Source organism: Nicotiana sylvestris, chromosome 3 (genome assembly GCF_000393655.2).
Source record: "Nicotiana sylvestris chromosome 3, ASM39365v2, whole genome shotgun sequence".
NCBI classification, from domain to species: domain Eukaryota; kingdom Viridiplantae; phylum Streptophyta; class Magnoliopsida; order Solanales; family Solanaceae; genus Nicotiana; species Nicotiana sylvestris.
The window spans coordinates 16,203,704-16,275,792 of NC_091059.1; the positions used below are offsets into that span (position 1 = coordinate 16,203,704).

General features: G+C 40.1%; 2 protein-coding genes across 2 annotated transcripts; both read left to right on the forward strand.

The window, feature by feature from the left end:
• Positions 1-4,290: 4,290 nt before the first annotated feature.
• Positions 4,291-4,771, forward strand: LOC138887081 (uncharacterized). The gene is made up of 2 exons (XM_070168794.1): positions 4,291-4,571; positions 4,639-4,771. The coding sequence occupies exons 1-2, from the start codon at positions 4,291-4,293 to the stop codon at positions 4,769-4,771; spliced, it is 414 nt and encodes a 137-aa protein (XP_070024895.1).
• Positions 4,772-32,861: 28,090 nt separating this feature from the next.
• Positions 32,862-33,746, forward strand: LOC138887082 (uncharacterized). The gene is made up of 2 exons (XM_070168795.1): positions 32,862-32,987; positions 33,069-33,746. The coding sequence occupies exons 1-2, from the start codon at positions 32,862-32,864 to the stop codon at positions 33,744-33,746; spliced, it is 804 nt and encodes a 267-aa protein (XP_070024896.1).
• The last annotated feature ends 38,343 nt before the right edge of the window (positions 33,747-72,089 follow it).

Genomic DNA, 72,089 nt, shown 5'->3' on the forward strand with positions numbered 1-72,089 from the left:
GGCATTTTTTCGGCCACATCTATAATTTGGAGGCTACTTCGGCATTTAGGAATAATACCCTTCTTTGATGTTCTAGATCTTGCTTAAAGCTGATTGTAAGGTTGTTCCTCCTTTAACTCATGAATTGCTCTAACTTTCAGTACATGGCGCCTAGGAAGAAGGTAAGAATTGGCTAAGGAGCCAATGCCACCGCATGAGTAGAAGTTGATTCTATACTTGATGATGCGGGTGAGATCCAGAGGGGTGAGGATATTCCCGCAGTTACTAAAATGCCTGACTCTACTACTCCTGCTCAGACTGCACCAGTTCCTACACCTACTGAAGGTGCAACGATTCCTCCAGCTGATATTCTAATTCCACCTCTAGCCCCAGCTTCCCATCCTGATGTTTCTGAGGGGGATCTTAGGGGATCCATATAGATGTTGGCTTAGATAGTGGCTTCTCAGGCCTAGAGATCAAATGTTGTGCCTACTTCTTCCAATCAGCTAGGGGATTCCTCTAGTTCCAAGGTGAACAAGTTTCTTCAGCTAAATCCTCCAGTGTTCACAGGTACTAATCCCGAGGAGGACACCAAGGACTTCATTGACGAAATGCACAAGGCTTCCGAGTGATGCGTGCTACAGAAACGAAGGGAGTGGAGTTGGCTTCCTACTGCCTGAAAGAGGTGTCATATTCTTGGTTTGAACTATGGGAGGAGTCCCGTGAGGAGGGTAGCCCTCCGGCGAGGTGGAGTGAGTTTACTGATGCTTTTATTCATCATTTATTGCCTGCTGAGACTAAGGGAGCCCATGTCACTGAGTTTGAAAGCCTGAGGCAAGGTAGCCTGAGTGTGTGGGAGTACCACATGAGATGTGTACGCCTGTCCAAGTATGTTGTTTACATGTTGCCCATTATGGAGGCTAGAGTACACCAGTTTGTATAGGGCCTTAGCCCCTTGGTTATTAATGAGGCCACTACAGCTGCCTTGAATTCTGATATGAACTATAGGAAGGTGGTGGCATTTGCTCAAACCATAGAGAATTGTAAATTGAAGAATAAAATGGAATGAGAGGGTAGCAACAAGGCTCGGTCCGCGGGCAACTTTGGGGATTCTTTTAGTGATGGTGGTGGTAGGTCAACATTTAGGGGAGGCTCATCTGGGCCATCCCAGTCCTTTTCAGTGTTTAATCAGTGCACAACCTTCAGGGCCCAGTCAGAAGCAGTGAAGTCGTTTTAGGCCCAGTCAGGGCAATAGGGGATCCTACCAGCAGGTCATCCTGGAGGGAGATTCTAACAGCAACGGAAGCCCCCATGTCCTAGCTGTGGGAAGATGCACTTGGGAATCTACTACATGGACCTACCCTTATGCTACGGGTGTGGATTGAGGGGTCATATTCAGAGGTATTGCCATTCGTCTCGCTAGGGTTTGGGCAGGGGCACAACACAATCATCTAGTTCTACAGCTACTACATCTGCAACACCTCCGCTTGCTCGAGGCATTCCAGCAGCTGCAGGGCGTGGTACAGCCAGGGGTAGTGCACAGGGTTCTGGAGGATCGAGCCGTTTCTATGCTATGAGGGGGGTCGCCAGAGTTCAAAGGCTTCTCCATATGTTGTCACAGGTATATTGACTGTCCAATCTCATTATGTATATGCTCTTATTGATTCCAGTTCCACTTTGTCATATTTCACTCCTTATGTTGCTATAGAATTTGGGATAGAATCGGAACAACTTCATGAGCCGTTCTCTACATCTACTCTGATTGGTGAGTCTATTGTGGTCGCGCGGGTTTATAGGGATTGTGTTGTCACGTTGCATGGTCGGTACACCATGGCCAATCTTAACGAATTAGGGATGGTTGATTTTTATGTAATAATGGGGATGGACTGGCTTTATTCATGTTTTGCCAAGCTTGATTGCCGAACCATAACCGTTAGGTTTGAATTTCCAAATAAGCCAGTTATTGAATAAAAGAGGGATGATGTGGTGCCGAAGTGTAGGTTTATTTATTACCTTAAGGCCACAAAGATGATCAACAAGGGGTGTATTTACCATTTGGTCCGGTTTACGGATACTGATGCTGAGGCACCTACACTTGAGTCCACATGCCAGTTGTGAATGGATTTCCGGAGGTTTTTCCTGATGAGCTCCTTGGAATTCTGCCAGACATGGAGGTTGATATGATGCCAGGCACGCAACCTATATCTATTCCACTCTACAGAATGGCACCGACAAAATTGAAGGAACTAAAGGAACAATTGAAGTATTTGTTAGAGAAGGTTTCATCCGGCCGAGTGTGTCATCTTGGGGTGCACCGGTCCCCTTTGTAAGGAAGAAAGATGGGTCACTGAGAATGCATATTAACTATCGGTAGCTCAACAAGGTCACGATCAAGAATAAGTACCCACTACCAAGGATAAATGACTTGTTTGATCAATTGTAGGGTGCTAAGTATTTCTCCAAAATTGATTTAAGATTCGTGTATCACCAATTGAAGATAAGGGAGCAAGATATTCCAAAAACAGCCTTCAGAACCTGGTATGGGCACTTTGAATTGCTGGTAATGTCTTTTGGGTTAACAAATGCCCTGATAGCTTTCATGGATCTTATGAATCGAGTCTTCAAGCCTTTCCTCGACTCCTTTATGACAGTGCTCATTGACGATATTCTTGGATATTCACGGAGTCGAGAGGACCATGCCGATCATCTCAGGGCAGTTTTGCAGACTCTATATCAGCACAAGTTATACGCGAAGTTTTCGAAGTGTGAAATTTGGCTTGAATCTGTCACATTCTTGGATAATGTTGTCTCCAAAGAAGGAATTAAGGTTGATCCTTAGAATATTGTAGCTTTGAATAATTGGCCTAGACTTACAACTCCAACAGAGATTTATAGTTTCTTGGGTTTAGCTAGCTATTATAAGAAATTTTGTGGAGGGGTTCTCTACTCTTGCCTCTACATTGATTAAATTAACGCAGAAGGCTGTTAAGTTCCAATGGTTAGATGCTTGTGAAAAGAGCTTCCATAAGTTGAAATCAAGACTGAGTACAACACCGGTATCGACCCTACTAGAGGGTACAAATGGGTTTGTGGTGTGTTGTGATACTTCAAGAATTAGACTTGGGTGTGTATTGATGCAACATGGGAGGTGATAACTTATGCTTCTAGGAAACTCAAGTATCATGAGAAGAATAACCAACACATGACTTGGAGCTTGAGGTGGTGGTTTTTGTATTGAAGATTTGGCGTCATTATTTGTACGGGGTCCATGTGGATATATTCACGGACCATAAAAGCCTTCAATATATTTTCAACCAGAAGGAATTGAATCTAAGGAAGAGAAGATGGCTTGAGTTACTCAAAGATTACGACACTGATATCCTATATCATACGGGGAAGGCTAACATTGTGGCAGATGCTCTTAACCGGGAATCTATGGGCAGTTTGGCTCTCTTGAAGGCATATCAAAGTATGTTGGCCAATGAGGTTCATTGGTTGGCTCGCTTGAGAGTTCATCTTGCGGACTCTAGTGAAGGAGGGGTAATTGTGCAAAATAGGGCTGAATCATTGCTTATTGTGGAGGTCAAAGAGAAGCAGTACAACGACCTATTGTTGGCCCAGTTGAAAGAGGGGATTCATAAACATAAGACTATGACTTTTTCACTTGGAAAGAATCATGACCAAGGCTCACACTTCTAGGTATTCCGTGCACCCGGGTTCCAAAAAGATGTATCATGATCTTAAGGAAGTCTATTGGTGGAATGATATGAAGAGGAATGTAGTAGACTTTGTGGCGAGATATCCAAATTGTCAGCAAGTGAATGTTAAACAACAAAGGCCCGGTGGGTTGGCACAGAACATAGAAATTCCAATGTGGAAGTGGGAAATGATTAATATGGACTTTGTGGTAGGACTACCTCGCACTCCTCGCAAGTTTGACTTGATTTCGGTAATTGTAGTGACTCACGAAATTAGCACACTTCTTACTTGTTAAGGCTACCGACATAGCTGAACAATATGCTCAATTGTATATAAAAGAAATAGTCAGGTTGCATGGCACTCCAATTTCTATCATTTCTGATCGGGGGCACAATTCATATCTAATTTTTGGAAGAAATTTCAGCAAGGTTTGGGTACTCAAGTAAATCTTAGTATAGCCTTTCACCCGGAGACCAACAGGCAGGCAGAGCAGACTATTCAGACGCTTGAGGATATGTTGCGCGCTTGCGTTCTTGACTTCAAGGGTAGCTGGGTTGATCATTTGTCGCACATAGAATTTGCCTACAACAAGAGTTATCATGCTAGTATTAAATGGCACCTTTCAAGGCTTTATATGGTAGGAGATGCATATCTCCCATTGAGTGGTTTGAGATTGGGGAAGATGAATTGATAGGGCCAGACCTCGTGCATCAGGCTATGGAGAAGGTTAAGATCATTAAGGAACAGACGAAAACTGCTCAGAGTCACCAAAAGTCATATTCGGATGTTCGCCGTAGGGATTTAGAGTTCAAAGAGGATGATTGGGTATTCTTGAAGGTTTCCCCCGTGAAGGGTATGATGCGATTTGGTAAGAAAAGGAAATTGAGTTCGAGGTATCTCGGACCATACATAATCATTCAGAGAGTGGTTTGGTAAGAGTTATCATGAAATCCCGTGAAGGGTATTTCATGTGTCTATGTTGAAGAAAGTGGTTGGAGGCCCGACACTCATTGTTCCGGTTGAGACTATTGAGGTTAATGAAGAACTAACTTATGAAGAAATTCCAGTTGCTATTCTTGATAGGCAAGTATGAAAGCTTAGAAATAAAGAAACTGCCTCCGTGAAAGTGCTATGGTGAAACCAGCAGGTTGAAGAGGCCACTTGGGAGGCCGAGGAAGAGATGAAGAAGAATTACCCCATTTGCTTGAATAGCTATGTAATCGTTTCTATGAAATTGTTCCCTATGAGTTATGTAACACTCGTACAGTCTATGCTAAGGGTGTTCCTTTCTGACAAGATATTGCTCGTGAGGTCATGGTTGGTATTGTTTTTATGTTATGTTGCATTGATGGTTTATGTATATGTTGTTAGAATTGGTTTCTGGAATTCTCTGAAAGGTGGATAGGCCTAGTTGCAGGGAAACTCTGCAGCAATTTTTTAAATTTAAGGAGTTAGTCAAAATTTTGACCTGTTAGTGTATGAAGTAATAGATGAGTCACATTGGATGCTGCGACGGATTTTGACCCTCATTTGAGGGGGAATGATCTTAAGCGGGGGAAGATGTAAGGTCCCCTAAAATTTCACCTAAACTCGGGGTTTCATGGTGCTGAGGTAAGCTAATGCGTTTTAGCGGTACGAAATTTTTAGGTTTCACAGTATATTGGGGAGCTGATGGAAATTTTGGCAGAAGAAGGCGATTTTGCGGTCAAGTTCGCGACTATAGAATAGTTCTGCTGGCCGCATAACCATCGCAGGGTTGAACAGAAAATTATTGAATTTTGAAGGTCGTTTATGTAGTCCATTATGCGGTCGCATATCCATTTCGCAGACCGCGCTTTCGTCGCAGAATTGGCATGAAAAAATTGGGAAGGTGATTCTACGGTCCATTTTGCAGTCGCAAAATTGGTCTGCGGACCACAGATCTATCGCAGATTGGTCCAGCCAAGTCTAGTTTTTGGCATCAATTGTGCGGCCCATTTTGTGGGCCGCATATCTATTATGCGGTCCATTATGCGAGCGCAGATATGAGATTGGAGGGTCCATTTTTCTAGTTTTATAACCCGGCCCTATTTTGATATATAGATTTAAAGGGCCATTTTTGAAGGAAAAATCTGGTATTTTTTTAGAGAGAAAGTGACCTAGAGTGAGAGGAGTCATCCCTAAACTAATTGTTCATAAATTCTTTCTCAAGGCTTGGAGAATTCACAAGGAAAACTCACTAGGTCTTCATCCTAGAGGTACGATTCTAATCCCTAGCCCTCAATTTCCGGATTTAACTGAATATAGGTAATGAGAAAAGCAATTCTTGGGTGTGGGAGTTGTTCCTTAGTATGCATGCACTATAAAGGTTTGTACGAAGATTTTTGAGTTCAAATAGGTAGACTTTGGGTAGTGGGATGAAGGAATCCACCATGGGAGGACCTTGAAATCAAAATACCCACCTAATATTTGATAAAATGCTCAAATGAGTTATAACCATGAACTTCTTCCTAATTATGGTTCAATTTTGTTATGTTTCTAAATAGATCGAAGTTGCTAAGATTTTTGGAACATTGTACTAATTTAAGGGAGCTCAAAGCGAGTTATGTTGGCTAAAATTTTCTCTTAGAATTGAATCCCATGATGTTCTTGTAAGTCCCGAGTTGTTCATTAGAAAATTGGCTATTCCGAATGAGTTTGGTGTCAATATATATATATATATATATATGTTCAAAATGTGTTCCGAATATTTTTATTGTATTATATTATTCTTTGGGAGCATGTTCAAAGCATGAGTTATGCATTAAAATGTTGTGACTTCATGTCGAGTTCAAATAAAAGCTATTATGCCAAACTATGTAAGAAATCTCTATATGCCTAAGAATCGTATTTTCTCACATGAGTATTTAATGTCTTGATTCAAAAAACGTTGTTATTGATGATCCATGATGATGTTTGAAAGTGATAGAGGTGATCTTGAAATATGAAACACGACTAACGTGCCAAGAATGGTATTGCATATGGGGCCACTAGTGCCAATGAAATGAAGAGACGTGTAAAAGATATTGAAATAAGTTGAAAGTCCTTTATATATTAAATATTTTTGGGAGTATTGTTAGTTACCAAGGAAGAGTAGGTTGAAATAACATAACCCCGAAACTACTGTCGTGCCCCGTTTGCTCGTGAAAGCGGGCTTCTATGTGTGACAACTCTTTTAGAATGAGTATTAGAAGAGAAGATTCGCCACCTAATGATTTTGAGGTGCGTTAGGGCACATATTTGTAAGTAACTGTGTTTTAACTAGTCCGTCACCAAAGATCCGGTATGGGCTCAAATTATCTCGGAGAGAAGGTATTAGGCATTTTTCGAGGTCCACAATTGTGAGTCCCGACTGAACTTTAAACTATGTGGATTATATAATTAGGCTAAATGATCAAATAAAGAGAAGTTAGAAGTTGGAGTGTCTTATTATAACATATGAAAATAGGTACAAATCTTAACATGACTACAAGGATACAATTACTTTGGTTTATGCTAAATGGCTAAGTGTGGATATCAAATACATAAGGAAAGGGGGGGGGGTCCTAAGTGTTTTAACCTAAAAGATCACAACATAAATAATACTTCACAACTTCCTTTAGGCAGGAGTTTCTCATATTATTCAGCGGGCACAGACTATCATCTCCTACTACCAGATTACTATGTTGAAGTTGTTTACCCAAAAGAATTCAAAATTAATTTTAGGTCATACCCTATGCATGCACTACCTGTCCCATACCTATGATCCAGGAGGCTTTGGACCTCTATTTGGGTGGTTCTACACTTACTTAGCATAATCAAAATGATAAAAGCCTAGGCGACATTCAAAACAGGTAGGACTACACATAATAGCAATGAAAGGCTCAAATTAGCCTCCACACGTAAGCACAAAAGCATGCGATCAGTCACAAATTTCTTAGATTGGGTAGTACATGATGTTAATCGTTAAGTCCTATAGGTAGGATTTCTATGTGATTCTGCTTTCCAGTATTATGTAAGCAGCACATAGGCAGGTTAAAACATTGTAAGTCCTATAGACATGATTTCTAACTGTTAGTGCGGCGATAAAGCGATACAATTGACCAGATTACTAATGCTGATTTTATAAGCATGCACATCTAGCAGACATTAATGTCCTATAGGCATGGTTCCTAATAGTTGCAGGATTAGGAAGTGATACAGCTTTGATGACCTAGTATTAACAACATTGACCTCATAGATAGTCTTATGTGTGCAACAACATCCAATAGGCAGGATTTCTAACAATTGACAATTAAGCTGATTTTATAACACTTTATTCCTATAGACATGCTATCTAGGCGGGGCAGTGCACTAAAGTAATAGATGCAATTTGACCAATTGGTAATTTGAAATCCTATAAACATGATATCTAGATTAGTAAGGCATGTGCTATTACATCCTATAGGCATGTTGTCTAAGTGTGCATAGAATTAGACATGGAAACAGGTATAACAAATACTTGAACTAACATGTTTTGACAAGTTAAGTGAGGTGTGTGCGCGTGACTCCTATAGGCACGCTTTCTACACATGAAACTAAAAGCATGTAAAGCAAATAGCAAATAGACCACATAGATCCTATAGTCATGTTTTCTACCCATTCATGTGAGAATTCGAGTACCCTATCCCCCTTTTACTAATTCCCCCCTCTATTTTGTTTGTAAATTTCTACAGGCACAAAGTAACGAATACAAGTGCAAATATTGAATACTAAAAGACTACAGGCCTAATAAACAGAGAAGGCTCAAAAGAGAAATAACCCAGTAACACTTGGGCCTTCAGCAAGCTCACTTTTCACACAAACAGTAGACCTAGATCTAAGCACACCTCAAATGTGAGAGTGCATCAATTGCTCAACTCGGGGCCACACCTGAACTCATACCAGGCTTATATGGAGGAACCATACATGGCAACCAATTGACAACTCAAAAGTCTATTAATAGTGATACCTCACAGGGACACAATTACATAAACATATCATCAATTTTAGAAGCTAAGGGAACAAGATTGGTCAAACAAGAGGGCTTGAACATTCCAACCAGGTGGACAACTTTAACATACCAAGTTTGACATAGAAAACTAACACTATATTGAGCAATCATTCAACAAAGGAAAGGGTGTAGCATGCTGAACACAATCACACATAAGGAGGACTTAAGAAGCAGGTCTATTGAGTTAACAGGGTAAGTACACATACACATGCTAAGTTTCCAGAAATCAAGTTTAGCACGAGATATTAGTCAGAATTAGTCAGAAAGACTTTAGACAATTGAGCCTTATTCATAGTAATTATAGACAGAGGGATATCAATTTTACATGAAGATTTCTAATAAGCAGTATAGAAACAACCTAGTAGCATGTCCTACAACAGATCACAACAGTGACAAAACTCATGAGAATAAATATCACATAAGAGGAATAGGACAGGCAAGCATAACCACTCATACCAATTACCAGGCATGAGAGAAGCTAACATAGAAATTTTGCATAGAAGCAATTCTAAAGACATAAGATTAGCAAATAAAACATACATTAGAACTTAAATGGCATAGAAACATGCTTTAGCTAATCAATACAACCTCATAAATTTATCATGTTGTTCAAGAATAACTCAACAAGGTCTGAAACACAGACATGGAGATACAGACAAGGTAGGGAACACACATTAGTTTAATAGCACTTAAGAAGATTGGAATCCATTCCCATAATGAAAGCATATTAAATATGCTAAAGCCTACTAAGTTCAACTACTAGAGAACATGGAACTGCAGGGAGTTGTTAAGACAATACAATTGCAGCAAAAAAACACCAACGCGGTACCAAGGATCCATGAATAGCAAGGAAAACTGAATCATGCTTAGTTACAAATGTTTAAACAACATTGGCACGCAAAACACACATTTCATAGACAAACAGAAAGGGAGATAGTTTAAATAGTAAGAGTCAAGGACACTAACCAGTAGAAGAGTTAAACGAGCAAAAGAGTGAGGAATTTAGAATATCAGTAGTGATTCAGTAGCAACAATTGAAAGAAGACAATGGAACCCCAAATCCCTGATTCTTTAGAGTACACAAGACCCTCGAGAAGGGCTACGAGCAGTGCTTGCATCGAAGGAGGTCATTTTAATTGTATTATGGCCTTGGCTTTCAGCCGGCCAAGAATTCAACAGTTTCAGAAAATATTCGAGTGTATCAGAATAAGTGAATGAGTGAAAAAAGAGAATAGTGAGAGTAATAGTAGTAATAATCTGATCCCTCCAAAGGGAAAACTACGGAGGGGTTATATAGTGGTAGAATCAAGCGATTAAACATGAAAATCAATTAATCAAGCACAAAATAAGGAAAGAAAATCACATGCAATCGATAAAAAAATCAGTAAAGGAAAAATAAATTGAAATTTCAAACCCTAGTTCGACGGAAATCAAAGATTGGCCGAGGATCTTGGTAAATCGGACCCATACAACCCGGTGGTGAGTTTATATAGACGAAATAGCGTCTAAGTCTCGAAGATTGAGGACGGTTATTCATAACTCAAGGCCTAGAACTTGCCAAAAATAGGCAAGTACTAGGTGATGCCAAAATCGTGCAAGTAACAAGATGACAGAGCGTATAAGATAAGGGAATCATGGATTGGATCCATTTTGGGGTAGGAATCAAAGAGAGTTAATGAGGCGGCTATTAGGGTTTCGGAGAAGAAAGAAGAGGAGGATTGAGAGTGTTTTGGGGCGGCGGCTTAGGGGAAATGGGTTAAGATTTCGGGGGTTTGGTTAATTAAAAGTATAGGGGTGACTATGGGTCGTTGATCTTGAGAAATCAACGGCTAGGATTAGAAGAAAACAGAGCGGGTCGTTTTAACGTGTCCCGACCGGGTTTGGGCGAGGGGTTGCCTGGTTTGGGCCAATGGAGGTTGGGCTTAGAGGTTTTGGACGTTTGGGCCATTATATTGGTCCATAATTGACTCCAAATTAAGCTACAAATTAAATACACGAAAAAATTATAAAAATATTTATAAAAAGTAATTAACAAAATAATAAAAATATGGTTTGTGTAGTAAGATGCATGAAAATAATAATTTAATATTATAAAATATATAATGCTATTTGGGTGCAAATAATGTAATAGGATGTAATTATGCACATTATATAGGCTATTATTGCAAAATAGTGTAAATAGCTTAAAAATAAAAATATGCTTTATATAAAAATAAATTAAAATATTTTGAAACATATATGTTGATGAAAATAATAGCTTTGGGTAACTAAATCATCACAAAATAATTTAAGGGGTAATTAATAAATATTCAAGTAAATTAAATACAAGAAAAGTAATTTTAAAGCTCTAAAAATTATAAAAATACTTTTATAAATCTTGTAAATTAAGTAATGATGCAAAATGACATTTTGAAAGTATATATACTATTTGAAAAATATGAGGGCAAAATTGGGTATCAACAGTTGCCCCTCTTTACTCGAGAATGATGAAAGAGTTAACGGGTAAAGAAAATGATCACCAATTTTGTCTGAATTGAGTGAGGAATGATATATTTTGAATAAATGGGGACCGAACCCTAGTTCTTGAGTTGCCTACATATCCCCGATGTTAGGGGAATCAGGCCGTGTGTAGTTCTGGATCCAACAGTGAACGAAACCAATGAAGTTGTTATAAGAGTGGTCGTATGTTCTGAAAAGACTTTTTTGGATAGAATAGTGTCGTAGGTAACAGACACTTAGGTGGGGTCATGAATGTGAATTTGGACGTTACGGGTGTATCACAAGGAAGATATTTGAATGGTTATAGAGTATAGGTAGTCGATTACTGGTCGTCGGTTATTTTTTAGGTAGTCAAAGGATGTGAACATTGTGAATGGAAACCGGAGCAAGGATTGCTCCTGCTTATAGAACGATTACCTCCCGAGTTACATGCAAACCTTAAAACACAGTGCAGGCGAATATATATGGGTTATTGCAAAAATTTTAACATGATGCAAATTCCCTTTGGACCATGAGGGTTGTCTTCGGACGATGATGATGATGTTCTTAGACCATGACGTCCTGGGCCATGAGGAGTATGGTAAGGGATTCGCAGGCCATGGAATGGTGTCTTCAGGATATAAGGATGGTACCTTCAGACTATGACTCTTTCGGACTATGATGCCTTCAGACACTGTGGCAATGTTTTAGCCTCTAAAATGCAAAGATATGGCGATATCGATCGTTTGATAGAGGAAATAGGTGATGCTTAGTCATATGAAAGGACAAGACAAGACAAGTCTTAGCCCTATGCGAAGAAATGAGATAGCGCTTAGTCTTATACAGTGTAGCGGAGACAGTGTGTAGTCTCATGCAAAGGAAGGTAATGCTTAGCCTCATGCAATAATGGAGGCAGTGCTTAGCCTCATGCAAGGAATGGATAAAATGCTTAGTCTCATGCAAGGAAAGGTAGTGCTTAGCATTGTGCAATAGTGAGGGCACTGTTTAGCCCTATGCAAGGAGTGGAGACAATATTTAGTCTCATGCAAAGAAAGGCAATGCTTCACCTTATGCAATGGTATAGGCAGTGTTTAGCCCTATGCAAGAAGTGGAGACAATGCTTAGTCTCAAGCAGGAAGGGAGACAATGCTTAGTCTCTGGAAATGAAAGGCAATGCTTAGCCTTATACAATAATGGAGGCAATGCTTAGCCTCATGCAAGGGATGGTGACAGTGTTTAGTCTCATGCAAAGAAAGGCAGTGTTTAGCCTTACGCAGTAATGGAGGCAATCCTTAGCCTCATGCAAGGTATGGAGACAACACTTAGTCTCATGCAAAGAAAGGCAATGCTTAGCCTTATGCAATAATGGAGGCAATGCTTAGCCTCATGCAGTAATGGAGGCTATGCTTAGCCTCATGCAAGGGATGGAGACAATGTTTAGTCTCATGCAAAGAAAGTCAGTGCTTACCCTTATTCAAGGTGAGGGCAGTGCTTAGCTTTATACAAGGTATGGAGATAATATTTAGTCTCATGCAAAGGAAGGCAATGCTTAGCCTTATGCAATGAGGAGGGCAGTGCTTAGCCTTATGCAGTGTAGCAAAGACAGTGTATAGTCTCATGCAAAGATAGGCAATGTTTAGCCTTATGCAGTAATGGAGGCAATGCTTAGCCTCATGTAAGGAATGGAGACAATGCTTCATATCATGCAAAGAAAGGTAGTGTTTAGCCTTATTCAAGGTGATGGAAGTGCCTAGCCCTATGAAATGAGGGGAGACGATGCTTAGTCTCATACAGAAAAGGCAGTTCTTAGCCTTATGCAATAATAGAGGCAATGCTTAGCTTCATGCAAGGGATAGAAACAATGTTTTAGTCTCATGCAAAAGAAAGGTAATGCTTATCCTTATGCGATAATGGAGGAAATGCTTAACCTCACGCAAGGAATGGAGACAGTGCTTAGTCTCATGCAAAGAAAGGCATTGCTTAGCCTTATGCAGTAATGGAGGCCGTGCTTAGCCTTATGCAAGGAATGGAGACAATGCTTAGTATAATGCAAAGAAGGCAGTGTTTAGCCTTGTGTGATGATGAGGGCGGTGCTTAGACCTATGCAAGAAAAGCAATGAATAGCTGCAAGAGAGTAAAGTATTTCTTAGCTTGATGTGTTTGCGTTTGGCAACTTTGTCATAATGAAGATAGTTATTTTGCTGTGTGTAGGTATTTGCGAATATTCCTGTTATGTTCATTGTGCCTATATTTAAAGAAAATTATGAGTTTTACGGGGGAAGTTGATTCGTGCTCTCGATTTACTTGCTTTGCCTTTTGCCTTGAGGCCCTGCTTGAGTTACCCTGGGTAACGTCTGGCTGCTACAGAAACAAATTTTTGAAAAACATGCATATATTTGACAAATTATTTTTAAAAAATGTACCTGTTTGAAATATGTGATAATACATGAGATCAAATGATTTTGATGGACTGATGACCGTGACTCATTTTGAGACATTGCAACCTCCTTGCTTTGGAATTTTAAGGATCCTCCTGAAAATTCCGCCTCAGTTAAAATGCATACTTCCGGTAACCCATTCCTTGGCACTTCCAAACGTGATGAGATCAGGAAAACTCGAGATCGTGCCCTAGTTTCTTACTATAGGTGAAATGAAGATTTTATTATGATGTGACCGAACCCACAGGGTTGCCTACGTATTCCCTCTTAAACAGGAATTATTTCAAGCATAGTTCAGTTACATCAAATAGAAAGTGCAAATAATATTAAACATAGTATCTCTTGACTGCATCCGAATTGATAGGTTTTGGTCAAATCTCTCCATCCATCTCTGCGAGTATAAGTGCTCTTCTTGTCAATACCTAGTGAACCATGTAAGGGCCTTGCCAGTTGGGTGAAAATTTACCTTTGATTCATCCTAATGTAGAAAGATTCTCTTCAACACCAATTGCTCCGGTGTGAATTGCCTTAAGTTGACCTTTTTGTTGAATGCTCTTGCCATTCTGTTTTGGTAGAGTTGACCCTGACATACCACATTCATTCTCTTTCCATCAATGAGATCTAGTTGTTCATATCGGCTTCGTATCCATTTCACATCGCTGAGCTCGACTTCTTGTATGATTCTTAAAGAAGGAATTTCCACTTCAGCGGGAACAACGAATTCAGTACCATAAACAAGCAGGTAGGGAGTTGCCCCAATTGATGCATGAACTGTGATACGATACCCGAGTAAGGCAAATGGTAGCTTCTCATGCCATTGTTTGTAATTGTCCACCATTTTCCTTGATATCTTCTTGATGTTCTTGTTGGCGGCTTGGAAGGCTTCGTTCATTTGTGGCCTATATGCTGTAGAGTTCCTATGCATGATCTTGAATGTTTCACACATGGCTTTTATCAAATTGCTGTTGAGATTAGTGGTATTGTTAGTAATGATTGATTCTGGTACTCCAATTTCACAAATAATACGGTCCCGAACAAAATTCGCTACAACCTTCTTAGTTACAGCTTTATAAGATGCAGCTTCAACCCATTTTGTGAAGTAGTCTACGGCTACCAGAATGAACCGATGTCTGTTTGAAGCAACGTATTTGATTGGTCCGATGAAATCCATGCCCTAAGCAGACAAAGGCCATGGTTAACTTGTTGCATTGAGTTTATTGGGTGGTACCTGTTTAATGTCAGCATGTATCTGGCATTGATGACACTTTTGAACGTACTTAATACAATTTGTTTCCATAGTCATCCAGAAGTACCCTACTCTCAATGTCTTCTTGGCCAAAACAAAACCATTCATGTGGGGTCTGCAGGTTCTGGCATGTATTTCCTCGAGCAATCTGAATGCCTCTTTGGCATTGACACATCACAGTAATCCCAAGTCAGGAGTCCTTTTGTATAGTATTTATCCACTTTGAAAGAAATGGTTGGCTTATCTGCAAAGCGTGCGCTTCTGAGTGTGGGTAGCAGTCTCTAGGTACTCTCCCTTTTCTAGGTACTTCTTGATGCCGTGGAACCACAAATTTCCATCGATCTCTTCTTCAACATGAGCACAATAAGCTGGATGCTTATGAATTCTTATTTGAATAGGATCAATGAAATTCTTGTCTGGGTGTTGTATCATGGAAGACAAAGTTGCTAACGCATCTGCAAACTCATTTTGAATCCTCAAAACATGTTTGAATTCTATCTTTGTGAACCTCTTGATCAACTCTTGTACACAGTTCAAATATGGCAATATTTTGGTGTTCTTCGTAGCCCATTCTCCTAGAACCTATTGCACCAAAAGATCTGAATCTCCGATTACCAGCAGCTCTTGAGTGTTCATGTCAATATCCAATCTGAGTCCCAGGATGCAGGCCTCATATTCTGTCATATTGTTGGTGCATGGAAACCTGAGTTTTGCGGATACCAGATAGTGCTGACCAGTTTCATATACTTAGACAACTCCGATACCTACTCCTTTTAAGTTTTCCTCCATCTAAGAACGTCTTCCAAACATCATACGCCCGGTGATATCTTCTCCTACAAATGACACCTCCTGATCGATAAAATACATTTTTAGTGGTTCATATTCTCCATCTATGGGATTTTATGCCAAGTGATCTGCCAATGTTTGCCCTTTGACTGCCTTCTGAGTTACATAGACGATGTCGAACTCACTCAGCAATATTTTCCACTTCGCTAACTTACCCGTAGGCATGGGTTTCTGAAAGATGTACTTTAGCAGATCCATCCTTAATATGAAATATGTAGTGTATGCGTAGAAATAATGTCTCAACTTCTGAGCTATCCATGTCAAAGCACAGTAGGTGCATCCCAACAAAGAGTACTGGGATTTATAAGGTGTAAACCTCTTGCTTAGATAATATATTGCCAGCTCTTTTCTTTTAGTTTCATCATGTTGTCCCAGAACGTAACCGAAAACCCCATCTAACACGGATAAATAAAGCAGTTGAGGTCTTCCCGATTTTGGTGGGACCAGATCGGGCGGTTAGAGAAATACTCCTTAATTTTTTTGAAGGCCTTATGACACTCCTCAGTCCAACTTGTTGCAGCATCTTTGCTCAGCATTCTGAAGAATGGCTCACATATCACAGTTGATTGTGCTATGAAGCGACTGATGTAATTGAGGTGCCCAAATAAACTCATCACATATTTCTTTTATGAATCTGATGTACTCTTCCTTATCTAACGGTGATAGATGAACGCTTATACGTGTTTCCTTGACCGTTTTGGAATCCCCTAAGTTAACGGCCTTAGTTTCTTCCAAATTAGACTTTGGCTTGTTTTCAAAGTTTTCTACTTCTTTGATGATTTCCTAAGGTATTATATCATCTTCCAGATCCTCTGAATCACTGTCCTTATGTTAAGTTGTCTCATTACATGTTATAGTAGTAGGTTCATCAGGATATGTAATAATTATTCTGAAAAGAAATGTACAAGATAATAATTAATATAAAAATAATAATGCATTAATAAAAATTTTAAAATGTCAAAAAGTGCGGCTCGATGGCTCGAGTAATATTTCAAAACAAAATACTGAAAAATGTCTCAAATGCTCAAAACTACTTAAAAATAATTCATGCTAATTTGCCAGGCTATCTAGGAACTCGACGGGCCCGGAATGGTGCAATGGTCTAGTTCTTGAGAACAGCTCCTTCCTCCATGGTCTGAATGGTAAGGTCTCCCTCCTCCTCCTCCTCCTCCTCCTCCTCAACAATTGCACTGTGGTCCATGTGTTCTTCATCTAGAAATAGCTTCCTCATGCCGGCCAAAACCTCATCTTTCTCAAATCCCCACATCATGTCAGCTAGAATGTCTGGTGCAAGGGTGGTACTGGTTATTCCAGTGGATAATAAGGAGCACGCCATGGTGGTGACCAATCCAGGTATTCTTGCCATATGTATTTGTATCCATGTCCAAATGTCATACCATGGTACTATGATTGTACGGGTTTGGTGATCCCTTGGAGATTTTTGCTGAGACCTTTGCCGGTTTCATACCCCATCCATAGCAATATGGTTTCTATCTTGTTGCTCTACCATCGGTCCTTTTCAATTGTGTTGACTCATTCGATGCCATGGTATGTTTCTCCGCCTAACTTCTTTCTGTTTCGATGACCGACACAGTCTAATTGATGTAGATAGGGTTACTTCCATCTTCATGGATGATCACCTCCTGATGATTCCACTCAAACGTCACAGCCTGATGCAGAGTTGAAGCCACTACCCCGGCAACATGTATCTAGGTTCATCTCAAGAATAAATTGTAGGTAGCAGATATGTCTAGCATGTGGAACTCAACATCAAACCAAGTCGGACCCACCTGTAGACTACGGTTGATTTCTCTAATAGTGGCTCTCTGAGATCCATCAAACACCTTCACATTCATGCTTCCCATCCATATCTTGTGCAGGCATTTACCCAATCTCTTTAGAGTAGTCAGTGTGCATATGTTGAGACTTGAACCTCCATCTATCAAGACCCTGGCGATGAACTTATCTTCAAATTTCCCCGTGATATGTAGCGTCCTGTTGTGGCTCAATCCTTCTAGTGGTAATTCATCTTTATGAAAAGTGATTTTGTGGCTGTCCAATACCTGTCCGACCATGTTATCCATCTCTCCACTAGTGATGTTGGTGGGTACATAAGCTTCACTTAACACCTTTATCAAAGCATTTCTATATGCATCTGAGTTTTGCAGCAGTGACAAGATCGATATCTGAGCGGGAGTTTTGTTTAAGTGGTCAACAATAGAGTACACTCTCACTTGTACCTTTCACCAAAGATCATCAGTGCCGGTCTCGACAACAAGCGGCTTAGGTGCAGCTTCCTTGCTTGTTCCTCCCAGGTTCTCAGGTGTATAAACTCTGCCAGTTCTAGTCACACCTTACGTCGCACGTGTTTCCTCCATTTATGCTTTTCTGTTTCTCCTTTCTTCCAAAACATAGTCCCATAGGATGGCATAAGACTTGTAAGATGGCGTGGGAGCTACCATCATAATGAAGGGTGTAGATACCTTAACTTCAAATGGTGCATGGGTTTGTACCACAACTAGCGTGAGGGTGATTGGAGATGTTTTAGGAATGTCTCCCTCTCGGATGAGTCCAATGGACCCTTCTTGATCCCATTCTTCATCAGTTTCAATCACATTCACTCCCTCACCTATGTGATCTAGGAGATGTTTGTTATGAACATTTGGTATAGCTTCCTGTATGACCTTAGTGTTAATCAGCATCTGAATCTTGTTATTCAACATGCGACATTCCTCAATGGTATGACCCTTCATTCCTGAATGATAAGCATAATATTGTTGGGGTTGATCCATTGGGAGGGGTTTTCCAAAATAACAACAGGGATAAGAGTAACATAACCAGTGGCCTTCAATTTCTCATACAATTGGTCTATGGGCTCAACAATTGGGATGTATTATTTAGGAGGTATGAGGTCGACATTTGGACGTGGCTTCGGGTAGTTTTGGCGGGCGGGTGGAGGTGAATGGTAATATGCAGGTTGAGTATTATGTGGTAGGTGACAGCAGGGTGTTGGTATCTTGGGGGTGAGGGTTGTTATATGGGTGGAGGTGTTTGGTATGTGAGGGGAGACTTGGGGCCCTGGGTTACCATCACAACACCCACTTCTTTCTTTTTCGAAATGCCTCCTGATTGCAAAGCTTTATTTGTGGCTTGCAGTGCCTCAAAATTGGTTACCATCCTATTCTTAATTCCTTCTTCTATTCTTTCTCCTAACTTGATGATATTGGAGAACTTGTGATTTTCAATAACATCAACCTTTCGTAATACTGCGGATATGGAGCTTTGACAAAGAACTTGTTCATTTGTTCCTTTTCAAGTGCTGGCCTTACCTTTGTGGCTTCTGATCTCCAATGAGTAGCATACTCGCGGAAGGTTTCTGTCGGCTTTTTCTTGAGGTTTTAAATGTAGAAAACATCTGGCGTATTTTTTGTGTTGAACCTGATTCTATCCATGAAGTCTGATGCCATACTCACCCAACTAACCCACTTATTTGGGTTTTGACTATACAAAGACAAGGCATCTCCTGTGAGGCTTCACATGAACAGTTTCATATGGATTTGTTCATTCTTGCCTACTTCTACAAGCTTGTCATAATATGTTTTCAGATGCACTTTTGGATCAACAGTTTCATCGAACATTTCGAACTTGGGAGGTTTGTAACCTTCCGGTAGTTCCACATCCTGCTGAATACACAGGTCCTCATAGTTTAGACCTTTAACGCCTTTACCACCCTCAACACTCTAAGCTCTACCAGTGAGCTTCTTGAGTTCCTCTACCATGTTTTTAATGAGTAGGTCCTTCTTAGTCGATTCATGTATGTATAGGGTTTACTGTAGGGTACGGGGTAAAGTTTTCACATATATCGGATTACTTTGATGGATTCCTAGAACTTGGGTATAAAGGTGGTCATTGGTCGAGTTTTGGGGATCGGGTGTAGGTTGGTGCATTTTGGGGAGTATGATAAGTAGTGGTTTTGTGGGTATTGAGTTAGATGATGGTGGTGTTTTTGAGGGGTCGGTACTGGTGGTGGGTTAAGGTTTTAGAGAGGTGCGGGATACTGGTGTGGTGCGGAGGATTTGGTGGTGGGTTTTGGTTTTGTGTGTTTTTTTGTTCTGGGTAGTCGGGTTTTGCTGGTTAATGTTGGGGACATTGAGAGTGAGGGAGAGGTTTGCCAAATTTCGAACATGCTTAAGCTCGACTTGTAGTTCCAGGAGTTTCTACCCCAAACGTAAGGTCAACTCGTTCTATGCCGAAGTACTTTGGCCATTTGAAGTTTTGACCTTTTTCGCCATAGTAGTGTTGTCTTTCTTGATACCACTCAAATCATCCATTTTCCTTTGCCTTTGCCTTTGGGATCGCTTGGTGGAGGAGGAGGTGGAGGACCTCTGGAGCTGTGTGTCGTGCCCCATTTTCTCGCGAAAGCGGGTTTCAACGTCGTGACAACTCCTTTTAGAATGGGAGATAGAGTGCTAAAAGAAGAGTCGCCACCTAACGATTTTTGAGGTGCGTTATGGAACCTATTATGTAGATAACTCTGTTTGACTAGTCAACACCACCAAAGATCGGGTAAGGCTTCAATTACCTCAAGGAGAAGGTGTTAGGCACTCTTCGAGGTCCACAACTGTGGATCCCGACCGAACTTAAGATTATGTAGATTATAGTTAAGCTAAGTGATCAAATAAACAAAGAAAATTTAAAGGACAAAGAATTTTATTACAACATGATTAGTACAAATCTTAGTACGAATATAGGGATGCAACTATTTAGATCTAATAGCAACATATAAAAGGGGGAGGGGGGGGGGCTAATATTTTTAGCCAAAAGGATCACCCCGTGCAACATAAATAATACTTTTAAACTCCCTTGGGGTTGGGAGTTACTCATATTATTCAGCGGACATAGACTATCATCTCCTACTACCCGATTACTATGTTAAAGTTGTTTATTAAAGCGTGCTAATTCAATTATAAGTCGTGCTATATGCGTGTACTACCCGTCCCATACCTATGGCCCAGGAGGTATTGGACCTCTATTTGGGTGGTCCTAGACCTTACTTAGGCTGCTCATAAATGTCAAAACTAGGCAACATACAAAAACACATTGGACTTTAAATATGAGCTGTTAAAAGCTCAAGTTTGCCTCCACACTTAAGCAACAAATGCGCGCAAGACAAGTTTTCATGTTAGCTAGTTCAAAATTAAGAACCTTAAACTCTATAGACATGATTTCTATATGACAATGCATTAAAACATACAAGCAGTTTCAGAGGCTAGGCGTTGTTTATCTCCAAATTATTACACGATTGTTACATGCTGATTTAAGGTTGCAGATTTCCAGTTATTTAACCTACAGATGTTGTGTCTAGGTGATTTACGCACTGAGTGATAGTGAAATCTATTAGGAGAAACCCATAATTACTCATGCTTTTGATAGCAGCCTAAGTGAGCAATAAGCAATGTTGAGAGGTGCATCATTAACCATTATTAAGGCGAATAGTGGTATCCTATAGATAGAATCTCTGACGATTAGAACTTAGAACCTATAGGCATGTTTTCTAGTGCGATACAGTAGCAAATGAAGTAATCAGAATCCTATAGGCATGATTTCTAGTGAATATGCTAATGATAATTGAAAGAAAGTTCAGTGATATTTATTTCTTATAGCAGGTTCTCTAGTAACACATAGCAATATGAATACTTGGAGCATTTGAATTCATGTCCAGACAAGTAGTGCGAGTGTGTGTTTCTCCTGATGATATGATTTCTACAGTGCACATATAGACCGAACAACACATATAGCAAGTAAATCAATGAGTCCCATATGCATATTATCTATCCCTTTTTCATGCAAACATTAAGAATCTACCAATTCTTACTAACACCCAATTGTTCATTAAAAAATTATTACATAACCAATGATAAAGTAATTACAAATATTGTACAAATAATGAAAGTAGGCCCACAACAGGCCCAAAATAAATACCCAGCATTGTCTGGGCCTTCAACAATTCTCATGCAGCATACCCAGATTTCCAACAAGGAGCCATATTCAACAACACTACCTAGAATCCATAGAAGAGCTCAAAGCCAAATCACACAACCATATTGCCAAACATTGAATCACTTAAACCAACCAGCTTATATATTCAACAAATAATAGGAAGAAAGAGTTGAGTGGGATAGTTCAGGTTTCAAGGAGTGACTAAATACCCAAATCCTAGTATGTCAGAGTTCACAAAGGTCTCAAATGGACCCCAGTAGTGCTCACACTAGGGAGGTTAGTAGTAGGAGCCTTGGTGGCCTTGATTTTTAGCCGGCCAAGAATGAGAGGTTCAAGATAGCATATGTAAAAAATGAGAGAGAGTGGCCAATGGTTGAGGGACAGAAGTTGAAGGAATACACTTATAACTTAAAGTAGACATAGCAAGGTTGAGAACACAAAGCAACTAATCAAATAGGTCACAAAACTTAAAAGTAGGTTTAGCAGGGACTTAGAAGCAGGTTCAACACTTATAAAAATAACACATGGACAACCACATATTGAAAGAGTTAAAAAGGGGGAACAAGTTTGCAGGATTGACAAAGATTATCATGCACAGATACACAATACTAAGCAAGTTGAAACCTAAGAGGTCCAAATTATGCTAAGTATACATCCTAGTGCCATAAGAAAGACATGTTAACCCTAATAAGGAAACAAGACAACATTTTGACATGATGGGGAACACACATTGTGATAAGCCAAGTAATCACTGAAGGAACAAGCCATCAAGTGAGACAAAGACATACCGATGGACATATTAGCAGAGAAGCAAGATTATAGTCAATAGAAAAGGTCTTAACACAAATTAGAACCCACTACATATGCAAGACTATCATTACAAAGATTCAGAATAGGGTGGGAGAGTAAACTTATGTCAAATTGCAAATGTAGGCATTCATGCATTGACATAGTAGACTAATCAACTAAAGAAGGTACAAGTTATAACAACAACAACAACAACAACCCAGTATAATCCCACCTAGTGGGGTCTGGGGAGGGTAGTGTGTACGCAGACCTTACCCCTACCCTTGGGTAGAGAGGCTGTTTCCAAATAGACCCCCGACATCCTTCCCTCCAAGAACTTCCCACCTTGCTCTTGGGGAGACTCGAACTCACAACCTCTTGGTTGGAAGCGGAGGTTGCTTACCATCAGGCATTCAAAAAATATCATGAAACAACAATTCAAACATGGTAGGGAAAACAAGTTGAGATAACTATTCTAAAATCCCAAGCAATCACTAAAGGGGTACAGAATCAAGTGAGCATGTTTAGTGACACAATAACAGAGAAATAAGTCATAGTTAACAATTAAAGTTTTAACTCAGGTTATTACAGATGTGACGCATTAATTACATAGAATCAAGACAAAACAGGTAAGCATACTCATGAACATTCAGCAACCAATACATTAGTTAAACTATAACGACCCGATCAGTTATTTTGAGATCTAGTACATCGTTTGGCGGTTTGAGGCCACGAGTAGCTACACTTCAGTTATTACAACTTGTTCGCATGGTCGGAACCAGAATTTCGGAAGTTCAGAGTTGATTTGGAAAGAGAATTCTTATTTCAGAAGCTTCAAGTTAGAAGAATTGACTAAGGTAGGATTTTTGAAGTAAACAACCTCAGAATTGAGATTTTAAGGTTCCAACAAGTTTGTATGATGATTTCGGACTTGGGCGTATGTTCGGATCGGGTTTTGGACGACCCGGGAGCATTTCAGCGTCTATTGTGAAAGTTGGCATTTTGGGAAGAATTTCATAAATTTGGGTTGCAGTGCATTTCAGTATTATCATTGTCCATTTGAGATTCTGTGTCTAGTAATAGCTCATGGTGATTCTGGTATTGGGGGCGCATCCGGAAGTGGATTCGGAGGTCTGTATGCCATTTGGCTAAAGTCAGAAATTTGAAGGTTTTGAGAAGTTTGACCGGAGGTGGACTTTTTGATATCGAGGTGTGATTCTGATTCCAGAAGTTGGAATAGGCCCGTAATGTTGAATGTGACTTGTGTGTAAAATTTAAGGTCAATCGGACATGATTTGATAGGCTTCAGCATCGAATGTAGTAGTTTGAAGTTCTAAAGTTCATTAACTGAATTGGACTACGATTCATGGTTTTAGCATTTTTGATGTGATTTGAGGCCTCGAGTAGGTCCTTGTTATGTTATGGAATTGGTTTGTGTGATTGGATGGGGTCCTGGGGGCCTTGGGTGGATTTAGGATGGTCAACAGATTGAATTTGGCCTTGTGGAGGTGTTGGGGCTGTTGTCTTCCGGTGAAACCGCACCTGCGAGGTTAGGGCCGCAGGTGCTGAGCCGCAGAAGCGTCCATGAGGTTTGCAGAAGCGTCATAGGCTGGAGAAGACTATGACTGAAGATGCGGCCGAGTTCCGCAAAACCGGGACTGCACCTGCACGCGGGGAGCCATAGAAGCGAAGGCGTATAAGCGGATGGCGATCGCAGATGTGGAATCGAGGGGTCTGGTGAAGGACCACAGAAGAAGTATTCTGTCTGTACCTGCGGAACCACAGAAGCGGTCAAGTGACCGCAGGTGCGAAGAATCGCTGGGCAGTGTGTTTATTTAAAAGACGGAATTTGGCCCATTTTCTTTCATTTTCTCTTGGTTTGGGCGATTCTTGGAGGGTTTCAAGAGGGGGTTTTCATCATCAATGGCAAGGTAAGATATCCCCACCTATTATAAGTTAAATACATTGATTATTTATATATTTTAACATGGAAATTATTGGAATTTGGGATTTTGAAGAAAAATCTAGAAATTGGTATTCTTAGATTTTGACCACGAAATTAGACATGTAATTGAGAATAAATTATATATTTGAGTTCGTAAAATTATGGGTAATGTTTATCTTTGAAATTTTTTGAAAGTCAGGCACGTGGGCCTGAGGGTGATTTCTATCGACTTTCCGAGCGGAGTTGGGAATTGTTGTAAATAGAATTGTTATGAGTACTAGAGTGTATTTTTATTTGTTTGCACATTGTTTGGCTAGTTTTGGAGCATTGGGCATCGGTTTTAGGTGCTAGAGTGGCGTTGGAGCCGGTTATGAAACTTCGGAGCAAGGTAAGTCTCTTTTCTAACCTTGTAAGAGGGAATTAACCCCGTAGGTGAACTAAATTATTATGCGCTTCTATTTGTGGGGGCTATGTATGCACGAAGTGACGAGAGTCCGTATGTAGCTACTAGCTATGCCTATGTCCGGGTAGTTTTAGGCTTATATCATGCCTTGTTGATATTGTTGTTAATTTATGTTTATTGTTTATCTTGAGAAGAAGAGAGATTGGGTTAACTTATTAAATGTTTTAAAAGGAGTTACAATTGAGGAAAGTTGGGAACTTAAAAGTTTTCATTTGAAATTCGTAATTTAAAAAAAATTGAGGAATACTTTAATAACTTAAGAAATCTATGTGTAACCGCGTCGCATGTATGCTTCGTGAGCGGGGTAATTTCCTTAAAAATTTACGAGCTGAATTTACCATATTTTGAAAAGAATCAAGAAACAAGTATGAGTTTAATGTTAAATTTATATTTGACCGTGTCATAAGTATGATCCGTAAGCGGGGTGATTCCTTAAATTTATATTTTATCGCATTACACGTATGATTCACGAGTGGGGTATTTCCTTCTACTACTCTTATGGGATCGGGCCGTTCGCCTCAGTAGGATTAATGTACCACACTCTAATGGGAGCAGGCCGTTCGCCTCGGCAGGTTAATAGATGCATCTGAGGGGTTTTCCCTGATTTGAATTATGACAACCTCTTGATGATATCCACTATATCTATATATATATGCTCCGGTTACTGAGGGAACTTGCTAGTTGAGAGCTTGAGTAAAAATGTAAAGAGGGAAATTGTTCCACGTATTTTATACATGTTTATTTTATATATTTACTCTATTTCATATTTATTCACTTCTTTACTGTATCTGATATTACTAGACCACTAGTAAGTATTGAAGTCGACCTCTCTTCACTACTTCTTCGAGGTTAGACTGGGTACGCGTTGTTTTCGTACTCATACTACACTTGCTGTGCATTTTTGTTTCACAGGTGTATCACCCCCTTTTCTTCACGAAATCGGGTTTCGACATTTCTGGGACAAATCTTTTTGAGAGGGTAGGGAATTGGAAGAGTCGTTACCTAACGGATTATGGTGCGTTAGGGCACCTAGAGCAAATAACTCATATAACCAGTTTACATCACCTGAGATCGGATAAGGGCTCGAAATTACCTTGAGGGGAAGGTGTTAGGAATCCCTCGAGGTCCACAATGGTGGGTCCCGACCGTACTTAATTTAAGCGAATTAGTATAAAAGGGGAGAAAACAATTTGGGCAAATACAATATTTAATTTATTTAAACAGAGTATAGGGGGTCCTAAGTTTTTTTATCCTATAGGATCATTGTATGTAATGCTTTGTAATTCACTCAAGTCGGGGTGTTACTCATAGCATTAGCGCACGGGCTATCATCTCCTTTACTACCTAATTACTATCTTTAAGTTGTCACCTAAAGCGCACTAGTTGATTCTAAACCGTACCGTATGCGTGCACTATCCGTCCCTTACCTATGGCCCTGGAGGTATTAGGACCTTTATTAGGGATAGTTATAGACCAATCCTATATTGCTTAAAAATGTGAAATCTAGGCGACAAACAAAAACTAGTAGGACTTTTAAATAAAGCAAGTATGGGCTCACATTGACCTCCACACATAGGCAATAAAAGCACGCAATTGAATCAACAAACTTTATTAACTTTTGAATCCTATTGGCAGGATATCTATGTGATAAAACAGAGTGTAAAGAAAATTTTATTAAGGCGAGCATTGGGACCTATTTGTTTGCCTTCTGATATTATTCAGCATGGATCTGGACATTCCAGGCAGTAGTATGTCATAGTTTTAAACCCAGAATCATTAGTAAGTCCTACAGATACGTTGCCTAAGTGACAAACAATAGTGACTGAATTCAGAATTGACCAACGAGATCTTATAGGCATGATTTCTACGAGTTTATTAATTATAGACCTATTGACATGGTTTCTAAGTGTAGCATTGATTTTAACTACAACATGCAGGATTTCTAAGTTTTAGAACTGATTTCACCCTATATGCATGATATCGATTAGTTTTAAATCCTATAAGCATGATTTCTAGGTTTGAAACTGAATTTTATTCTTATAGGCATGATATTTATTAATCGTATTTGGACAAAAATTAACAGATTGTCATGAAAGATAATCAACAAATGTCCTATAGACATGGTCACTAATGCACACTGGTTTAAAAATATGTGTAGATCCTATGAACATAATTTCTAATGCAGAATCAAGAGAAAGACTGTTGAGCAGGATTTCTAGCATGCAAGCACAGAATCAGGAAAATCCTATAGGCAGGATCTCTAAACACAATCCCGTATTCACGTAATTCAATCAACATAATTAAACTTATAGGCAGGATTTCTACCCAGTTTTACAAAGGTATAAGAAACCCCCCAACTTTTACTAATAAACCCCAAATCTGTTATTACAGAGGTTATTACAGCCCAGAATGAATTAATTACATATTAGTAATGATTACACTATAGGGAGCCTTCATAGGCCCAATCTAAACCTGGGAACCAGGCCTTCAAACACAACAGCTCTGGAGCATAATAGTGATCCATCCATGGAACATAAAATTAGGTTTCCAATGTGTCAAAGTTCCCAAGGACCTCAGGGACCCCAGACAATACTCACACCAGAACCACATTCAGAAAAAATAACTCATAAAAAGATTGGAATACCAGCCTCAATGTGTCAGAGTTCGGAGGAGTCTCAAGGACCCTAGGCAGTGCTCACACTGGGGGTGGTGAGAACCTAAATGAATAAGAGTAGGAGTTTGAAAACTAGTGCATAAAGGGTAATGGGCAAGTATTTAAAATAGTTTATTTTTCAGAAGCAAGCAAATTCAGAATACAAAGTTACAGACATAACTGCACCAAGAAACAAACAAAGTTCATGTTCAGCACATAGTGTAGACATGTGATTTTTGACCCTCCCCAAGATTTTACATATTTTAGCATATAAATATTTAGTTTAGGTCTAATATAACTATTTCCACTAGTTTTGACTCTTTTACTTTATTTAATCACAAAAAAATAAAAATTACAAAAAAATAGTTTCATTAATGTTTTGTAGTCGTTTTTATTCTTGAAAAATACCAAAAATAGGTTTGTTTTAACGATTAGTCTTATTTTAATAGTTATTTTATTTATGTAGGATTAATTAGTAAATAAGGTAGTATTTTAGTCTTGTTCACGGAGAAAGAATAAAATTTGGGCTCAAACGACCCATTTTAGGCCTAATTTTTGGACCTAGCCCATAATTCCTAGGCCCATACCCCTCTAACCTAATATAACCCTAAAAGACCTAAAATGATCAAATATATATATGGACCTAACGCCTAGATTTGGGGGGTAAGCCGTTTCCATGGATTTTGGGGACACAAAAAACTAACCTAATAGACCCTAAGACTAAGGCAGCCAAAAATACAAAAAAAGAAAATGAACCTAACGCCTTCTTCTTCATGGAGAAAAAACCTAGACAACCTAAAAGGGCTTCATCCGCAACAGCCATAAGAGAAGCTCCACCCTAACGCCACTGCCTTACCAAGCCAATGACGAACTCGCCGAAAAAACACACCCCTGAACACCTCTTCTTCATCTTCGACGAGGACATTTTTAGCTTCTTCTCCATCAAGTCGAGAACGACAAAACCCTAGAGACAGGCCAGCTGCCGCCGTTTCCTCTCCAAGGCGCCGTTGTTTCTATCCAAACGACCCTCACCTCACCGGAAACCGAACAAGAGCCTCAGCCACCCATCGCCGCTTCTTCTTCTTCCTATTTTTCAGTCGAAAAACACACCTTAAGACCCCTCCCAGCTACAACAGCCATCGTCACCACCAGTACGCATCTAGACATAGAGAAAAAAGTGACGAGAGGAAGATCAATCATTAGGAATACTGTTGTGATCCCCGCACCAACCTAAACACACTGTCATCTCTGAGTTTTACGCTATTCACGCGAGGTTGCCGTTCGAGTGGGTTCCGATTTGTTGTTCGTTGTTTGTCGCTATTTTTGTCTAAAGTTTCGCATATTTGGGCAGAGGTTAATTAAAGTGTTCGTTCAAGGTCCATTCCTACCTTATCTTTTATTCTTTGATTCTATTCTATGTAATATTTGAGTGATATTTTAGTTTGAATTTGTGACGTTTTGAATTGAAATTGCTTGATTTTGTAATGAGATTGCATCGCTAGATTCAATGGTGATTATGACTGGGAGATTCATGTTTAAATTGATTTCTTCTTAAGGAAATTGAAGCCAAAAATGCAAAGGGGCTGCTGGGATTAGGTTCAAAGAAAAAAGAAGATGTATATTACATATAAATCACATATTGATTTAAGTTGTATTTACGTCCGGTACTTGATATACTGCGAAAGGTATGAGGTTTCATTTATATCCTTAGAAAAGAGATTTGGGTTTAAATATATGTTGTTTTATTCTTTGTACGTATATATATATATATATATATATATATATATATATATATGGAGTATGTTTTAGGATACCAAAATGTGGGTAGGTAAACTTTTAAACGCATAGATGAATCATCACGACTACGGGTATGGTTTCCATGGCGTGGTCGTGATACTTAATCTCATATTAGTTTTAAATATGAACATCCGTAATTAAATGCTTTTCCTTTAATAAATTAAGGTGTGCCATCCAATCACCTAGTCTATGGCCCTCACATCGATATCCTAACTAATGTAGAAAAATGCCTTGAACTCTCGTAGTTTGCTTTAGGTGCGTTAATTAAATAAACTGTCATAGCTACGGGTACGGTTCCCGTGACGTAGTCGTGATGCTTAATTTCTAAAATTAGGGGGTACATTTATGTGACCCGGCCACAATTTAATCTTGTTAATAAAATAAACATGTTGTGGATCGTAGGTATGGTTCCCGTGACATGATTTGCAACGTGTAAATCGAATAATTAATTGTATAACAATTGAATTATTAAAAGCAGTTTAAAAGGAATAAAATGCACATAGCTTTCAACAATATTTTAAAATCAAATAAATAGGCCAATAATAATAGTTGAGCGACCGTGTAAAAACCAAGGAACCCGGGAATGCCTAATACCTTCTCCCAAGTTAACAGAATTCCTTGCCCGAATTTCTGTGTTCGCAGACTGTAAAACAGAGTCAATCTTTTCTCGATTCGGGATTTAAAACCGGTGACTTGGGACACCATAAATTATTCCAAGTAGTGACTCTTAATTTTAAATAAAATAATCTCATTTCGATTGTCACTTAAATTGGAAAAAACTCCCTTATATACCCTTTCGGGGGGTAGTAAAAAAGAGGTATGACAGCTCTGGCGACTCTGCTGGGGATAAGAACTCGGAATCTCTGATTCAGGGTTCAAGAATTTGAGCTTAGAATAATTATTATATTTGGTTTTATTGATTATCTGGTTTTATTACATGTTTTGGCCTAATGTGCTAAATGTCGCTTTTTACCGCTTTGATATTATTTGAACTGTGACTGCTACGAAACCCTTCTCTTCTCATCTTCGGGGAAGTGCACGCTGGCATGACTTCTTTTCTGTTAGTGTCTTATCTTAAATCAGAAAGAGGCTCGGACAAGTTACAAAGCTGGAAGGCCTTTTGGTTCTCGGTACGTAGCCCCCCTCAGGTCGAGTTGTCTGCTCGAGTACACAAGTCTAGAACAACATACCCAGGTTTTGAACCTAGAATAACTCAGCCCCATATCGGATCCCTAGTAGGAAGGCTTGTTTGCATCATGTGCATTTGACTTTGGGGACTCAACACAGGGGTTGGGTCCGTCTAGGACAGGTGTATCCCAAAAATAAAAGATCATTTGATGCATCCTATGTGCTATATTTTGCAATTTTCAAGGGTAAAAGGGTCATTTGGCGGACCAATGAGATTTGAGGATAAATGAAAAAAAGAGGATGAAGTGTAATAAAGCAAGTAGGACCCAATTATGTTTTTCTTTCACATTTATTTTTTAAGAAAAGAACAAAAAAATGAAAAATGAAAAATCCAAAAAGATTTTGCACTTTCCCATCATTTTCCAAAAAAAAAAAAATCAAAAAAAGAGGAAAAAGAAAATTCAAAAAGAGTTTACATGTTTCATCATTTTCAAGGAAAAGACAAAAAAATATATTTTCTCTAAATTAGTTGTTCTTTTATTTCTTGCCCGTATCCAATTTGCCCGAACTACGCGAACTTGATTCTCTTCTCTCGGGGCGGGATACGTAGGCAACCCACATAAGGTCCAGTTTTCCTAGTGAATCTTAGGTTCTTGGCTTTGCCGGGTCTTAGCCAAATCTTGCATTTTTAGCCACTTTTAGCCACATAGGTTAATTTTAGAAAAATAATCACAATCATGTCTTGCATGTGTCCAACATGAAGAGTTATTGTCTCACATAGCGTTCTACGTATTTAACTTAATTGGTTTTAATTTTCTCATACAGGTGTGGGTTTACTTACCAGAGTTTGAGCATGACAGACGCCCCGGACCATCCAGTCAGGATCGCTCATTCAGGAGTTGCTTAGGGAGAATCTTTTTTTTTTTTTTTATATTTTGAGTCTGTTTTTCTTTTTATGTCGTCTTTTGCCTTCTAGTTTTGTATAGTAATATCGAGTCTTTTGTTATTGTATTTCCTATTTTGTGTTTGAAAAAAGATGTGTCATAAATCAAAAATTCAAAAAAAGAAGAGATTTTGCGTTTATATTTCTGTTAGATGTTTTCTTTAGAATACTAACTCTAGAAGTTCAAAAAATAATTTTTTGTGGTTTTCCTTAGGAAATAAATATCTAGAACTCAAAATAAAAATTGCTTTTATATTTCCCTTAGTTATTAAGACTAAAAATTCAAACAAAAAAAGAGAATTTTCTTTTAGTACCTCTTTACAAGTTTCTTTAAGATATTGATGCCAAAATCCAAAAAGATTTTCTTTTGTGGTTCTTCTTTGGGAAATATATATATATATATATATATATTAAAAAATATTCTTTTTATTTCACTATAACTTTAGGATATTATACATAGAAGAAGAAAAAAATATACTTTATTTTTTGTTTATCTTTAAAGTTTCTTCCTTAGGTAATCAAAAACTGAAATTCAAAAATATTTTTTTATCTTGTTCATTTCTCGTTTCGAAATACTTCTTAAGGGATATCAAATGAAAATTCAAAATATTTTCTTTGGTTTATTCTTTAGATTTCCTTTTTAAAAAACAATCAAAAATATTTTTTCTCTTCTAGGGTTTTTTCCTTAATAATTTCCCATAGAGTATTTGTTTCAAAAAGAAAAAAAGGAGAAAAAAAGATATTTGCTCATTTAAGCTTGAGTTTAGAATAGGTTATAGAACATTAAGTCTAGAAAATTCAAAAAAAGAAGAAGAGATTTGTTTATTTTATTTCCCTCTTCTCGTCAGAGTAGTCTTTAAGGTAAAAAGTAAAAAAAAAAAGAAAAAGAAAAAAAGAGATCGTTAGTTTGTTTCACTTTATTCCCGATCTTCCCAAACTATGCAAGGATCTGATTCATGCAGCGTCATGATACGTAGGCAACCTACATAGGGTTCGATCGAATCATTTTTTATTTAAAAGAAAAAAAGAAAAAAAGGAAACAAAAAGAAAAAAAAAAGAAAAAAGAAAAAAAGAGGTGAAATTATGGTATGTGAGAAATGAGAGGAAAGAAAAGAGTGATAACTAGAAGAAAAAGAGGAAGGAAAATGAGCAAGCCAAGAAGTGCCAGAAAAGAAAAGAAAAGAGAAGATTGAAATGAACAAATTGGGATGATGCCAAGTGACCTTGTGACCCTCGAAGTCATTTTTGAACGGTTAATTGTTGCTAGGTGCATTGCACACAATGTGATATTTGCAGCTATTAAATGCCCTAACGCTAACGTGATGACTTCATTTTGTTCCTTTTTGTTATCTCCATTGAGCAGAAGGGTGGTTGGTTTGTGGTTCTTAGGGTAAATCATCCATACAACACAAGGTCAAGAGCAAGGTAGCCATGACTAGCAAAGACCTGGACACAAGAGTCGTTGACCCATCGAGGGAGTTTGTGAAGTCGGAGTCTGAATTGAAAGAGGAGGTCCCAAGGGTGAAACAACAGATGGCAGAAATGTATCAGTCTTGGGTTAGGAGGCATCCTCCACCTTCATTCCCTACTAGCTATATTGAAAACCCTGCAACTATCCCACCAATATCACAAGCCTAGGTTCCCACTGTTGTTAACATCTCCCCACAATCTTTTCACACTCCACCCGCCAAAACCACCTCATATCCTGCTCCTTTGGCCACTCATGCTCTTGTAGCTCCTCCTCTAGCTACTTTTCCTCGATCCTCTAATAAGCCTGTGTTCAAAGTCCCCGATGCCCAACACTATACTCCAGAACCAACTTCCAAGGTTTCTGATCCCTACTCTCACGCTCCTCATTTTGAGCCTCTCGGTGAAGCTGAAAAGCCTGCTAAGACAGTTGAGAAAGATGAGATATCCAGGAACATGCAAGGGATAGGGAGCCAGAAGAGCGTGACTTACAAAGACTTGTGCTTGTTTCCTGACATCCAACTGCCTGCTGGGTTTAAGATGCCGAAGTTTGATTTGTATGACGGACATGGAGATCCTGTGGCCCATCTAAGAGGCTACTGCAGTAAGATGAGAGGTGCCGGTGGGAAGGACAAATTATTGATGGCGTATTTCAGTCAGAGTCTGAGTGGGGTAGCTCTAGAGTGGTACACCCGCCAAGACGCTAGCATGTGGTACACATGGAACGATATGGCTCAGGCCTTTGCCCTACACTTTCAGTACAATATAGAAATTGTCCCGGATCGCATGGCCCCCACCGAGATGGAAAAAAAGCCTACTAAAAGCTTTAGGGAATACGAGCACAAATAGAGAGAGCAAGCTGCCAGAGTCAATCCTCCGATGGAAGAAAAAGAGATAGTCGAGTACTTTCTTCAAGCTCAAGAGCCAACTTACTTTGGGAATTTGATCACGGCTATGGGTAGGCCTTTTAATGATGTGGTAAAAATGGGTTGGAGTCTAGCAAAATCATGAGTTATTCTGCCTTAAAAGCCACAACACAGGCAATTCAGAACAACATAAGAAGCTTGCTGTGTCAGAAGGAACATGATGATGTTGCCATGGTTGTCTCAAGATCAGGACATGGTTCAACGGGTCTGCCTTACCAATATACTCAGCCTCAACCCAAACCCCAAACCTATCCCTGAGCTCCACATAATCCACCTCAGTATTATCCTCCGAACAATGTCCGTTTATCTGTCCAACCATCGGATCACTCCTTATGGCGAGCTCCAGCACCGCATAATGCACTCTTGCCTTCACAAAATTTTCGAGCACCCAACAACCCTAGAAAATAGGGGCAGGGAGGGTAACAAAGGCAAATAAATAGTTTCACGCCAATCGGGGAGTCTTACACAAGCTTGTTTGAAAGGTTAAAGCATTCTGGCCTGATTGAGCCGCTCTTCGGCTATACTCTAGACCTATATGAAAAAGGTTTTGATCCTACTGTACGATGCATGTACTACTCTAACATCCAAGGGAATAGCAGTGATGATTGTCATGCTTTGAAAAGGGAAATAGAAAGAATGATTCAAGAAGGGGTAATTGTGATCAAGGACAGTGACAGGGAGCATGCAAATCCTCTTGAAAACTTGCTGACTGAAGTTAATGATATTGAAGTTGGTAATGGTCTTGGCAATATTGATGTGGAACCCAGTGGCTAAGATGTCGTGCTTGGTGATTGGAAAGACGCTCCATTTCTTGGTTAGTCGGGGAGGAGCTTTGGTGGTTTATTTTGTTGTCATTTCTGTTATCTGGGTTATTTTCAGGGTTGTAATCCGGATATTGTCTTGTGACTCAAACCCTTCGATCCTTTTATTTTGCCTAGTTTGTTTAGTCGTAGTAGCTCGTTTAGTGTTTTCTGGTTTTGTTCTAGGGTTGTAACCCCAACTTATTTTACTTGTTTTGTTGTTCAAACCCTTTCACCATCCGTCTAATGCAATTTTCTGTTTTCTGTTATTTCTAGTCAGTGTTTGTTTAGTTCTCTTTTCCTTTTATAGTTCTTTTCCTGCTGACTCTAGTGACATGACATGCACGCGTAATTCTTAGTCGGGTCTTTAAAGTTAGTTTAGTCATGAGGCAATGAAATAATTTTGAAGATGATAGGGACATTTGAGGGAAATACATTTTGAGATCACTTAAAGCCCGAATTGTATGAAACTGGGGCAGATAGAACATAAAGAAGATACTTTGAAATATGGTACAAGGTTCTAGGCAATGGCATAAAAAGTTGCCTTTTTGCTTTGCTGGGTTACCGCACTGCTATTCACACTTCAGTAGGTGTAACTCCTTATTTGTTGGTATATGGTACTAAAGCGGTGATACCCGCGAAAGCTGAAATTACATCCCTTTGGATTATTGTTGAAGCTGAATTGATGATGAGGAGTGGGTCAAAAACCGTTCTAGAGCAATTAAGTCTGATTGACGAAAAAAACTGGCAGTAGTGTGTCATGGTCAATTGTATCAAAAGAGAATGGAAAGAGCATACAACAAGAAGGGGCGTCCCCCGAAATTTGAAGTGGGTCAGCAAGTATTGAACACATCCTACCGCATCAGGCTGAAGCTAAAGGCAAGTTTGCCCCAAATTCGTAGAGTCCGTGTTGGTAACGAGAGTATTGTCCAATGGTGCTTTGTATTTAACAGATGTAGAAGGCAAATGTGTGGATATGGTTATCAATTCCGATGCAGTCAAAAGATATTATGTATAATTTCTTTGGCTTGTTTAATTGTGTTGTTTGTATTTGGCATGCTTTGAAGATTGGAATGACGAAGACATTTTATTCTGCTATCTAAACACTTTATCCTTTTTTACCCCTTTGAGACTTATTTATTTTCTTTCATATCCCTCTTTTGAAATCAGAAGCAGAGTTTAGAAATATAATACAAAAAAAAAGGAGAGAAAAGAAAAGAGAAAAAAAAAGAAGAGAAAAAGAGTAAGAAAAAAATGGAAAACGAGTAAAGAAAAGAAAAGGAGAGAAAAGAAAAAAAAAGAGAAAAGTACAAGACAGAGCAATTCCTAGGTCATGAACTACGTTCGACCTGATTCCTTTTAAGGATACGTAGGCAGCCTCACGGTTCGGTCCCATCAAAATAAATTCAAAAGTCTCCAAGCAACGAAACTGGGGCAGAAATTGTGGTTGTTGTAAGAGATCTGATTCCAAAAGTTGTAATTTTGAGCCCTTTTAAGCTGTTTTTGAGCCTTTATGATACCCTTTGTTTCTAATCCTATCCAAAATCCTACATTACGGTCCAAAGAAAGACCTTTCGATCAGTCTTCGAGTAGTGCCAAGTCAAGCAAGTTAGAGGTATGATTCTAATTAGGGGCAATACTCCGCTCTACACAAGGAAAACAAAAATGATAGAGTCTTATCGGTGAAAACCCTCACAGGCACCATAAGGCGACAGTAAGTTGAGAGAAAGAACAAAATGAGAGAGGTTTGATGGTGAAAACCCTTCGGGCACTACAAGTCAAATAAGGACCGTGAATCAGATGGGATAATCAGAGCATTGTAGCCTAGTTTCACGACTCAGAGGTACAACAAGAGTTGAACATAATATTTGCTTGACAGATTAGGCTACTTAATCCAAAAGTGCATGTCATGGCCATTAGAGTTGGTGTCCACATCCGATAAGTTCCTACCTTGTAATTTTCTTGTTAGGCATCATCTTTTTCCATTGTCTTTTACTATATTCCCTTTGTTTTGTTTACTTCCTCTTCTTGAGTCTGTTTGGTAAGAACAAGTGAGAAATAACTACAAAATCTGCTACTAGCTTTCCAATTGCACAAAACGGAGTCTGGCTAGAACATCAAAGTGGCATAAGTCAGGAAAGAATAGTATGCGCACTGAGTCGGTAATAATCAACGTGCTTTGGGATTCATGTGAAATACAAAGGTTCGGTAAATGTCAATTCATGAGCAAAATGCAACGGATAAAGGGTATTGAGTTTGAATGAATCAGAGGTATTTTTTGCGATAAGGGCGATAGAGAAAGTGTTTAGTCAATAAACAAGCAATGTCTTTCAAGTTGAAATCAAAGTTATTAGGGAAAGTGAAGGAGCAATCGCCTCAAAGTCAAGGCCACAAACCAACCACCATGTTTAAACTCACAAGTTTTCTATGCCTGAAACATGGACGGAAGCTATGCTCATATCAAAGCTTGAAAGCTTGAAATTTTCGGGTGTAATGCCCCAATTCTGCTTATGCAAAGGCTATTGAGAAGATCATACATCACCTCTATGAGAAACACTTCCTAGTCTGGGTTTTCATGTTATATTTTGTTATAGGAGACGCACTTCCTAAATTGAGATCTTTTACCATTAGGAGACACACTTCCTAGTTTGGATCATATGAGTTTGAGTCACTAATGGTTTTACCCCTAGGAGACGCACTTCCTAGTCTAAGTCTTTCAAGTTGTATTTTGCTCTAGGAGACGCACTTCCTAAATTGAGATTCCACTCCAAGGAGATGCACTTCCTAGTCTTGGTCATTTAAAATTCATCCCTAGGAGATGGACGTCCTAGTTGGAGTCATTGAAGTTTTACCCGTTAGGAGACGCACTTCCTAGTAGGGGTCTTTCAGATTATACTTGTTAGGAGACGAACTTTCTAGCTTTGGTCATTTACATTCATTCATAGGAGATGCACTTCCTAATCTAGTTCATTAAAGTTTTACCATTAAGAGATGCACTTCGTAGTCAGGGTCTTTCATGTTATATTTTATTTTAGGAGACGCACTTCCTAAATTGAGATTTTACCCCTTGGAGACGCACTTTCTAGTTTGGGTCATTTAAGTTCATTCATAGGAGACACACTTCCTAGCTTGAGTCATTGAAGTTTTACCCCTAGGAGACACACTTCCTAGTCTGGGCCTTTTAGGTTATATTTTTGTTTAGGAGATGCACTTCCTAAATGGATACTTCATTCCTAGGAGACGCGCTTCCTAGTTTGAAGTCATTGAAGTTTCACCCTTAGGAGACGCACTTCCTAGTCTGGGTATTTCAGGTTATATTTGTGTTTTAGGAGACGCACTTCCTAAATTGAAGTTTCACCCCTAGGAGAAACACTTCATAATCTGGGTTTTCAAGTCATATTTTGTTGTAGTATACACACTTCCTAGTCTGAGTCTTTCAGGATATACTTTTAGGGGACGCACTTCCAAAATTGAGAGTTCATTCATAGGAGATGCACTTCCTAGTTTGAGTCATTGAAGGTTCACCCATAGGAGATGCACTTCCTAAATTGAGAGTTCATTCATAGGAGACGCACTTCCTAGTTTGAGTCATTGAAGTTTCACCCCTAGGAGACGCACTTCCTCGTCAGGATCTTTCAGGATACACTTTCAGGAGACACACTTCTTAAATTGAGATTTCACCCCTAGGAGACGCACTTCCTAGTTTGGGTCATTTAAGTTTACCCCTAGGAGACACACTTCCTAGTTTGGTTCATTGAAGTTTTACCTGTAGGAGACGCACTTCCTAATCAAGGTCTTTCAATTTATTCTTTTAGCAAGTGCACTTCCTAAATTGAGAGTTCATTCATAGGAGACACACTTCCTAGTTTGGTTCATTCAAGTTTCACCCCTAGGAGACGCACTTGCTAGTTTGGTTCATTCAAGTTTTATTTTTAGCAGACGCATTTGCTAGCCAAAGTTTTTTTGGTTTTACTCATAGGAGACGCACATCCTAGTCTAGTCTTTAGTTTACTCTCATCATTGCATCAATAGTATAAGTGGTTTACAATATTGCTAACAACTCACAAATATTCCTAGTGCAAACTGGGACAGAAAATTTTGTTTGTTTTGATTGCAGGCACCCATATGGAAAACAAGGGAACACAGAAAGTTTCAGCAATCATGCGCCCACCTAGAGAACAAGGGAAGACAGTTCAAGTTTCAAGGGAAGACAGTTCATGTTTCAAGGGAAGACAATTCAAGTTTCAAGGGAAAGCAGTTCCGAAGGAAGACAGTTCAAGTTCAGCAATCAGGCGCCCACCTGGAGAACAAGGGAAGACAGTTCAAGTTTCATGGAAAAACATTTTCGAAGGAAGACAGTTCAAGTTCAACAATCAGGCGCCCACTTGGAGTACAAGAGAAGACAATTCAAGTTTCAAGGGAAAGCAGTTTCAAAGGAAGACAATTCAAGTTCAGCAATCAGGCGCCCACCTGGAGAATAAGGGAAAATGATTCAAGTCTCAAAGGAATACAGTTTAAGTTTTGGCAATCAGACACCCACCTAGAAAACAAGAAAATTCACTTCAGAATGCAATTTAAGTCAGCAACAAAAGAAGCTCGCGGCAAGAATGCGAGTCAACAGTCCGAGATGATCAACATAAGTTAGTCACAATCCAGAATAAAAAAAGAAAGGCAAGAAGTGAATCCAAATGAAAAGGTTGATGAAAAATGTGAGCTGCTCAAGACATGACTGAAGTCACAAGCATGGTGTGTCCGGTTTTGATCCGAAAAGCTAAAGAAGAATGAACTAGCACCTGCAACTAGCAAGCGTCAAGGTTCAAATCCAAAGTCTGCATGAAGAACCATTCAAGACTCAAGTTCAAGCTTCAGAAGACTTATAGATAGGAATCTTGTAACTCATAGTTGACAGGCTTAGTTAGTCTTTTTCATTTTTTGATTTTAATGTAATAACAGGACCGCGGACCGGAACCTCGACGGAATGGCACCTCGATTGGCTCTCCACCTCGGTATACTCCATCATCTCACTCACTTTTGAAATACACGTGACCTGATTCCTTTATAGCCAAGGATATGTAGGCAACTCAGATACCAGGGCTCGATCACATTCTCCTTCTTCTTAGTTTTTGGTCTCCCTGAATAAGGGCCGGGTCAAAAAACATGTCTAGTCGTTCTTTGTCTGAAAATACTACGTGTTTTCAGTCAACGAGGGGCAGCTGTAGACATGTGATTTTTGACCCTCCCTAAGATTTTACATATTTTAGCATATAAATATTTAATTTAGGTCTAATATAGATATTTCAACTAGTTTTGACTCTTTTACTTTATTTTATCACAAAAAATGAAAATTATAAAAAAATAGCTTCATTTATATTTTTTAGTAATTTTAATCTTGAAAAATACCAAAAATAGGTTTGTTTTAACGGTTACTCTTATTCTAATAGTTATTTTATTTAAGTAGGATTAATTAGTAAATAAGGTAGTATTTTAGTCTTGTTCACGGAGAAAGAATAAAATTAGGGCTCAAACGACCCATTTTAGGCCTAATTTTCGGACCTAGCCCATAATTCCTAGGCCCATACCCCTCTAACCTAATATAACCCTAAAAGACCTAAAGGGATCATATATATATATATATATATAGAGAGAGAGAGAGAGAGACCTTACGCTAGAGCTGGGGGGGTCAGCCGTTTCCATGGATTTTGGGACACAAAAAACTAACGTAGACCCTAAGACTAAGGCAGCCAAAAATACAAAATAGAAAATGAACCTAATGCCTTCTTCTTCATGGAGACAAAACCTAGACAACCTAAAAGGGCTTCAGCAACAACAACCATAAAATAAGCTCCACCCTAATGCCACTACCTCACCAAGCCAGCGACGAACTCGCCGGAAAAAACACACCCCTGAATCCCTCTTCTTCATTTTCGACGAGGACATTTTCAACTTCTTCTCCTTCAGGTCGAGAATGACAGAACCCTAGAGATAGGCTAGCTGCCACCGTTTCCTCTCCAAGGCACCGCTGTTTCTGTCCAAACGACCTTCACCTTGCCGAAAACCGAACTAGAGCCTCAGCCACCCATCGCCGCTTCTTCTTCTTCCTATTTTTCAGCCGGAAAACATTGCACACATCTGGGCAGAGGTTAATTAAAGTGTTTGTTCAAGGTCCATTTCTACCCTATCTTTCATTCTTTGATTCCGTTCTATGTAATATTTGAGTGATAAATTAGTTTGAATTTGTGACGTTTTGAATTGAAATTTCTTGATTTTGTAATGAGATTGCATCGCTAGATTCAATGCTGATTATGGATGTGACATTTATGTTTAAATTAATTTCATTCTTAAGGAAATTGAAACAAAAAATGCAAAAGGGTTGCTGGAATTAGGTGCAAAGAAAAAGAAAGAAGATGGATGTTACATATTGATTTAAGTTGTATTTAGGTCCGTTACTTGATATACTGCGAAAGCTATGAGGTTTCATTTATATCCTTAGAAAAGAGATTTGGGTTTCAATATCTGTTGCTTTATTCTTTGTATGTACGTACGTACATATATATATATATATATATATATATATATATATATATATATATATATATATATATATATATATATAATTGGACTATGTTTTAGGATATCAATACTTGGGTAGGTAAACTTTTAAACGCGTAGATGAATCATCACAACTATGGGTATGGTTCCCATGGCGTGGTCGTGATACTTAATCCCAAATTAGTTTAAAGTATAAACACCCGTAATTAAATGCTTTTCCTTTAATAAATTGAGGTGTACCATCTAATCACCTAGTTTATGGCCCTCACATCGATATCCTAACTAACGTAGAAAAATGCCTATGGGCAGTAAGGTTAAGTTAAGGAAGTAGTACAAATTTTAATCAGACATTGGTCCAAATAAGGTAAGAACAGGTAAACACATAAGTAAACACTAGTACTATATAGAAGAGGAAAACTGATTTCAAACCCTAATTTAGGTAAATAAAATCAATTAGCAATTAGTCGCCAGAGTTAAAGGCAAACATGCAGAAATTGTAAGAATGAACAAATAATCTGAACCCTAAGAACATAGTCAGAAATACAAAGACATATAACAAGTAAAATTAGTAAAATAAATAAGGAAACCTTAACATATACCCAGAGACGAAAATGTTTAAAGGTTAAACCATTTTTTTGCAAAAATCTGTTCAAATCAAAACCCTAGTTTTAGGGTAAATAAAATCGGTCATAAAATAATAATAGAAAAAGATTAGAGAAATATAGAGAAAGAAGTATTGAAATTTTAAAGGAAAAAAAAACCAAAAACGATCATAAAAACGTTTCAGATTTGGGAAGATCTAAACAGGTTCAACCAAAAATAACCAGATTCATTACAATAAGCATAAGTTGAACCAAATCTAGTTTGAACCAGAGATTTGAAACCCTAAGATACGAAAATATTCGTACTCACATGTATTGGGATGAACGTAGACAAAATAATCGAAATACGAGAGACTTTGAACCAAATTTGGTTCGAGTCTCTTGAAATACTCTTGCCTTTTGAGGCAAATAGTTCATGTAGCATCAAGATCAGGTAGCCAGTAGAGAAACAAAGCCAAATAAGGCAGGGAATCAAAGGATGATCCCATGAATCAAGAGGAAAAGTGTGACGGCGGGCTAGGGTTTGAGAGGGTGAGAGAGGTGAGGAGAGTATCAGAAGATGACGGGCTAGGGCGCATAAAAAGAGGGTTTGGGGGATTTAGGTATATTAAAAAGGGTTGGGGGATTTTAGGTGGGGTGGGTATAATTGTATGGGTATAGGTAGTTGGGTTAGTGTATTGGGTATTGGATTATTGGGCTGGATAGGGTATTGGGATGGGGTAGGTCCGAAAAAAATCAATTAAAAGGGATATGTTTTAAATACCCATTTAAATTAATAAAATAATTAATAAAAAATAATTAATAAATGATAAAAATGCTATTTATATATAATTTTTTTAAAATAATTACTTAATATTATAAAAATATAAAAATTTATTTTTCGTGTAAATAATGTAATTATGAATATATGGACTATTATTGCAAAGTTATTGCAATTATAGCCTAAAGATACAAATAAAATTATGCATAAAATAATTAAAACTCAATATAAATATAAATAATAAAAATTAAGCAATAAATCATTATAAAATTATTTTTGATGCAATTAGTAATTATTTAGATAATAAAATGCTGGAATAAATTAATTAAAATCCTTTTAAAATTATAAAAAATTATGAAAAAATACTGCTTGATGCTCATGCACTATTTTGAAAGTATATATGCATTTTTAAGAATATATCTGGTTAAAATTGGGTATCAACAACTGCCCTTCTTTACCCGAGAAGGATGAAAGAGTTGTCGATTAAAAAAATGATGACCGATTTTGACCGAATGGGGGTGTTTTGAAAAATATAGGCCGAATCATGGTCTCTGAGCTGCCTACATATCCCTGGGTTTACAGGAATCAGGCTATGTGTGGTTCTGGACCCAACGGTGAATGAAACCGATGGAATTGTTATAAGAATAATCGTATGTTTTAGAAAAGGTTCTTTTGGGAAGGATAGTACCGGATGGGTTTATGCGGAGTTATGAAGGCGAATCTGAATTGTAATGGATGTATCACAGGGCAGGTATCTGAACGGTCAAGAGTGAAGGCGAGTAATTGATGGGAATCGGTTACGTTTGAAGTAATGGCGAGGTATAAATGGTATGAGCGGAAACCAGAGCGAAAGTTGCTCTTGTTTGTAGAATGGTTACTTCCTGGATTACCTGTAAAACTTAAAACACACCGCATGCAAGTATATAGATTACCACGAGAATTTAAACATGATGCAGACTCCCTTTGGACCATGAAGGTTGTCTTTGGACAGTGAAGATGACGTCCTTAGACCATGACGTCCCGGGCGATGAATCATGAGATAAGAGATTCACAGACCATGAAATGATGTTTTTGAGCCATGAGAATGGTGCCTCTGAACCATGACGCCTTTAAATAATTATGTGCAGTATTGAGAGATCCTCGGGCCATGATGTAATGTCTTCGAGCTATGAGGATGATGCCTTCGGACTATGACGCCTTTGGACAAGTTGGCTATACATCATCCCATGAGGTGCAGAGATATGATACCAAAGGTAATAACAAGGCAAAGCTTAGCCTTGCACAGAATTTGGGGGGGGGGAGAGCTTAGCCCCGAGAGAATAAGATAATGCAAGTTTAGAATAGAGCAACACTTATGCAAAGGGAGATAATGCTTAGCCTCATAAGAAGGTAGTGCTTAGCCTTATGCAAATAGGGAGGCAAGGCTTAGCCTCATGCGAGATTCGAGACAAGGCATAATCTCATGCAAAGAAAAGGCAATGCTTAGCCTTATGCAAATAGAGAGGCAAGGCTTAGCCTCATGCAAGATTTGAGACAGGGATTAGTCTCATGCAAAGAGAAGCCAATGCTTTGCCTTATGCAAATATGGAGGCAGGGCTTAGCCTCATGCGAGATTCGAGACAGGGCTTAGTCTCATGCAAATAAAAGGCAATGCTTAGCCTTATGAAAATCGGGAGGCAGGGCTTAGCCTCATGCAAGATTTGAGACAGGGTTGTCTCATGCAAAGAGAAGGCAATGCATAGCCTTATGCAAATAGTGAGGCATGACTTAGCCTCATGCAAGATTTGAGACAGGGCTTAGTCTCATGCAAAGAGAAGGTGATGCTTAGCCTTATGTAAATAGGGAGGCAGGGCTTAGTCTTATGCAAGATTTGAGATAGGGCCTAGTCATGCAAAGAGAAATAGCAAATGGGAGCATAATATTTCTTAGCTGGAGATATAAATTTGCGCTTGGCGGCCTGATTTAAGGCGCACGTACTGGTAGTTATTCCTTGTCCCTACATTCAAAGAAAAATCGTGAGTTTTGTGGGGAGTTTGGTTCGTGCTTTTGTGTTTGCCGTGAAAATGGTAATAACAATTAAATCCGATTAAGTGGTTCTAAAAATACGTGATCTATTTTTATGCTAGTTGTTAGGCTGTTGATGCTATGTGAAATACTGAGAAACGAGATAAGAGCTTAAAAACGAGATGTTAATCAAACCTAATCGCTGCCAATTGGGGCCTCGAGCTTGCCTATTCGAGGGCCTCGGGGTCACGTCTGAAGCTCGGCTAGGAGCTATCGAGGGTGGTCGATGAGGAATAATAGTTATAAACAGATCAATAACAACTCTTTATGGCCAATAATAAGCAATAAATGAAGAATAATAAATAGGACACAATAAATATGAGCAATAAATGAGATAAAGAGACCAAGATAAAGTGTTAGAGAGCAGAGAGAATGTTCTAGTATATTTAGTATGGAGCAATACATGTTTACAAAATGACAAGGATCCCCTTTATATAAGGGGGAAGAATCCCAACATAGTACAAGTGCAACAACAACCCAGTATAATCACACTTAGTGGGGTCTGGGGAGGGTAGTGTGTACGTAGACCTTACCCCTACCCTGGGGTAGAGAGGCTGTTTCCAAATAGACCCCCGACATCCTTCCCTCCAAGAACTTCCCACCTTGCTCTTGGGGAGACTCGAACTCACAATCTCTTGGTTTGGAAGTGGAGGTTGCTTACCATCAGAGCAACCCCTCTTGTCTAAACACAGTACAAGTGCATTTATTACAAAGATATGGAGATGGGACACCTAGTTAATGCCACGATACGTGCTCAGACTAGCTTGATAGATTTTGTCGGCTCTAGCTTCACACCTTGTGAACTCCCCATTTTCTTCCAGTAACCATTGGTCTTATACTGCCCCGAGGTCGAGCATTGATGGCCCTCGAGGGATGAAAGTCGACCGTGATTTCGAGCCTTCGAGGTGTCATAACAATGGAAAATTGGACCCTCTGATTTTACTGTATACAGATAGTCCCCGCGTTTCTTAGAGTAGAACGACAAGAAACAACCTTGATAACCATCTTTTCGAATTTCCCGCGATAATGTTATGCTGATGACATCATACTCATGACATAGGCTTTTATGGCAACCGAGGCATCCCGCTGACTTGTCTTTTCAGCGTCTTTCAATGCACAGTCGATCCTCGTCCTTCTAAGCGATAATATCGCCGCCGATTCAGTTCCCAAAATGCATTAATTGTGCCTGCTGATACCTCTTTCAAGGACATTGATGGAACCATCGGTTGCGTTTTTCAAAAGATTATTGATTGTGCCCACCGGTTACTCTGCCCTTTCTTTATAAATGCGGGCTTTCTGGAATCAATTCCTTATTCAAGTGTTCTTCAATCAGCCTTTCTTTCATTTCTTCTATCCATCCTCATACACTATCATTTCCCATGTCTAAGGACCGTGGCCTCAAAGTTGCCTAGTGGCGTTCTCATCAGTTATTCCATGGCCTTTTTCTGGTGCCCCTCCTTATCGAGCGAGATTACACCAACTTGTTGTTGTTGTTGTTGTTACTGCTGTCGCCATTGGCTTGAGACGAGTACATAAGGAGGCCAATCTCTTCCGTCTTTGGAAGGTATTTAGGCTATACACCGCTGCTCACGAGGGTGTTCGGACTATACACCGCTGCTCACCTTCCTACCCCAGCCTGGTGTAGCACTTCACCCCTTTTGCTTTCCGTGGGTTGAAGTGGTACCTCTGGACGGTAGCTTGCACGGAACAATGTCCCAAGAAGTGGACTCAAAGTAACCGTGCAAGTGAGGACGACGCCCGCCAAGTTTTCTACTGGGCCGTGATCTTCCTGGCCTGGTGAAAGCCTTTGCTCTTTGGCGGGCTATGACATTTTTTCATCCCTTTTTGCCTCTTCACTTTCCTCTTCTTCGTCTTCCCACTTTCCTCTTCTTCATCTTCTCCCTTGGAGATACCATTTTGGAGGGCCAAGATGAGACCCCCGAGGAGGTGTCGGTCGAAGACACTGCTGCCGAGGATGCATACACGAGGGGATGGAACTCGAAGATACTGCTGCCGAGGATAAATAACCGAGGGGATGGTGCTCGGAGATACTGCCACTGAGGATGAACCCGGGAGAATAGATTAGGCTCTAGGCCTTTCTTGTATATGTACCTTTTCTGCTTCTTTGTTTCTGTGTAAGGACCCCTCGTGGGCTTTTGTAATCGAGTCTTTATGAATAAAAAATGTTTCTTTAATTCGTCTCTAATGTATACTATTTTCCCTTTATCTATGCTTGTGTAGAATCTAAGTGCATGACCTCATCGGTTGGTGCAAATATCGAGCCCGGGTTGGGCTGATAAACTCGAGTCGTTGGGACCCTGACTTCGAGTTGAATGGGAGTAGGACTTCGAACCCCCAAATCGAGACTTAGCCTTTAGACCCTACGATAATCTTCGAGGGGGGATTCGCTCGGAAGATCGAGAATGGAGACTGCCTTTAGGCTTTCGAGAACAGTCCCTGAGTGGGGGTTTGCTCAAACTCAGGCCATCTAGAAACTTTTCTTGAACTTAGTGTAGATAGCCTTAAGGTGTTGTAGATAGATCTCAGATGAGGGACTGCCCGGGTTTAGATGGTATCCCGAGGCCAAGCCCATATGATTGGAGTTTTAAGTGCTTATTTTCTCCTTGAGATGAGCCTTCGAAATCGGGTATCATCTCGAGTCTTGCAATGGCATTGATGGCCCCTTTGAGAGATCGTCGAGATCGGGTACCATCTTGGGACCGGCGATGATGCCAATGACTTTCTGGAGCCTATCTTCTTTTTGATGGAGGTGCTCGAGATCGGTTACCATCTTGGGACTTGCAATGATGCCCAAGGTGTCCTGGAGCCTAACCTTTTTTGATGGAGGTCCTCGAGATCGGGTACCATCTCGGGACTTGCGATGATGCCCAATGCTTTTTATAGCCTAACTTCTTATTGATAGAGGTCCTCGAGATCGGGTACCATATCGGGACTTGCAATGATGCCCAAGGCTTCCTGGAGCCTAACTTCTCTTTGATGGAGGTCCTCAAGATCGGGTACCAACTCGGGACTTGTTTGGTGCAGGGGTATCTGACCTCGAAATGTCACACGACGTTCATCAAATGGATGACACGGCTGCAAAGTGACCAAGGCGATCCTGCCGACACATCTTCCTAAAGTGATTTCAGCCAGCATTTTAATCGGCCTCTGAGGTAGGCGGATCATCGCCACTTTTTCCATATATAGGGCTGCTTCCGCCCTTATGGATATTCCACCATTCTGAGAAGTTACCCTTTTTTCTTGTGTTAGGCCTTTCATTATTTCAGTATTGACGCTCTGGCCCAAATTCCTGCTCCAGTTCTCCAATTTTGCTATAGTCATGACTGCTACATCAGGATCTGTTCGGCATGGAGGAGAGAGTTTCGTCTCCAATTCTCGCCTTGTTGGCTCGAGGCATTTTGCTTCGTGAGGGGATTTTTCATCAGAAAAGTGCCCCGATGCTCAGGACCAATGGGAGCATACCTTGAAGTTTACTTCTTTGATAGGAGAGGGACACCTTTAGTTGGTGAGGAAAAACTATGGACGGGGGGAAAAGGTAGTACTGCAGGTACCTTCCCTGGATGGGAGTATTACGGACCATGTCGAGGGGTTTCTAAATGTGTTCACATGTCCTTTCATGCTGGGCCCCCTTGATAGGGTTGTGCTTGACTTCTGTTGAAAGTATCAGGTTACCTTGGCCCAGATTCACCTGTCATTTTGGCGGATAGAGCTGATGGTGAGGTTCTTTGGGGAGAAGGCAGGGCTTGAATTCATGCTTAGCCATCTTATCAGGCTATACCGGCCCTTTCATCATCGAGGTTTGCTAACCTTACAATGCCGGTCGACCACGCCTTTTGTTGTTGATGATGAAGAAGATGGGAGTCAGGAGTGGATGAGTCGATTCGTCTGAGCACGAACTGTTGATATTATCCCTGTAGAGTTTATGCCATTCCCTGAGGAATAGAATTATACACGTAAGTGGTACACTCGTGCCTTCGTAGTTTTTCAATTATGGCCAAAGGGTGTTCCGTAAATGTGCCTTCTTTTCTTTTTCTGCAGTGATTTCATGGATGCCGGGTGAGGTTCCTGATATTCTGGATTAGGTTCGGATGTTGGCGACCCACTCGACTTACAATGAGCGTAAATGGCGAGCTTTATCTAAGGATAGGTGGGAGGCAAAATAGTACAATATGTGTTAGGTGATCTGTTCCCTTCCCTTCTTTTAGTTGGAAAAACACTTTCGCTTTCTGCGTACTAACCCTATTATTGTAGTCATCGGGGAGCCTTCCGAGGTGAGGCCGTGCCACCTTAGGGGGAAGAAGTATTGCTAGCTTCTGGGCTAAAGAATGATAACAATAAGCAAGAGATACCTTTGCAGGGCGATGGTGCTCGAAGTAAGGCGAACCTGGGCCAGGGGTCCAGAGTGGAAGTATTGACTGAGCCTACCGCGCCCATGATTTCTGGTTTTGGAGAGGTGGTTTATCCTCCGCTATCGTCTTCTTTTTCCGTTGGAGGTACTTCAAGGGATACTCAAAACCCGGGATCATATGCACCGAGCGATCGTGTCTCGAACGGGGTCGAATCTTTCAGAGCTGAGGGAGCTAGGTTAGCAAATGTGCACTCGGCCTTCGAGGAAGCACAACGACTTCACTCCGTGGTGAGTTTTTGGCACATGTCTTTCGAGTTTTGTGCCTTGAGGCTCAACTTTGCTTAGATCATGATAATATCTTGGTTCGAACAGATATAATTACAAAGGTCAAGACTGAGCTCTTGAATCTAAAGGCCGAGGTTGTGGATGCCCGAGCTGAAGCTGTAATGAGCTGAACTAAGGCTGACTAGAAAGTGGCGGTCTATTTGAAGTATGCTGCCAATGCTCGGGCTAAGATGAGAAAGATCCTTGACCTTGAATATAGGAGCAAAGAATATGCTCGGTGTAAGTGTCGGAGGAAAACTCTCGAGGAGATCCGTGCTAGGGGATTTGACCTCTCGGAAGAGTTGACGCGGGCGAGGGCGGACGAGCGTGGTGCTCGGTTACTTTTTTCCGATGCCTAGGATAGTGAAGATAAGGCCAATGGGCTATCCCCCAAGGGGGATGTAGATTTTGCTTTCCGATTCTGTATATAGAATTTTTAAAGCACGTTTGTAAATGGAGCTTGTATTTTTTCCCATGTATGTGTAAAGAGGAAACCTCACGGTTTTGTCTCTCTTGCATTTCTTTTTGCCTTAATTTTAGCCAGATGAACTGGTCTTTGAGTTGAGGGGAATCCTTAGATTCATGGTATGGCCTTGAGGCTCGTTGGGCTGGACCGTAGGCACTTATGCGCTCGGTCGATGCGACCTTTAGGTATAAGCTAGCGACAATGGCTTGGGAACTCCCCATTTTCTTCCTGTAACCGTCAGACTCATACTATCCTGAGGTCGAGCATCGATAGCCCTTGAGAGTTGAAACTCGACAGTGATTTCGAGCCTTCGTGGCGTCATAACGATGAAAAATTAGACCCTCCGATTTTACCGTATACACTTTGTCTACTTGCTTTGCTCTGGAGACCCTGTTCGAGTTATCCTGGGTAACACCTGGCGGCCATAGAAATAAAGTTTTCAAAAATATGCACTTATTGATGGAATAGAATCATTTTATAAACATAGTTATATATAGTATCAAGTATATTAGATGAACTAACGACTGTGACACTTTTAGAGACACTACGGCTTTCCTTGCGTTAGAATTTTGAGGGTCCTCCTCAAAATTCTTCCCCAGTTTAGTAAGCGATCCTTCAGATGTTCTGTATGTGGAAAAGTTTGTTGGATCTGCTCCGAAATTTTGAGAATCCTTCTCAAAATTCTGCCCCAGTTACTTTATCGACTTCTGACTATCTTACACATGATGGCGTTGGTTGGACTTGCTCTGGAATTTTGAGGGTCCTCCTCAAAATACCGCCCCAGTTTCTGATTCTAGGGAAATAAATATTTTATTAAGATGTGACCGAACCCACAGGGCTGCCTACGTATCCCCTCTTAAACGGGAATCAGGTCAAGCGTAGTTTAGTTACATCAGATGAAGGAATGTAAACAATCTAAACATAATATCTCTTGACTATGTCTGAATTGATAGGTTTTGGCCAGACTTCTACGTCCATCTCTGCAAGTATGAGTGCCCCTCCTATTAGTACCCTATGAACCACGTAAGGACCTTGCTAGTTAGGTGAAAATTTCCCTTTGGGTTCATCCTGATATGGAAATATTTGCTTCAGCATCAGCTGCCCCGGTGTGAGCTGTCTTGGTTTGACCCTTTTGTTGAAAGCTCTGGACATTATATTCTGATAAAGTTGACCATGACATACTGCATTCATCCTTTTTCCATCTATGAGGGCTAATTGCTCATAGTAGCTCCTTATCTATTCTGCTTCACTGAGTTGGGCTTCTTGTATGATCCTTAAAGAAGGAATTTCTCCTTCGGCGGGAATGACAGCTTCGGAACCATAAACCAGCAAATGGGGAGTTGCCCTAGTTGATGTGTGGACTATGGTACGGTATCCCAATAAGGTGAATGGTAACTTCTCGTGCCATTGCTTGTGATTTTCTACCATTTTCCTTAGTATCTTCTTGATGTTTTTGTTGGCAGCTTCCACGGCTCCGTTTATTTGAGGCCTATATGTTGTGCAATTTTTGTGCTTAATTTTGAAGGCTTCACACATGGATTTCATTAGATCACTGTTGAGATTGGAGGCATTATCAGTGATTATGGACTCGGGGGCAAATCGACAAACAATACAATCCCTGACAAAATCTGCGACGACTTTCTTGGTTACAACTTTGTAAGATGCAACCTCCACCCATTTTGTGAAGTAATCGATGGCCACTAAAATGAACCTATGCTTGTTTGAAGCAGTGGGCTCGATCGGACCGATGACATCCATCCCCAAGTAGCAAAAGGCCAAGGTGCACTTATTGCATTGAGTTCGTTTGGCGGAACTCGTATCATGTCTGCATGTATCTAGCATTTGTAGCATTTTTGAACATACCGTATGCAGTCTATCTCCATGGTCATCCTAAAGTATCCGGCCCTGAGTATCTTCTTTGCCAAGACAAAGCCGTTCATATGTGGGCAGCAGGTTCTAGCATGTATTTCCTCGAGTAATCTGGAAGCCTTTGGCGTCAACACACCTTAGTAGTCCTAGATTAGGCGTTCTCCTATACAAAATTCCTCCGCTTTGGAAGAAGTGATTGGACAACCTCTGAAGTGTGCATTTCTGAGTATGGTTTGCATGTTCCGGATATTCTCCTTTTGCTAAATATTCCTTGATGTCGTGGAACCATGGGTTTCCATCTGTTTCTTCTTCAACGTGAGCACATTATGCTGGCTGATTATGGATCCTCACTGGGATGGGATCGATGAAATTCTTGTCTGGATGTTGTATCATTGATGACTATGTGGCTAGTGCGTCTGCAAATTCATTCTGAATTCTGGGAACATGTTCGAATTCTATCTTCATGAACCTCTTCATCAGTTCTTGCACACGAAACATATATGGTAGTATCTTGGTGTTTTTGATAGCCCATTCTCCTTGAACCTGATGTACCAGAAGATCTAAATCACCAATTGCAAGCAACACTTGTATATTCATATCGATGGCCAAATTGAGCCCCATGATGCAAGCCTCATATTTTGCCATATTGTTAGTGTATAGAAACCTAAGCTTTGCGGATACCAGATAATGTTGACCTGTCTCTGACACCAAAATCGCTCCAATACCCACTCCTTTAAAGTTTGTAGCTCTGTCGAAGAACATTCTCCAGCCATCATAGGCTTCAACAATGTCCTCTCTTACGAATGACACTTCTTCGTCAAGAAAATACATTTTTAGTGGTTCGTATTCTCCTCCCATATGATTTTCAGCAAGATGGTCGACCAATGCTTGTCCTTTGACTGCCTTCTGAGTTACATAGATGATATTGAATTCACTTAACAATATCTGCCAGTTGGCTAACTCCCCGGTAGGCATAGACTTATGAAAGATGTACTTTAGAGGATCCATTCTTGATATGAGGTATGTGGTATAGACACAGAAGTAATGCCTCAATTTCTGAGCTATCCATGTCAAAGCACAACAAGTGCGTTCTAACAGAGAGTACCGTGCTTCGTAAGGTGTGAACTTCTTACTCAAGTAATATATGACTTGCTCCTTTCTTCCTGTCTCATCATGTTGTCCGAAAACACAACCGAAAGCCTCATCTAGTATGGACAAATAGAGTAGCAAAGGTCTCCTAGGTTCGCGGGACTAGGACTAGTAGCGTGGACAGGTATTCTTTAATTTTGTCAAAAGCCCTTTGACAATCTTTAGTCCAACTGGTTTTAGCATCCTTCCTCAACATGTTGAAGATGGGTTCACATATTAGTGTGGACTGTGCTATGAAGTGGTTGACGTAGTTGAGGCATCCTAGGAAGCTCATCACGTCCTTTTTGCTCTTTGGTGGTGGTAACTCTTGGATAGATTTAACCTTTTACGGGTCCAACTTGATTCCTCGACGGCTGACAATGCATCCCAACAATTTTCCTAGAGGAACCCCAAATGCACATTTTGCGGGGTTCAATTTTAAATTGTACCTCCGTAGCCTGTCAAAGAACTTCCTCAAGTCTGCTATGTGATCTGTGGCCCTCTTGGATTTGTTGATGATGTCATCAACATATACCTCTATCTCCTTGTGTATCATATCATGGATTATGGTTGTCATGGCTCTCATATAGGTGGCCCCAACATTCTTTAGACTGAATGGCATCATTTTGTAGGAGTACACTCCCCATAGTGTAATGAAGGCTGTTTTCTCTACGTCTTCTTCATCCATCCAAATTTGATGATAACCCGCGAAGCAATTTACAAAGGATTGGAGTTCATGGTTGGTGCAATTGTCGATCAGAATATGTATATTTGACAGTGGAAATTCGTCCTTGGGACTTGCTCTGTTTAAATCCCGATAATCAACACACACCCTTACTTTCCCATCTTTCTTCGGAACCGACACGTTGTTTGCTAACCAGGTTGGGTACTCAACTACCTTGAGGACTTTGGATTTGATCTTCTTAATGACTTCTTCCATGAGTTTTAGGCTCATATCTGGTTTGAACTTTCTGAGTTTCTGCTTCACCGGCGGACACATTAGATTGGTAGGCAACTTATGAGCCACTACGGATGTGCTTAGGCCAGTCATGTCATCATATGACCATGCAAAAATGTCTTCATATTCTTTCAGGAAATGAGTGTATTCTTCCTTTTCTGAAGGTGATAGGTGAATGCTTATGTGAGTCTTTTTGATGGTTTCAGAATCTCCCAAATTGATTGCCTCGGTTTCGTCCAGGTTGGACTTAGGTTTGTTCTCAAAATTCTCAACTTCTCTGATAACTTCCTCATGTATTTCATCTTCTTTTTATGAGTCACTATCCTTAATTAAGTAGCTCATAAGAAATAGTAATGTTGTAGAGGGAAAATATAAAAGATAATAATAAATACTAAATAATGATGCATTAATTAAATTTTGAAAACACCCAAAATAGGTACGACTCGATGACTCAAACAATTATTTCGAAACAAAATGCGTCATTAAAACAAAATACTTTAATTATCTTAAATGCCTAAAATAGCTACTAAAACAGGTCACGCTAATTGCCAAGCTACCTAGGAACTCGAGGCGGTGATAAGTTTCTCCACCCAGCTTTCTTCTATTCTCGACAACCGAGACAGTTTGACTGGTGTAAATGGGATTTCTTCCATCTCCGTGAATGATTACCTCCTGATGGTTCCATTCGAATTTCACGGCCTGGTGTAGCGTAGAAGCCACAACCCCAAAAACATATATCCAAGGTCGTCCCAGTAGAAGATTGTACGTAGCAGATATATCTAATACTTGAAACTCAACATCGAAACAAGTCGGGCCCATCTGCAAACAAAGGTTAATTTCCCCAATTGTGGCCCATTGTGACCCATCAAATGCTTTCACATTCATACTCCCTACTCGTATCTCATGGAAATCTTTGCCCAACCTCTTCAAAGTAGTTAGTGGACAAATGTTGAGGCTCGAACCCCCGTCTATTAAGACTCTGATGATGAATTTGTCCTCAAATTGTATTGTGATGTGCAATGCCCTATTGTGACTTAATCCTTCAGGTGGTAGTTCATCTTCGTGGAAGGTGATCATGTGACTTTCCAGTACTTGCCCTACCATATAGGCCATTTCTCCACTGGTGATGTTGTTAGGTACATAAGCTTCATTCATCACCTTCATCAGAGCATTCCTATGCGCCTCAGAATTTTGCAATAGTGACATGATGGACATCTGGGCGGGAGTCTTGTTCAAATGATCAATGATAGAGTATTCTCTTGCCTGTACTTTTCTCCATAGATCGTCTGGACTAGTTTCAATAACGGGTTGTTTGGTAGCAGCTTCCTTCCTTGTTCCTCCCAAATTTTCGGGTGTATAGATCCTTCCAGTTCTGATCATCCCCTGTACGACACCAGATTCTTCCATCTTTGATTTTCCCTTTCTCTTAGCTTCGACAACGTAATCCTAAGGTATGGCGATGGGCTTGAAAGGAGGTGTGGATGCTACCGTCACAGTGAAGGGTGTGGATACTTCTACTTCAAATGGAGAGGGTGTAGTCACAAGTGTTGTTACTTCAATTTCAAAAGGGACTGATGCGGCTACTTCAACTTCCACTGGTGGCTATATCTGTACCATAATAAGAGTGAGTGTGACTGTAGGTGTTTACCGTGAAAATAGTAATAATAATTAAATTTGATTATAGGACTCTAAAAATACATGATATATTATTATGCTAGTTGTTAAGTAGTTGATGCTATGTATGTGAGGCCTAGAAACGAAATGAGAGTTAAGGATAAGGTGATAACCAAACCGATAGGTTAACAATCGAGGCCTCGAGCTTGTTGATTCGGTGGCCTCGAGGTCGATTTCGGAGCTTGGCATGAAGCTATCGAAGGTTGTCAAGGTATGACTAACATGTATACGGTAAAATCGGAGGGTCCAATTTCTCATCATTAAGGGGTTTTGGGAAGTCATATCGAGATCTCGAGGCTGTGGGGTGATAAGTTGGTATTTTTACTTTTGCTATGTTTGAGTGATAAAATCGTGTGTTTAATGTCATTTACTTATATTTTACAGGTTGTATGTGATTTAGAGGTAATGGTGAAGAAACCAAGTAAAAACAAGTCAAAAAGGAGCTAAATTGGACAATGAAAAACTGCCAAGTGGTTTACTCTTCACGAACGCGAAGATACTACGTGAACGCGAAGAAGTAGGCAGCTAGACCTTCGTGAACGCGAAGTACAAACGCGAACATGATGAAGCAGAACATGAACTTTCGCAAACGCGAAGGTGTGAATGCGAATGCGATGAATGTGGAAAGCAAACCTTCGCGAACGCGAAGGCGTGACCGCAAACGCAATGAGGAAACTGGGAGTGAAAACTGGATAGTTTTGGAATTTTACATTTTTGACCCCAAACCCTTTAATACCCAAACCAGCTCATTTGTAACATATCTTTGGCTTATTTTCAGTTCGTAGGGCTAGAGAGAACAAGTTTTGGAAGCTAGGGCTTTGCACACACACTGGTCTTGAAGATTTAAAGCTTTTGGTTGAGAATTTCTTACCCATTTATGTTGCTTTCTTCATTTCCTTGCTTTGTATTGTATATCTAAGTGTGTAGTATTTTATCCAACACTTGAATATTGTTTATGGAAATATTCTTGTTTGAAGTGTGGATTAAATACCTTGTTGTACTTATGTATTGAATGATTTTTATCCTATTATGAAGTGAGTTATTGTTTATTTAATTATTCTTGTTCTTTAATGTTTCCAAAGGGAATAGCTAACCCTAGGACTCGCCCACTAACTCCGAATTAATTTTGGAAAAGATAATTTGGGGTTGGGAAAGATTAATTAACAAGAACTTGAGGTTTTAACCCTCATTTTATAGATTCTACCTAGGGATATGATTGAACTACTTGTAGCCATTTCGGGTGTGCTTAATCTCTTAATTGAGTTAGGGATAATTCAATTAGGAAGTCATGTTAGCCTTCAGAAGAAGCTAATTAAGAATTATTATCCGTGGCTAATTAATATAAACTCGCTCATATTCGTAAAATCATGAAATACATTGGATAGTTACTTGAGTGTAATTCCCAATGCATCCATACTCGTAGCCATTGATCAGTTTACTTGCTTTCTAGGTTTACATTTCCGCATTTAGGTATAAAACATTTTCTCAAATCAATTCTTAGTGTTTGGCATTGCGTGATAAGTGATAATTCTCTTACATTCCTAATCGCCTACATATTGTTCTCTGTGGGATTCGACCCCGACTCATAGTTGAATAAATTTTATTGCATGCAACCGTGTCCATTTACTTTTTAGTAGTGGATTTGGACGTCACCAAAATTGGCGCCGTTTCCAGGGAACAATTTGGCATAATTTAGGTTGTTTGAGAAATAAGCATAAGTGCTTTGGTCCAAACTTGTGAATATTTGTGTAATTAATTTTTCTTACTTTGGTCTATTTTCTTGTTTGTTTCTTGTATATTCTCTTATTTCTGAAAAAATGGCATTATATAATGAAAATTGGTCGGATGGTAGTTATTCATACTTTGATGAGCCTTGTCCTTATTGTGGAGGACCACACTCGTGGAAAAATTGTTTAAATTCTCCCGGGGGTGGATTGTGCGCACAATCTAAAACCCATGAGTGGAGTATTTCTAATAAGTGTGGTTTCCAAAATGGTCATTGGGATGATTGTGCTTATTTGTCCTTCCCTTCTCCAAGCCCCAGCTATGATGATTCTACTTTTTGTGATGAAAATGATAGGGCTATGGAAATGGAAGAAGTTGAGCATGGCCGAAATGGAGAGTTGAAGCTCATGTTAGAGTGCTTACTTGAAGGAGAAAACAAAGAACAAAGTGCCTTGGAGGAGCTTTTGGAGAATAGTCTCTAAAATGACTTGGCACTTGAAAGGTTGAACTTGAAAATGGAGGAAATGCTTGAAGCTTTAGAGGTCCAAAAATCCTCGGAAGTTAATGATTGCCACGAATTTTCCTTAGATGTGGAAGCCGGAAATCCTTCCTTAGCACTTGATCAAAACCAAGAAGAACTCTCAAATGTTCAAAATGAGAAGATGATGCTCATGTTGGAGACCATTCTTGAAAATGAGGAGAAGCATAACTTTGCACTCGAGGACTTGAAACAAGGCTTGACATACAATGATAAACATATCCACACTTTGGAAGATCAAATGTAAATATTGGTTGAGACTCACTATGCCCACCAACTTGAGAGTGTGGAAGGAAGCAAAGAAGAGTCCAATTCCGAGGAAGAAAGTGAGCTTTACTTTGAGGATTCAAGAATTGAACGTCCGCCAGCCGACTCCATGAGTGTTAGTGATGCCAATAAAAATATGGAATTAGAGTCATCTGGTGTAAATGAAAAATTGGTTGAAATTGACTCTAGTTCGGGGGAAAAAGAGGATGTCAAAATCCGAGAAAATTTGCAAGTTGGAGGTTTGAAGTCACACTCCAAGCATTTTTCAACATTAGAAGTATGTGGTGATATGGAAGTTGAACTACACTGATCAATGAAGAAATGCGAGGAGGAAACCTCATACCATACATCCTACAATTTGAGGGAACAAGAAAGCAAAATGACATTCCTCACATGAGAGCCAAGAAGTGCAAAATGAAGAATTTAAGGCTTGGCTTGATCATCGACTTACCACCCCCTATTGCTCTTGGTCACAAGCTTGATTCCAAGCTAGGTGCCCAGTTCATGTCATCCAAGTGGCGAAAAAAGTGGTAAAGCTGACTTGCGTTGTGCCACGACGTTAAATGCGGCGCTTGGTGGGAGGCAACCCATCGGTTTTTCAAAATTTTAGTCATTTTTAAAATTTTCATTTTTAGAATAGCCTAGAATATTATTTATAACTAATCTGCCAAGTTTTAGATTTTTTGGAGTTGATTTGAGCAGGTCGGAGTGTTTTGGAGAGCCAAAACCAATAGCTGCAAGAACTATTGAAGTGCAGGAGAAAGTTACTCTTCGCGTTCGCGAGTACCCTTCGCATAGGTTTAGAAAACTATAACCCTTCGCGTTCACATTCAATTCACTCGCGTTCGCGGCCTTTGACATGGTTTACCCTTTGCGTACGCGGACAAACCTTGCGAACGCATAGGGTCGGGTAAGTGTAAATACAAAACTATCGGAAACGAAAAAATTCACCCTTTTTTCTCAAACAACAATCCCCTCTACTCCTTAAGCCCCAAAATCAATTCATCCGTAATCTTCAAGTTTCTTGCAATTTTTCATCTCCATTCTCAAGGTACGTGATTTCTTCGCTTCCCTCTTAAATTTTTCTTTTCCTTCTTAGTGTGAAACAATGGAAGAACATCCATGGTTGATTGGTGCTTAGGGTTCAAAAATTTTGTGATCTTAAAATGTCAAATTTGTATGTGCAATTGGTTGTGCTTGCTGGGTGAGGTTGTTTGAATATGAGTGTTTGTCTTTCAAGAAAAATTTGGGCAAGATATGCTTTTAAATTGTCTGTAATTGAACAAAGAAAAGTGGGCACCCCAACTATTTGAAGAAAAGCCTGAAAGAAAACATGTTCTGGGCGAGGAAGATGACCTTCGCGAACGCGGGGGTCTTCCCGCGAACGCAAAGGCAAAACATTAGGGGCAGAAAATTTTGACCTTCGCGAACGCGATGGTCTGCTTGCGAACTCGAAGGTCTGATTCTGGGCAAAAATTTTTGCTCTTCGCGAACACGATGGTCTACTCGCGAACGCAAAGAGTAATCACTAGCAGTCCCAAAATTGGGAAAAAATAGTAGCTTCGCACAACTCTGCCCAGAACCTTTTTCGCCCATTTCTTCGGCCTAAATACTTCCTAATACATCATTTTAAGTGTCTGTATGAGCTTTTAACATTGTTGGTCTATTTTGTAGGTACTTTGGGCATAAAATGGATCCGGAACACAATGAAATTGAGCACAAACATGTCTTTGGACCTGGACAAGAGGAAGCTTTTGATCATGAGCGGTTTCTATCTGCAGCATGTGAGCAGAGATACGATGAACTCTTGTCCAAGACCATCGTCCGCGAAAGAGGAATAAACTTGGAAAAAGTCGAAGCTAAAATGCCGGGATTCTACACACCCTTGGTAGAAAGCAGGTGGATTTGTTTTGCCGAGCAACCAAATAATGCCAACCACACAATAGTTATGGAATTCTATGGAAACGCCTTGAGGACCGACTTCCAAGGTGCCTTGGTTACTACTGTGCGGGGCGTGCAAGTCCACTTCAGCTCTGAGATAATCAATGATATTTATGGCCTTCCCAATGTTGATAACGAGGTCTATAGAGACAGAGCCAATGTAGGAGAAAATCAGTGGCTAGTGGATAAGCTACATGATGGGGTTACCCCGAAGTGGCTGACAATGCACAAGGGAGTTGATTCTCTAGATTTCATGGCTGAGGCAAAGAAATGGCTCTCCATTATCTATTCAAGAGTGTCTCCCTCTACAAATGACACTGATGTGACACCAGACAGGGCATTGATAATTGCTGCTATCATGGATGGACTACCTGTGAACGTGGGGGAACACATTGTCTGAGATTGAAGAAGCCACTCATGGGAGGTCCAAGAGCCTCTTCTTCCCATCCTTGATCACTAGACTTTACTATGATGATGGGGTGACTCAACACCCCAATGATGTTGAGAAAGGTCTGGGAAAGCCGATGATCCATCTCTTGCTGAAAAGGGGACCTAGTGATAAACAGAAAAAGAGGAGAATTGATGTTGCTTCCTCTTCATTTGGGCAGTTCTCTAAGGCCACCACTGATCCCGCCGGATCCTTTACACCTTCATTAGGGTCCTTTGACCCCATGGGACCACTCCAGTCTGGTCCTCACACTATGCGCTACTTATCTAGTCAGATATATGGAGTAGATACGCATGTTAGGCAGCTTATAGCTGGCCTTCCCACTATCCCACCTGGGGCTGGTACATAACTGGGACTGCTGCCCCACCATCCATGGCAGATGTGGTCAAAGAGCAAAAAGAAATCACGAGCAAGATGGAGGCCATTAACACCAGGTTGAAGAACATGAGTCGCCGACAAGGAAAGATTGAAAAGAGGCAGAGAAAATTCATGGAGCATGAGAAGAAGAAAAGCAAACTGCTGTCCAAGATGATGCAAACGCTGAGCATATTTTGTGGGTCACATGAATCGGAGGATGAGGATGATACAGACTTGGAGCTCAAATTTCCCACCACCTCCAGTTCCGACTGAGGCAGTATTCAGGGAGCACTTTCCACCATTTTACTCTATCATGTTTAGTTGCATTGGGGACATTGCAACATCTTTAGTTGGGGTGGTTTCTTGTATAACTGTTGTTCTTGTATAATTATGGATAACTGTGGGTATGCAAGATTGGTACTTTGGTTGTTTTCATTTTGTTTAGTATATTTCATGTGATGTGTGATGTTATTATGTTTAGTAGCTTCTTAATTTTTTATTTTTATATATATTTATGCTTTAGTTACTTGATGTTTATTAGCTTCTTAATTTTTTTTTAGCTTCTTAAATTTTTTTTATATAGTATGTTTGATGTTAGTGGCGATATCCTTGGTTTTCTTTGTACCATGGTTCTTTTTCCAAGGATGCCAATTTTCTTCTTGAACCGGGTAATTATAGAAAAGTTTTGTCGACTTTTTCCGATGATGGATAGATAGACAACTTTCTTAAGGGAATTAGTCTTGTAGTTAGATATAACTTATGTTAATTTAGGAAAAATAAATGGTTTGAGTTGGGGTTTGTTCCCATTGACCAAGTTTTGGCTTGCTTGGTACCAACATGATTTAAACCTCGACATATGAATTTTTGGTTGTTGAAAAAAAAAATAATTGAAGTAAAAATGTATTGACTTTTAGACTCAAATTTTCGCTCTTTGATTCACTAAATAGCTCATATGCTATATGCAACCTCTTTAAGTCATTGGTTTCAATTGGATTTTGGATTTGTATTCCACTTGAGTGTTCATGTGCCATGTGTGGTGAGATTTATTGTGAGTTCTTTTGCATTACTTGTAGTCTAGAACTTGCCCGGAATGTGCTTCAAGGCAAAATCATAGACTAACTTGGTTTGAAAAATGATATTAGGCCTTCCTTGGACCACTATTGTGCCTTAAATTTCCTACCTTAACCGAAAGCCTAAACTACAACCCTTTAAGTCCTAATTGATTTTGAACCAATTTGTCTACATTAGTGGAGGAATACATGAAGGGCAAGCCTATGGTACTACTTGTATGCATTTGAACATCTTTTTGAGAGAGAGTTAATTCTTTCCATTTGATATCCCATTTTTATTTTGAATTGAGATTTATGAGTGTGGGATCCTCTCTTAAATGTGAGGGCACATGAGATTTGAGTTGTGAATTTAATCCTATTTTCAATTGGAAGGAATGACCAAAGAAAGTTAATTGTGATAGAGAGGCAAATTCTGAAGCTTTAGTGTCATGACTTGATTACTACTTTGATTTGCATTAGTGTTTGAGCACTTGGAGTGTAATGAAGTTCATGAGAAGTGCATGATAATTCATATGCTTTGTGCTTAAAGTATACCTTTTTGGCTCAGCATGATAAGGATGCAATGTTGAGTTAAGTACTTGGGAGGAGATTTTGTCGCTTTCATTGCTTGAGGACAAGCAATAGTTTAAGTTTGGGGGTTTGATAAGTTGGTATTTTACCAGCTTATCTTGTCTTTAAACCTATACTTTTGCTATGTTTGAGTGATAAAATTGTGTGTTTAATGTCATTTACTTCTATTTTATAGGTTGTATGTGATTTAGAGGTAATGGTGAAGAAACCAAGTAAAAACAAGTCAAAAAGGAGCTAAATTGGACAATGAGAAACTACCCAGTGGTTTACTCTTCGTGAACGCGAAGGTACTACGCGAACGCAAAGAAGCAGGCAGCTAGACCTTCGCGAACGCGAAGTACAAACGCGAACGCGATGAAGAAGAACATGAACCTTCGCGAATGCGAAGGTATGAACGTGAACGCGATAACTGAGGAAAGCAAACCTTTGCGAAGGCGAAGGCGTGACCTCAAACGCGATGAAGAAACTGCATGTGAAAACTGGGCAGTTTTGGAATTTTACATTTTTGACCGCAAACCCTTTAATACCCAAACAAGCTCATTTGTAACATATCTTTGGCTTATTTTCAGTTCTTAGGGCTAGAGAGAACAAGTTTTGGAAGCTAGGTCTTTGCACACACACTTTGGTCTTGAAGATTTGAAGCTTTTGGTTGAGAATTTCTTACCCATTTATGTTGCTTTCTTCATTTCCTTGCTTTGTATTGTATATCTAAGTGTGTAGTATTTTATCCAACACTTGAATCTTTTTTATGGAAATATTATTATTTGAAGTGTGGATTAAGTACCTTATTGTGCTTATGTATTGAATGATTTTTATCCTATTATGAAGTGAGTTATTGTTTCTTTAATTATTCTTGTTCTTTAATGTTTCCAAAGGGTTTAACTAACTCTAGGACTCGCCCACTAACTCCGAATTAATTTTGAAAAAAACAATTTGGGGTTGGGAAAGATTAGTTAACAAGAACTTGAGGTTTTAACCCTCATTTTATATATTCTACCTAGGGATAGGATTGAACTACTTGTAGTCATTCCGGGTGTGCTTAATCTTTTAATTGGGTTAGGGATAATTCAATTAGGAAGTCTTGTTAGTCTTTAGAAGAAGATAATTAAGAATATTATCCGTGTCTAATTAATATAAACTCGCTCATATTCGTAAAATCATGAAATACATTGGATCGTTACTTGAGTGTAATTCCCAATGCATCCATACTTGTAGCCATTGATCATTTTACTTGCTTTCTAGGTTAGTTTACATTTCCGCATTTAGGTATAAAACATTTTCTCAAATCAATTCTTAGTGTTTGGCATTGCGCGATAAGTGATAATTGTCTTACATTCCTAATCGCCTACATATTGTTCTCTGTGGGATTCGATCCCGACTCATAGTTGGGTAAATTATATTGCATGCGACCATGTCCATTTACTTTTTAGTAGTGGATTTGGACATCATCCTGGGGTTGCGGTCGAGCTCTCTCCCACGATTTTCATTTATGCTCGACCCAATGACAATGCCGAGGATGGGGAATTCCCGAGGCGAGCAGGTAGCACTAGCAGAGTCTGGTGTCATGTCTAGCCGTCCCATCTCCGTATCTTTATGATTAATGTATTCTGTACTACGTTGTATTTCCCTTCCTATATAAAGGAAATCCTCACCACTTTGTAAGGGGCTGCTGTTACTTTAACTATTCCACACAAGATCAATAACAACTCTCTCTTTTTTCTCTCTAACTTACTCGCTCGAGATCATCACTTTCATTTATTGTTTTCATACTCATTCTTCATTCATTGCTTGTTATTGGCTATAAAGAGCCTCCTTTAATTATATCCTAGCTGTAGCCCCTTCCCGATTATCCCCGATCGCTCGATCCCGAGGCCAGACATCGACTTCGAGGCCCTTCCTCGGTTAGTCCGAGGTCCGAATAGCATACCCCTCGGTTTGATTATAACCTTGCTTTAGTTCGTATTTCGCCGAGTGCTCGGGATGTTTTATCGGAGGAGTCATTTTTATGAAGGTGCCGAGTTTCTTTTGGAGTGTGAGATGCTTTGATAAAAGATATTCTTTGATTACTTGGTATAAGTGTACATATTTTCATCGTCGGCGGCCCGGCTATATGGACACGGTTCGTTCAACCATTTGGCCCGGTACATCATTTTCTTATTGGGACCCCATTTGGCGTTTCTTAGATTTTCCGAGTGGATGGCCTTCCGGGGGATGCCTCCCAGTGTTCGAGATTGATTGCAAAAGAAGCCTTGAATACTTGTCGAGTCTTCCTTAGGTAGCATGTGAATGTTGCCTCATTAAAAACCTTACCGGTAAAACCCTTTTCGGGATAAAAACTCGGCCAAAACCTTGCCGGTAAAACCCTCTTCGGGCTGGGTTAGTGCTTTGACTACTTTGGGCGGGCGCTGCATAAGGGTTAGTGTGAAATATAAAATGAATAGGGAGAGGGTTATACCTTAGTGTGGGATGTGCCGGCGACATTTCGAGGTCCGATATGTTCTACTAGCTTGTGATGAGGATGCGGTACGGTCCTTTTCTCTGTTTAATCAGGCTTAACCGAAGATGTAGTTTGATTACCCTTTGGCCCCTCTGCAGGTGGAGGTATTGGTGTTGGTTCCACATCGTGCACCACGAACATTTCTCTTGTCGCATGTTGTTCCCCGTAGACAGTTTTAATTTCATCCTTTGTCAGGAATTTTATCATTTCGTGGAGGGTGGATGGTACTGCTCTCATGCAATGTATCCACGGCCTCCCAAACAAGGCGTTGTACCTCATGTCTCATTCGATAACATGGAATTTGACATTCTGGGTTGTGCCAGCCACGTTGATGGGAGGGTGATTTCTCCTCTCATTGTTTCATTTTCCATGTTGAATCTGTTGAGGACTCGAGTGGCGGGCATGATTTGGTCAAGTAGTCTGAGCTGCTCTATTACCCTCGACCAGATAATGTTGGCCAAGCTACATGGATCTATGAGTATACATTTTATTTGAAAAGTGTTTACAAGGAAACAGATTACTAGTGCATCATTGTGGGGTTAAGACAAGGTCTCGGTGTCCTCTTCGCTGAATGTGAGGGTATCCCCGGGTTTGCTTTTCTCTAGTGATGGATATTTTTGTCCTTGTCATCACGGTTCCTGTGGGGCATCTATTCCTTCAAATATCATGTGGATGACATGTTGTGGCTCATTTTTTTAGTTCTTCTTGGCCGCCTCTCTTTCTCGAAACTGATTTTTGGCTCGGTCGCTGAGGAATTCCTGAAGGTGACCTTTGTTAAGTAGTCGGGCTACCTCTTCTCGGAGTTGGTAGCAATCCTCAGTCCTGTGGCCGTGTGTGTTGTAAAATTCACACACTAAGTTATGATTCCTTTGTGAAGGATCTGATTGTACATGCCTGGGCCACCTGGCGTCTCTGATTTTACTGATGGCGAACACGATGTCCGATACATCAACGTTGAAGTTGTATTCTGATAAGTGAGGTGCCTCCATTGGCCCTGCGTTCCTACCGAATACGGCTCTGTTGATGAGTCCTCGAGGATTCTGTCCTTGGTCTATCCTTCAATCATTGCGAGGTGGGTTGCGCCTCGGGGCGTTCCTTCTATCTTCGGTGTATGGCTGATATCTTTCTTTTTTTGCTTTCGGCTCCTTCGTCAAAAGCCTCTTTGGGTATACTGAGCCTGAGGGGGCTCCTAGATGGTCCTCTTCGACCCTGATCTTCGACTGGTATCAGTTGTGGACGTCCGACCAAGTCACAGTGGGGTACTCGGCCAAATTTTGTTTTAACTGCTTTAAAGCCATCGAGCTTCGTTCATTTAGACCTTGAGGGAAGGCCTGCACTGCCCAGTCGTCGGAGATTGGCAGTAGTTCCATCTGTTCCATTTGAAAACAAGATACGAACTCTCGCAGCATTTCGTTCTCCCTCTGTTTTATCTTGAACACGTCAGATTTCCTTGTTGCTACTTTGATGGCACCGGCATGTGCCTTAATGAAGGAGTCTGCCAGTATGGCAAATGAGTCTATATGATTAGGAGCTAGGTTGTCATACCAAATCATGGCCCCTTTCGAGAGTGTTTCCCTAAACTTCTTTAGTAAGACGGACTCGATCTCGTCATCCTTTATGTCGTTGCCCTTCACTACGCAAGTGTAAGCAGTAACATGCTCATTGGGGCCTGAGGTCCTGTTGTATTTTGGGAGGTCTGGCATTCTGAACTTCTTTGGAATAGGTTTTAGAGCCACTTCCTCTAGGAACGGCCTTTATATGAACTTCTTCGAATCCACAACTTTTAGGAGCAGGGGTGCACCCGAAATTTGGTCGAGCATGGAGTTGTAGGTCTCGATTTTCTTGTCGTTGGATTTTATCATTTTCTCGCCCGATTCGATCCTTCTAGTGAGGTACTCGAGCATATTTATGATGACGGGATCGGTCATCGACCCGTTATTGCTCGATCTCTCCGGTACCTGTTCGGCTGGGGGAGTTGTCCCTGGTGCTACCGTGCTAGGAATTTTCCGGTGACTTTGCAGCTGAGCAATAGCCAACTGTTCTGCCTGCAACATTTCAAAAATAACATGAAGGCTAACCTCCCGTTCTTCTCTGGTTGGGTTTTTCTAAGCTTCTTGTGGATCCCCTTGGTGCACGCTCCTATCAGTGTGGGAGCTTATGTCGATGTGTTGGGCGTCGCATGAGACCGCGTCCACGGGGATTGGTTCTGGTGCATTCCCAGGGTTTTGTGGTGGCACACCAACACCTGGAGCAGCCACACCATTTTCTCTGTGGTCCTCAAGATTGTTGTTTTCACCTCCATTCACTAATTTAGACATTTCGACCTAAAATCGAAGATCTTGGACAAGAGAAAGCGTGAAAGATAACTTGCGTTATGTAGTAAAACCAGCAAGAAAATAATCACTATTATTTTTAGCCCCACCATGGGTGCCAAAATATTTACTGTGAAAATGGTAATAATAATTAAATTTGATTATGGGACTCTAAAAAAACATGATCTATTTTTATGCTAGTTGTTAAGCAGTTGATGCTATGTATGTGAGGCCTAGGAATGAAATGAGAGTTAAGGATAATGTGATAACCAAACCGATAGATTAACAATCGAGGCCTCGAGGTCTATTCCGGAGCTCAGCTTGGAGCTACCGAAGGTGGTTGAGGTATGACTGACAGTTATAATAAGATCAACAAAGGCTCTTTATGGCCAATGATAAGCAATAAATGATGAACAATAATGAATATAATGAATGGAAGCAATAATATCAAGAGAATATGTTAGAGAGCAGAGAGAATGTTCTTGTATATTTCATGTGGAGCAACTGAAGCAACAGAGGTCTCTAAAATGATAAGGATCTCCTTTATATATGAGGGGAATCCCAACATAGTACAAAATGCATTAATTACAAAGGTATGGGGATAGGACAGCTAGATGATACCTTGATTCAGGGTTAGGGTAGTCTACTAGGCTCTGTCAGTCCTAGCCATGTACCTTGGAAACTCCCCATTTATACCATAGTCGTGGTCAACATTATCCCAAGGTCGGGCGTCGACGAACCTCGAGGGAGGAAACTCGACCATAGCCTTGTAGCCTCGAGGCTTCGAGATGATCTTCTGAGGTGCCTCGAGGACGAGGAATTGAACCCTCTGATTTCACCGTATACAGCAGGTTTAGAGTCAGCATCTTCCCGAATAAGCCCAATCGACCCCTCAGGATCCCATTCTTCATCAGATTCTATCACATTTACTCCTTCACCCCTATGATTTAGGAGGGGATTGTTGCGAACATTTGGTGCGGATTCCTTTGCTTGTATAACTTTGGTATCAATTAGGGTTTGAATCTTGTCTTTCAGAGTGCGACATTCATCAATAGTATGCCCTTTCATGCTAGAATGATACTCACATGTTTTGTTTGTGTTGACCCATTGGGAGGCGTTTTCCATGGCAACAGCAGGAATAAGGGTGACATATCCGGCAACCTTCAGCCTTTCATATAGCTGGTTAATGGGTTTAGCAATAGGGGTGTATTGTCTAGGTGGACTACGATCAAAATTGGGTCTGGGTTTTTGATAGTTTTGACGTGTTGGAGGTGAATGATAATAGGTTGGTTATGTGTTATAAGCATGATAGGCGGTAGCGATTTGAGAATATCTGGGAGGTGAGGGTTCGTATATGGGTGGAGGTATTTGGTATATGAGTGGAGATTTTGGTCCTTGGGCCACCATTACTGCCCCTACTTCTTTCTTCTTTGATATACCCCCTGACTGCAATGCTTTGTTTGTGGCCTGCAATGCCTCGAAATTGGTTACCATCCCACTCTTGATTCCTTCTTCAATCCTTTTCTCGAGTTTAATGATGTCGGAGAACTTGTGATTTTTGATGATCATTAACCTTTTATAGTATTGTGGATCCTGGGCCATGACAAAAAATTTGTTCATATGTTCTTCCTCTAGTGCTGGCCTGACTTTTGCAGCTTTTGATCTCCATCGATTAGCATACTCGCAGAAAGTCTCTATTGGTTTCTTCTTTAGATTCTGTATATAGAAGACATCCGGTGCGTTCTCTATGTTAAACCTGAATCGATCCATGAAGTCCGACACCTTGCTTACCCAATTAACACAATTCTTGGGATTTTGACTTATGTACCAAGATAGGGTGTCTCCAATGAGACTCCTCATGAACAACTTCATGTGAATCCTTTCATATTTCCCAACTCCCACGAGCTTATCACAGTATGTTCTCAAATGTACCTTTGGGTCACCCGTTCTATCAAACATCTCGAACTTAAGGGGTTTGTAACCCTCCGATAGTTCCACGTCTGGCTGAATGCACAGATCCTCATAATTCAGACCTTCAATTCCTTTGCCTCCTTCAACACCCTGGACTCGGCTTGTGAGCTTCTTGAGATCCTCTGCCATGTTATTAATGAGCAGGTCCTTCTTGGCGTATTTTGGAGTGTATGAGATTGGCTGAGTAGAGTGAGGTAAGGTTTCCACGTATATGGGATTGTTTTGATGGGTGCCAGGAATTGGAGTGTAGTGGTGATCATTAGTTGAATTTCGCTGATTAGTGATAGGTTGTGGGATATTCTGAGGAGTATGGTAAGTAGTTTGTGGGTATTGGGTAAGGGGATGTTGTTGTAGAGGCGGAGTGGGTATTGGTGGAGGATTAGGATTTTGAGTAGGAGTTGCGTATTGATGGGGTATGGAGGATTTTGTGGATGTTAGTTTGGTATGTTCTAAGGAGGTACTGGGTTTTGAGCATTTTGTTGGTTAACGTCTGGGACGTTTAGGGTGAGGGAGAGGTTTGCCAAGTTGTGGACCTGCTCAAGTTCTCCTTGAAATTCTAGTATTTTCTGTTCCAATCGTAGAACCAAATCATTCTGGATCAGAGTACTCCGACTATCTGAAGTTTCAACATTTTCCACGTGCGCGACATTTTCTTTTCGGATACCACTTATATCATCCATCTTATCATTTCCCTTGCTTTTTGAATTACTTGGAGGAGGAAGAGGAGGAGGGCCTCTGGATCTGGTATGATATGCTGATGATGCCAGTATGTGCGAACCAATCTTAAGGGATGTGAATAATCAAAATAAAGAAAAAAAGCAAAAGGTAAACAAGTCAGTAAGGATTCTGAGAAGCATTTATAGTATTTAAACACATAATGCGGGAATGTAAATTCGCGTCCTAATTTGGGGACCTCGTTGTGCCCGAGGTAGGCCTAGCGACAAGTAGATTTGGGGAGATTTAGTGCTGATAAATGCCTCATTTCATTAATGTAATAAATAAGACGATCTTAAAAACGATGACAAATAAATGAGTTACTAATGGCATCTGCCTTATTACATTCGAATTCCAAAATGACTTAAAAAGATAAACCTATACTTGGTCCTCGAGGGACCTTCCCTATATTTGGCCCTCTTGGCTCCATCAATCAGATTCCCCATGTCGTGCATGTCCAGCAGCAAGTATGACCTTGCTAGGTGTCCTCCTTCGTTTCCCTCTTCATTCTGACAGTCTACAGCCATTTTCCTCATCTTCCCTTCTAGTTCCATCAGACCCTGCTCCAAATATTCCAACCTTTCTATTGACCTTGTAGCCATTTCGTTCCACTCGTTAATTTCCTTCATGTCTAACTTGTGTTGTTCCAAATGCCTGGCTTCGGAGTCAAGGACTCTTTTGCGCAACCTCTCATAATCACTTGTGCTTCAGCAACCTCATCCATGACTATGTTTCCTCGACCAATCCCTGGCTCGACCATTCCTGCTATGTCATCTTCTAACCATGATAGGTAGAAGTATACATGAGCAGCGTGATATCAATCTGGCTCGATGCTATCCTTTTCCACGATAATCTTCAAATGCCAGATGTGTTGGGCCTCACATTTGTATGAAATGGCGTCATCCTAAAAATATACTTTGTAATAACTCATTTTGGAGACTCGTGGTATGACTTGTTTTTTACCAGCTTGTCTCATGACTATGATAGGAACATAGGGTTGTATTCCCCTTAACCCAATAAACACCAAGTGCGTAGCATCCCTGGATATGATAATGAATTCATTAGTAGGGAACCACTCGAATATCCAGTGAACCTGGTCTTCTGTCAAATTGCTGAAAAAATGTGCCCATTCTGTAGCATTCTTCGGTTGTACGAATCTGTTTGGATAAAGGTCATACTTTTGGGATGGTGGAAAGTTATGTGATCGTTCCATGGTCACCGTGGAAACTTTTGGCGGTATTGGCCCCTTTGAAGATGTTCTAACAACCAAATCTGTAGTAGCAAGTTGCAACCCTCAAAATGTTTGAACCCTTTCTTGCAATGATCCAGAGCCCGGTATATGTCTGCTACAATCATCGGAACAATAGTATAGGTTTATACCTCAATTCCCTCCATTAAAGCTTTTGTTACCATGGCCAACCTGGTGTGAATTCTGTCCCCTTGGCTTGGGAACACTATCATACTTAGAAAGCAGACGATAAATACAAAAACCCTACGATGAATCCAATCCAGAGAAGTGATGGAGAATTCATCATGAAAGATACGGTAAGATTTGATGTATCTATATCATTCATAGAGGAAGTCAAAGGTTATGTAGGACTTCTTCAGGCACTCCAAGTCATCATTCTTTCTCAAACCCATCATCTTCAGAAACCCCCTAGTGGCGGTTTTCCGGTACTAGTAAGCTGGGACTGTCCCATGGTAATCCAGCGAATCCTCCTATTTCCTCCAAAAGGGGAGTCATTTCTATGTTGCCAAAACGGAATATAACTTTTTCTCTGTCCCAGAACATAGCATTAACCTCGATTAGTATGTTGTTTGGTTGGATGTCTAATAAGGAAGGTAAATTTCGAAGAACCCTTTTCACGTGATTTTTGTCGCTCTACGAAAGGTTTTCCCACCAATCTAACAAAAATGGTGGTATACTTAGGACCATGCCGAACCTAGGAAGTTCGTGCCTTATTTTCTACAAAAATAAAAAAATTTAGACCCTTGCCCCCTCCGGGTTCGACTATTTACACATTAACGATGAGCATGTCGGCATTTATCTCTCCAAATAATGCACGTATCGTGATTGCGCCCATTGGGATTATGGAAACCTGATGGACTTTGAACAAGGCTTTCTTAGAGGGTTACTATGCGGACAACATATTAACCCAGGCTAGGTTTGATCATGATGCATATACAGTCATTATCAGAGTAAGGTTTCTATAGAAGTCTAGACTGGTACCCTCAAGTGGACAACTTGAGAGGGAAAGGCACGGAACCGTCGACTGTACCGTTGATCGACTAG

Excerpts from the sequence above, each read along its gene's own strand:
- LOC138887081 (XM_070168794.1), top strand. The coding sequence starts at position 4,291 with ATGGCACCTTTCAAGGCTTTATATGGTAGGAGATGCATATCTCCCATT. Across the intron at positions 4,572-4,638 it reads AAAAGGAAATTGAGTTCGAG|GGTATTTCATGTGTCTATGT; the intron begins GTATCTCGGACC and ends AATCCCGTGAAG.
- LOC138887082 (XM_070168795.1), top strand. The coding sequence starts at position 32,862 with ATGACTAGCAAAGACCTGGACACAAGAGTCGTTGACCCATCGAGGGAG. Across the intron at positions 32,988-33,068 it reads CAGAAATGTATCAGTCTTGG|GTTCCCACTGTTGTTAACAT; the intron begins GTTAGGAGGCAT and ends TCACAAGCCTAG.